The sequence below is a fragment of the Mytilus trossulus genome, chromosome 5, assembly GCF_036588685.1.
Source record: "Mytilus trossulus isolate FHL-02 chromosome 5, PNRI_Mtr1.1.1.hap1, whole genome shotgun sequence".
Lineage (NCBI taxonomy): Eukaryota > Metazoa > Mollusca > Bivalvia > Mytilida > Mytilidae > Mytilus > Mytilus trossulus.
This window is the reverse complement of record NC_086377.1, coordinates 44,505,606-44,559,624: the sequence shown is the minus strand read 5'-3', so window position 1 is coordinate 44,559,624 and position 54,019 is coordinate 44,505,606. Positions and strand designations below refer to the sequence as shown.

General features: G+C 32.3%; 1 protein-coding gene across 3 annotated transcripts; it reads right to left on the bottom strand.

The window, feature by feature from the left end:
• Window positions 1–2,775: 2,775 nt before the first annotated feature.
• Window positions 2,776–45,008, bottom strand: LOC134718874 (death domain-containing protein 1-like). Of its 3 annotated transcripts, none has more exons than XM_063581700.1 (13): window positions 44,892–45,008; window positions 26,282–27,006; window positions 18,142–18,526; window positions 16,043–16,226; window positions 14,158–14,292; window positions 13,425–13,607; window positions 11,454–11,582; window positions 8,059–8,308; window positions 7,569–7,698; window positions 6,897–7,010; window positions 5,693–6,122; window positions 4,868–5,131; window positions 2,776–4,344 (listed from the first exon to the last, which is right to left on the bottom strand). In XM_063581700.1, the coding sequence occupies exons 2-13, from the start codon at window positions 26,982–26,984 to the stop codon at window positions 4,243–4,245; spliced, it is 3,009 nt and encodes a 1,002-aa protein (XP_063437770.1). In that variant the 5' UTR covers window positions 26,985–27,006; window positions 44,892–45,008; the 3' UTR covers window positions 2,776–4,242. The 3 variants fall into 3 exon arrangements, with proteins under 3 accessions (XP_063437770.1, XP_063437771.1, XP_063437772.1); XM_063581701.1 differs by lacking the exon at window positions 44,892–45,008 and adding an exon at window positions 36,475–36,610; XM_063581702.1 differs by lacking the exon at window positions 44,892–45,008 and adding an exon at window positions 34,710–34,792.
• Window positions 45,009–54,019: the final 9,011 nt, after the last annotated feature.

Here is a 54,019-nt window from a genome sequence, read left to right as displayed (position 1 = left end):
ATATCAGCCCCTAACTTTTTTATTTGTATTTTTTTATTATAAGTTATTGCTTTTAGCTTAAAGGCCGTTTACCTGTCAAACTCATGTTAACCGATTTGACTAAAATTCTCATATTTAATTTATAACATACTAAAACGTACAATATATATCATCCAAATTACATGTACAATATAAAGTCCAGTCTAAAATAAAAAGTTAATAATGTATGCACTCGATAGAACATATAAGAATTTCGTGTGTATTAAAGCCTAGGCGCCATGTAAATAACTATCGAAGTAACCTCTGAAGACTGCCGACGGATAGAATAACCCAATAAGACATATACGTAAATGTAAATAGATATCGATCTCGTGCAATTTAACTAGATTTGTTTGATTTTATGTTAAAGCTAAACAAAATAAGAAAATACAAGTTTTTGCCTGTAAAACACTTTTTTGTGGATATAATCATTCAATCAAATGGTTCACCTTTGATACTTTTCAATGTCGACACTATTTTTCCTTTTAATGGCTGAACACCGGTTATACATGCGAAATCAATCTCTAGCAAATGTGTTGAATTATGAATACGGATTTGATTATTCACTTGAAAAAATTGTCTTCTAAAATTGAATTATTATTACGTTATTTTATTTTAAGTAATTATTGAACCGAACAAAATCATTTTCTGTTTTTTTTTAATATCTCGTAGTGAGTGCCCCTTGAATGGGTTGAACTTTCTTTTTATATACAGCTGGTTACCTGTCGTTTATCTGTTTGGCTCTTGCAACAAGGGCAACTCAGATACCCGTATGTTCCATGGGAGAGAACCTGCCTAGAGTTTTGTAATGGCGGGAAGCATTATAACTGTTATCTTTAAAAAAAAATGATTCTCACGGAGAACAAGAGGCATCCATTGTTAGAATTGAACACATTTCGTTTTAAACTGATGATTGATTGATATTTAACCCATAACATATTTCAGGGCGATCAGTCTTTATTCATTTGTTATTGGTGGAGGACAACCAGTTTGCCCACAGATAGCCACAGACCTTCGGCAGGAACACTGATAAATTAATCTTATTAAAATGCGGCTGCAAAATACGTGGTGTGAACCCACAAGCACGATGTTGACACGCTAGTGATTTACTAGTTGGGCTACTCTAACAACTTGCCCACCGATGCTCTTTTATATAGATGATGACTTTAATTATTTATTTCACTGTGTATTGCGACTATACTACTGAATGATAATTTGCCGATAAGAATACGGGATCAATAAAATGTTCAAAATAACAAAGTTAATTCTCGAAATTTTAAACTAAACAAAAAATTAGACATAATTGTTCATTTCGAATTTTTAGCGTATGTATAAGCTAGTGCGGTTAACTCGACTATAAAAGCTTGTTTTACCGCCTTTTTCATTTATCAAGTTTATAGTTAACCAGTTCGATGGTTATATTATCTACACTTGGCTAGAAGTATAGGGGAGGGTTGAGATCTCACAAACATGTTTAACCCCGCCGCATGTTTGCGCCTGTCCCAAGTCAGGAGCCTTTGGCCTTTGTTAGTCTTGTATTATTCTAATTTTAGTTTCTTGTGTACAATTTGGAAATTAGTATGGCGTTTATTATCACTGAACTAGTATATATTTGTTTAGAGGCCAGCTAAAGGTCGCCCCCGGGTGCGGAAATTTCTTGCTACATTGAAGACATGTTGGTGACCTTCTGCTGTTGTTTTTTCTACGGTCGGGTTGTCTCTTTGACACATTCCCTATTTCCATTCTCAATTTTACAATTTACATGTATAAACATGATAGCAATGTTTCTAAAATTTTGTCTGATATTTTGTAGATTGTTGTTAATGTTCATTGAGGACATCAGCCGTTGCGGACACTATTGACATACATTTCAAATATTGCATATTATAAACTGATTGTTGTGCCATCTCAATCATTTTCATTGGTTTATCTTATCTTTTATCCAGAAATGAAAAATGTGTGCACCACATCTTAAGATTATTTCGAATAAAGTGAACAATGTTTTGTCCTTTCCTTACAATTTATTTAATCCAAAATTCAATCGTCCATGTTGTTAAGGAGTAAATCAAGAAAAAAATTGATGATGTCACGATCACATGACAACATTATGTCTATCTAAAAGACAAAAACCTTCAATCAATCAGAAGACGTATAACATGTACATGTACGTCCAAAATAAAAATATATCTTATTTTTGTGAGGCTGCTGACCAAATATGAAGTCATTCTCAATCTGGTCTGTAGTATTTAGATGTTTGACGAAAATTTAGAATTCATTCAATGTATCAACATATATTTTTAAGTATTGGCAATAAGGAAGTTTGTGTCTGGAATAAACTAAAGGTGCTCACACTTTTAAATATATTACTTTCTAGCTGCTGATAAAAATATGAAGTCATTGTGTTGAAATTTACAGGTTCAAGTGACGAAAATATTTTTGGAGAAATAAACGAATGGACAGACAAAAGCACATATTGATTACAATATGAGCTCTACTTTCAGTGTTAGAAATAGACGAACGGACAGACAGAAGCACATATTGATTACAATATGAGCACCACTTTCAGTGTTAGAAATAGACAAACGGACAGTCAGAAGCACATAATGATTACAATATGAGCACCACTTTCAGTGTTAGAAATAGAATGTTATATTCATTTTGCTGAAAACATGTGTTGAGTATACACATGCCTAAGAAATTACAATCTATATGTATGTATTTGTGTTTATTTAAACATATAACAAAAGACACAATAGAAGACAACATATGGACGGTTTCTGTTTAAAATCACAAAATGTTTGGACGTCAATAAACATCAAAATATATAACATGTCAATATAAATGCGTAAAATAAACTAAACATACGTAATATATATATATTGAACATCACTAAACGATATTATGTAAAGTTAAGGAGGTTTGGTATTATGAAAAGTCAACATAATATATCGATATCATGTAAAGTTAACATCACATATCGATATCCTGTAAAATTAACATCACATATCGATATCCTGTAAAATTTACATAACATATCGATATCCTGTAAAATTTACATAACATATCGATATCATGAAAAGGGAACATCATATATCGATATCATGTAAACTAAGCATCATATATCGATATGTAAGTTAACATCACATATCAATATCATGTAAAGTTAAAATCACATATCGATATCCTGTAAAATTAACATCACATATCGATATCCTGTAAAATTTACATAACATATCGATATCCTGTAAAATTTACATAACATATCGATATCATGTAAAGGGAACATCATATATTGATATGTAAGTTAACATCACATATCGATATCCTATAAAGTTAACATCACATATCGATATCATGTAAAGTTAAAATCACAAATCGCCATTTTTTTATCAAGTAAACATTTTTAAATATCGTGCACAGTAAAATCACATAAATGTATCGTGTAAATTTAACATCACATATAAATATCACAGATCAGCTAATCAACTTTATAACTTAGGATAAGAAGTTAAAAAAAAATGAACAGGAGAGAAAAAACACTTGTAAATATTACATGTATTAATTTTTGTGTATAATGATAATTTCCACCATCATGTAGAAAATGGTGGATTAAACGTGGTTCTATGGTTGCTTCCCAACATAAAACTACTAAAGTTTCTAACCGTAACCATATATTGTAATATAATTTAAACTATAACTATAAAATAAACAGTTTACGAATTTCACAATAAACATATTTCACATTTTAAGAACAAACTGAAAGTTCATAGCAAAATCACCGTTTATATTTTGATTTTGATTTTTGTTTTGTCTTTCGAAAGACTGTTTCATAACTGTATCTTTTTCAACATTTTCCCTGCTCATAAAAATTTCTAGACCCTCAATGTACCGCATCTACCACTATAATGTTCCAATATTAAAAATCTGCGCATTATTGTAAGCAAAGTAATTATATCATAAATATTGCAAAATCACATAGCGATTTATCCTATTGTAATATGACGTGATTATTCATACTATTGCAATATCACGTGATGACTACTCCTATTTAAATATCATGTGACGAATCATTTTATTACAATATCACGTGATGACTTAACATATTGAAATATCACGTAAGGATTGATCCTATTGCAATGTCACGTGACGATTAATTTTATTGCAATATCACGTGTGGATAGATCTTAAGGAAGTTTCTCAATCTCTATGTTTTACATTGATCACTCAATGAATATGTTGCATTCGGAACTCCTTGTTACGTTTTTGTATTTCTTCCGTCAAGTCGTCTCGTCCACATCTCATTAAAGCACCATTCAACGTAGAGACCTGCAAAATAAACAATTGATTACTACAAAAACATAGAAATGGAAACCATTAGCAAAAGAGATGCCAAAGTTACTAACTATATATTCGTTTTAAAAGTTTAATGGGAGAAACATTTTGCCGTGAAAAAAATGCAGTTATCAAAATCGATAAGTATACTGTGTATAACAGGTGCAAATAATATTACGGAATAAGCAATATATGAGTCATTAATTTATTTTGCTTTGGACTAAGGCAAGTACAAGTATGTGTAAGGATTCAAAGTCATGCGTCAGATGCGTATTTAGAGGCATTTTTTTTATTACCGAAACTAATATCGTCGAGAATTTTGAAACACGGTTGGGTAAAGCTGTACGTTCTTGGCTTGTCATTTCCATTCAGGTCAGCGTTTTCACTCTTGTTATAGCGTGTTTAGAGTGAACATATCTTTCAAATTGTCGTCGTCCAATAAAAATATAACTTAATCCAATTTGCATCATAATTCTTACATTTGTAAACGACTATCAAACTAATATACTCAACATACCTTATCAACTGCCTTTGGCATTTTCTTCAACCAACTCATCAACATCTCGTACCGTGCGTCCTCTTCCGTTCCGTCGCTGATTTGAATATTTCTTAAAATTGCTTGCATCCGTGCACGGCTTACATTCAATATTTGAGCAAGTCGGCGCCATTCCTCTCCCATTTCAACAGCTAGGTATCGCATAAGATTTTCATTAATTGGATCAGAATCGTTTACTATGGTAACTGGGGCTTTCACTGGAACAGGCGATGACTCCAAATTGTACTGAGAGAAAAAAAAATAAAGATAAGAGTTTAAAAAATGTATACAAATATGATTTTTTTTCTGTATTTTTTCTCTTTCTTTTATTCTTTGCTATTATTTTCTATTCTGTATATTAATTTGTAAATGTTTCTCTAGATGGGTACACTGTTTATAATATGAGAATAGCGGTTGTCGCATGTGGAGCAGAATCTGTATATCCCTTCAGAGCACCTGAGACTGTGCACGGTTTTTTATTAGGTTCTTCTGTTTATTTTTTTTATGTTCTGTTTTGTATGTTGTATCTTTAATCGTGTGTTTGTCTTTTTGATCATTTTTCCATTGTTTGCCAAGGCGTTGCCAGTTTGTCATGAATTTGAATATCTCTTTGATATTTTCTGCGTCTCTGTTAAATCTATACAAAGTTTCATCTTACTTGACAGACCCACTACTCGGTGCAATTACGGTCTATAATAAGTTTGTATTTGCAGAAATAACCTTAAATAGAATAGGTCAACTGATTTTGTTAGTGTACATACAGATTATTACTCCAGTAAATAGTTAAAAGTTGACAACATGTCCTACCTTTGGAATATTTATTGGAATATCACATAAATGTTGTTTGATCTTTTCTGTAATGGCGGTCTGCCCAATGTCGTCTGCGACAGACATTTGTCGTTTGGCTTTCTTTTCCTTCACATCACAATAGCACCGATAAATTTGTATCTTTCCGCGATACACTCGGAAGTTCTTTTGTAAGTATTTGTCGACTTCCGAAAGGTAAACTTCCAGTTCCGAGATAATATTTGAATTGTACACAAATAAAGGTGGTCTGTTTGTAGTGTCACAAATATTCCCTCTGAATGCAATCTCGATGTGATCTCCTTCATTGAGGTTTATAACGGGACTGGGATCGGGACCTTCAATGTATCCTTTTGCCGCCATTTCTTTGGAAGTTTTAACTGCTTTGTTTGCTGGAACAACACTGATAAGTGTGTCATAAGGATCATCGCTCCTAGAAATATTACATAAAAAGTCACATTAACTTCATTCTTAAACTAATGAATAAATTTTAAACAGAAATGCAACGTTGATCTTGAATACGTTTTATTTATGATCAGATAGGCATAAACAACAAAAAAGTAACACAAGTCCAAAAGACAGATCAGAAGTTTCAAAACATACAAAATGTAAATCTTCTAAATTTCAGATCAAGAGTCAATATGATATGACATATTTCTTTTAAGTAATTAAAGTTTCTATTTTAAATAAATCTCGACAACGTTATGAAACTACCAGAGTCTATCATGTACTATATTGTATTGTTTCATTGCTTTATTTTCTGTCCTGAATATTCTTGCATTAATTTTTGTACTGTATTTCTGTCATCAAATGGTGTCATTTTAGTGTTATATCTAAGATTGTCATAACAGTGCGAGGTTTGGCTATCTAAAACAGGTTCAACCCACCATTTTTCTTCAAATGTCCTATACCAGTTAGGAAAATGGCCATTGTTATATACCGTTTGTTTCTGCGTGTTTTACTTTTTAGTGTTGTATTTCTGTTGTGTCGTTGTTCTCCTTTTATAATTGATGTGTTTCCCTCAGTTTTAGTTTGTAACCCGTATTTGTTTTTTTCAATCGATTTATGAATTTCGAACCGCGGCATGCCTTTTGTATCAAACATACTGAATTAAATTGGAATAGAAAGAATAATGGAACGTTTTTACATCATTGTTCGCGACACACATTTTTTTTGCAGATTTACTTTATTATCAATAATAACATACCTTTGTTTAACAAGAACCTGAGCAAATCTCTGTGACAAGAATTCAGATATTATATTGGCCATGAGAGCGACTGTATCGTCTGGTGTGTTCATACGGGTACGAAGCACCATGAAACTGGAAATATAAAAAACAAAAAGACGTGTTATTGTTTATCATCCTACAACTATGCACACTGAATAAATAAAGAGATGAGGCTGGTAATAACAACAGACATGGCCTTCCATAATGAGTCAATACTATAACCGTATTTATAATCTCTTTGAGTAAAAGCCAGAATTGGTTTTATTCAACGTACACAGAAACAGAATGGCATTTTAAGCGACTGTCATTAAAGTCAACGGTTTATGTAGTTATAAAACAAGTTTTAAGACACTACTTGTACATCAGATAATTCCCGAACAATGTCTTTTGTTATTAATCCGATTGATGTGTTAGAGTTTTTCATTTTGATTAAGTGTTTTGAGTTGTTTTACGGTGTTCGGTATTTATGTTGCTTTACTTTTTATAGTTGCCTTTCAGAATTTCTCGCCGTGACAAATGGTTAATTGATTCGAAAACAAAAAGCAATTGCACATTTCCTGTTATCCCATGGCGCATGTACGAAAGACAGCAAACAAACAACATTAGTAGATGACTTTCTACCAGTGTCTATATGGGGTAAACTTTACTTACCTATCTAAGGGTTTGGTCATATCGAACTGTAGTAAATCTAACTTGATCTGATGAATATGTATGTTCTCTAGAACTGACCATTTACCATTGGATGATTGCGTCAAAAGATAAAGTAGATCAGTCTCATCATCTGCAAATGGTTAAATTATGTGTAAAAACAAATGAATACACATAAGGGTCTTGATCGGGTCAACAGAAAATTTAATAATGAGAAAAAATGAAGAAAAAAATAACAAAAAAAAACAAAGAATCAAGAAAAAGGCTAATCAAAGAGATATATAAACAGCAGGGTGCTTAAACTTGATGAATAAATACAATAGCCCTATAGATTAAAGACTAGAGAAAATGGCCTAAAAATGAAGAATTTAGAAACTAAGACCAAATATCCAGACCTCACATAATGAACCTAAAACAGGAATTTCTCTTCTCATTGGCAATCATACCACATCTCGATCCTTATTTTTATAATATAGAAATTCAATAAAATTACCATCGGTATGCGCATAATCTCCCATATACCACTTTGTTTGAACAAATTTCTTTTCTTCCAATTCATTCATAGCTTCTTCTTGTTGCTGTTGGTACTTTTTCTTCTTTTCTTCCAGAAGTCGCTTCTTCTCCTGTTCTTCGTCATACGTGACGATTACGGGTCGAGCTTGTTTCATCTTATCTTCTTTCATTTTTCTCATTTGGGCAATCTTTCTTGCCTTTGCTGGATTTGGTGGGCATGGGATCGTTACCTAGAAAAAAAAGGACTTTTTTTAAAACTTACTAGTGTATGATATTAATCGGTAAAATAACTAGGACGGTGTTATTTCTATATAATAAAATATGACAAGAAGAACGGTGTTTATTTCAAAATTTAGCATACAAAAGATGAAGACTGGTGCCTATGATGAGTTTATTAAAATCATTTTTTCGATGATTTTTACGAAAGACGATTAATAACTTATTCATATACACCATTAAACTATTGCAGTAGATTCAAATTTGTCTTCATTTAAGCTTTTTTGTTACTATGTCAAATTCGCAGCTAATATTCCATTATTCAATATTGTTCAATGAATTTATAAAAATTTTCCCAAGTTTGCCTTAAAAAGCCCTGGGGAAAGAAACAAATCATACACAATTTGAAAAAAACACTTCGTACTCACAGCTATTAGTTTGACTATGTCGGCTTCTTTCCATGATATTTTGATGGACTTGACTTAATGTTATGCACTTCGTACTCACAGTTATTGGTTTGATGATATGACTTGACTTAATGTAATTCACTTCATACTCACGGTTATTGGTTTGACGATGTCGGCTCCTTCCCATGATAATTTGATGTTAGGACTTGACTTAATGTAATGCACTTCGTACTCACGGTTGTTGGTTTGACCATGTCGGCTTCTTCCTTTGATATTTTGATGATAGGATTTGACTTAATGTTATGCACTTCATACTCACGGTTATTGGTTTAACACTGCGTACTCACGGTTATTGGTTTGATTAGATCGGCTCCTTCCCATGATATTTTGATGTTAGGACTTGACTTAATGTAATGCACTTCGTACTCACGGTTATTGGTTTGACCATGTCGGCTCCTTCCCATGATATTTTGATAATAGGACTTGACTTAATGTAATGCACTTCGTACTCACGGTTATTGGTTTGACGATGGCGGCTCCTTCCCATGATATTTTGATAATAGGACTTGACTTAATGTAATGCACTTCGTACTCACTGTTATTGGTTTGACCATGTCGGCTCCTTCCCATGGTATTTGATGAAAGGACTTGACTTAATGTAATACACTTCGTTCGCACGGTTATTGGTTTGACGATGGCGGCTCCTTCCCAGGATAATTTGATGTTAGGACTTGACTTAATGTAATGCACTTGGTACTCACGGTTATTGGCTTGACGATGGCGGCTCCTTCCCATGGTATTTTGATGAAAGGACTTGACTTAATGTAATGCACTTCGTACTCACGGTTGTTGGTTTGACCATGTCGGCTTCTTCCTTTGATATTTAGATGATAGGATTTGACTTAATGTAATGCACTTCGTACTCACGGTTATTGGTTTAACACTGCGTACTCACGGTTATTGGTTTGATTAGGTCGGCTCCTTCCCTTGGTATTTTGATAATAGGACTTGACTTAATGTAATGCACTTCGTACTCACGGTTATTGGTTTGACCATGTCGGCTCCTTCCCATGGTATTTTGATGAAAGGACTTGACTTAATGTAATGCACTTCGTACTCACGGTTATTGGTTTGACCATGTCGGCTCCTTCCCATGGTATTTTGATGAAAGGACTTGACTTAATGTAATGCACTTCGTACTCACGGTTGTTGGTTTGACCATGTCGGCTTCTTCCTTTGATATTTTGATGATAGGATTTGACTTAATGTAATGCACTTCGTACTCACGGTTATTGGTTTAACACTGCGTACTCACGGTTATTGGTTTGACCATGTCGGCTCCTTCCCATGATATTTTGATGAAAGGACTTGACTTAATGTAATGCACTTCGTACTCACGGTTGTTGGTTTGACCATGTCGGCTTCTTCCTTTGATATTTTGATGATAGGATTTGACTTTATGTAATGCACTTCGTACTCACGGTTATTGGTTTAACACTGCGTACTCACGGTTATTGGTTTGACCATGTCGGCTCCTTCCCATGATATTTTGATGAAAGGACTTGACTTAATGTAATGCACTTCGTACTCACGGTTATTGGTTTAACACTGCGTACTCACGGTTATTGGTTTGACCATGTCGGCTCCTTCCCATGATATTTTGATGAAAGGACTTGACTTAATGTAATACACTTCGTACTCACAGTTATTGGTTTGATTATGTCGGCTCCTTCCCATGGTATTTTGATAATAGGACTTGACTTAATGTAATACACTTCGTACTCACAGTTATTGGTTTGATTATGTCGGCTCCTTCCCATGGTATTTTGATAATAGGACTTGACTTAATGTAATGCACTTCGTACTCACGGTTATTGGTTTAACGATGTCGGCTCCTTCCCATGATATTTTGATAATAGGACTTGACTTAATGTAATGCACTTCGTACTCACGGTTATTGGTTTAACGATGTCGGCTCCTTCCCATGATATTTTGATGATATGACTTGACTTAATGTTATTCACTTCGTACTCACGGTTATTGGTTTGACCTTGTCGGCTCCTTCCCATGGTATTTTGATGAAAGGACTTGACTTAATGTAATGCACTTTGTACTCACGGTTATTGGTTTAACGATGTCGGCTCCTTCCCATGATATTTTGATGATATGACTTGACTTAATGTTATTCACTTCGTACTCACGGTTATTGGTTTGACCTTGTCGGCTCCTTCCCATGGTATTTTGATGAAAGGACTTGACTTAATGTAATGCACTTTGTACTCACGGTTATTGGTTTAACGATGTCGGCTCCTTCCCATGATATTTTGATGATATGACTTGACTTAATGTTATTCACTTCGTACTCACGGTTATTGGTTTGACCTTGTCGGCTCCTTCCCATGGTATTTTGATGAAAGGACTTGACTTAATGTAATGCACTTTGTACTCACGGTTATTGGTTTGACCATGTCGGCTCCTTCCCATGGTATTTTGATGAAAGGACTTGACTTAATGTTATACACTTCGTACTCACAGTCATTGGTTTGATGATAGGACTTGACTTAATGTAATTCACTTTATACTCACGGTTATTGGTTTGACGATGGCGGCTCCTTCCCATGATATTTTGTTGATAGGACTTGACTTAATGTTATACACTTCGTACTCACGGTTATTGGTTTGACGATGGCGGCTCCTTCCTAGGATATTTTGTTGATAGGACTTGACTTAATGTTATACACTTCGTACTCACGGTTATTGGTTTGACGATGTCGGCTCCTTCCCAGGATATTTTGATTATAGGGCTTGACGTAAGGATGTGTTTACACTCGGGCTTCTTCTGTTGCAGTTCATGTATGGTAGTCGAATCAACAGGCTGAACCTAAAAATGTATTTCATTTTTCTTGTAATTTAATTTCAAATCCGATTGTTTTTTGAAATTTTGATTTGAGTGTCTTTGTTTTACATTTTTTGTACACATTATGGTCCGGATTGAGGTCATTTCTTACAATATTCTCCAATATTTTAGATTTTTTTTTCTGTATTCTTAATTTATGTTGCCCCTGTTTTGTATAGTCTTCATAACTGAGTACCCCATCATTCTTGTTTCTTAATATTTTTACCCTATTCACTCTCTATTAATTTATGTTTTGCCTTTTCCCTCTCCAATTATCGTCCATTATTTATTTAGTCTGTAAATCCCATCCAGACCCTCACACACGGAATAATAATTATTCTTTGTCATCTGCTAAACTCCATTTTTTTTTGGTCAAACTGGATCAGAATATCTTTAAATAATAAAATTAACGGTACCAATTTTCTTGCACCAGATGCGCATTTCGACAATACATGTCTCTTCAGTGATGCTCGTGACCAAAATATTGAAATCCAAAGCTTATGTAAAAGATGAAGAGCTATAATCCAAAATGTCCAAAAAGTAGTAGCCAAATCCGTGAAAGGAATCAGAGCTTTGCATGAGGGAGATACATTCCTCAATTTATAATAATTTCTAATATTTTGTAACAGCAAATTTTAATAACAGGGACCCTCACTTTTTTTAAAGTTAAATGGTCGTTTCCTAAACACCAACACATTATAAGGCCAAGTAGAACATTCCTTTACAGTAATATTTATCGGTCGTATATTTTTTCATGTTTACTTTGTCAAACTACAACCTTTTAAAATAAGACTTATTATGTCTCCTATATCGTATGATTACTATATTTGGAACAATGTTTTTTCTCCGTCACTCGAAGCCACAAACGAAAAGAAAGATTACATCGAATTTTCTTTATCATTGTATATGACAAACAAGATCAAATGTTAATTTAGGTCTTTTAAGATTGCCAAATATTGTTTTGTACGTTTTGACAACATGGACTACATAGATAATAAAAGCTTTAAATATAAAATACAAGTATATAAATAGCCCTATATTTAACGTGGTTTGGGGGCGGTGGTTAAAGATTTATACATGTACATAGCATCCTTAGTATTTAACTGACATATCAAAAATATTTTCTAATGATTCGTACTCCTTTGATATGAATTACTTATACGTTAGGTTTGTCCAAACAAAAGATAAATTTAAAGTGTCCATACCCATAAAGCGTTGTAAACCGAATATTTGGCAATAAGAATAATACCGCTTAATGTTATTTAAAACGACATTCTTTGCAATTGTGCATAAGATACTTTTGTAATGAAGGTTTTCCCATTTGCTTGTATTTCAATCATTTCCTAACACGCATTAGTCTTGATTGACCTTAACCTTGACTTTAGTATGATATATCTTAATATTATCCCTACATATATGCTTGTTTTTCTGAAAAACGTTTGTCTTGGTTGACCTTAACCTTGACATTAGTATGATATATCTTAATATTATCCCTACATATATGCTTGTTTTTCTGAAAAACGTTTGTCTTGGTTGACCTTAACCTTGACATTAGTATGATATATCTTAATATTATCCCTACATATATGCTTGTTTTTCTGAAAAACGTTTGTCTTGGTTGACCTTAACCTTGACATTAGTATGATATATCTTAATATTATCCCTACATATATGCTTGTTTTTCTGAAAAACGTTTGTCTTGGTTGACCTTAACCTTGACATTAGTATGATATATCTTAATATTATCCCTACATATATGCTTGTTTTTCTGAAAAACGTTTGTCTTGGTTGACCTTAACCTTGACATTAGTATATCTAAATACGTACCTGTAGAAGAACGTGTTCTCTTGATTTGAAGGTTTCTTTGGGAACAGTCAGGGTAACCCGCTGATCATATGATGAAGCAATTTTAGCTGATCTTTTTGAAAAAGTTATATAATCTCTCTTCAATCTTGTCATTACTGCAAACTTAGCAAAGGTTTTTAGCTCTGCTTGGGCAAATTTCGCTTCCTAAAAATACAAACAAAATATACGTATTATTGTTTAAATAAGATTGGAAAATGAATTAGTTTTCTTAACGGGCTAGTTCACAATGTTCGTAACAGATGGGGATAGAGGCAATTAAGCATATGCATGAATATTACTGTTTTACCACTTCATATGATGTTTAGTATGTTAATGTTTCCATTGTGTATATTGTATTGTATTGTTTGTATATGCCTTCAACCCCTAGGGGCATAAATGTGCATTTCATTAAGAAATATTATAATGTTCCGTCTCTGAGCTCTTTGTCTTTGATCTTATTTCTAAATGCTACATGCTTAACAAATAAACAACAAATAACATCACTAGTATTCTAGTGGAGCTAGCGAGACTACTTCTTTGCCTTCCTGATACTAACCTGGTTATCATAAATTCCCTTGAAAGTTCATTACATCATATATGATGAATTCCTACTGTTAAAAGGATTTATATTGCGATCAATAAATAATCAAAACAAAATAGGGTCCAATACTACAGTTCAACAAAATTTTACTCAAAATCAGAACTTTCTCTTTACCTTATGATGGTCAAAGGTAACTTCTCTGGTTTCTAGATCGCTCCATCTTCCGTTAATTTCTGCTTTAATGAATGGTTCCCTCGAGTGTGCACTTGTTCGGGATAAGGTGAAAGGTACGCATATGTATACAGGGACCTAGAATAAAAATTATATCTCTGATATGATGTGTTTGGACTTATTTCAAAAGGAGGAGAAAACAAAAACAACTTATCACGAAAGTATCAATAAATCAAACTGCATATATGCCGTAATTTATTAATTTTTGAACTTAGAAAGATAGATTTATATAAAATCACTGCTCTTGTTTCCTACACCTATTTTTTTATTACTTGTATATTTCCGCATATTTATTTACTCTTAAAACTATATACTAATGATTGAATTACTTGTAAATTTCGTATCTATTCTAGTAGCTATATATTATTATTGAATAACATACGTTGACACAAAGGAAATTACTACCAAAATTAGATAAAAACCCAGAAACGGACCCGAGCTCATCAATGGTTGTTATCTGTTAAGGATTAGGCTCTGGACTGATGATTGTGGTGTGGACAATTTACTGTTTCTTGACTAACAGATTTTAATCTAGGATTGACCTTTTCACTTTACTGTTTATATCGTTGAAAAACAAGGTATTTTTCCTAGTTAAATTTTCTGTTTTACCTCCCGAGGTAAGACTACAAGGATAGTTCTATATATTCCTTGAAAAGGGTTAACAGAAGGAGATTAAGTAATCTAACTCCCCATTACTTCTTCAATATAAATTACAGGTTTTATTCTAATTGTTTTGTTTTACTTTTAATATTAAAGTAACTCTTATGTTTAACAGATAATTAAAAAGAATGTATATGAATATGCATTTTTAAAAGAAGAAAATAATTATAATTATACTTGTCTATGACTTTGAAAAAACTATATCTTTCCTAACAAAAATCGGTATTTTTTTCAAAACTCTATTATTTATGCGAATACATGAATTTGAACTTGACTTTAAAAGAGAAATTTACAACAGTTAACTATTTAGATATAAATTACCAAGATGTTATGTCACGCCACTATTTACTTAAGCTGTTGAACATGTCCTGATTCAATAGCTTAGTAAATATCATTTGCACCTTTGTGGCATATATAAAACGCACCTGTCATGACGAAGTGCACGTAAGCTGATAATTACTATCAATCATGCAACTGTCAAAAATTGTGAAAGAGAAAATCGAATTACAATGCATGCGCCTCTCCTACTTATTTTTTTTATAATAAATATATAATTGAACAGAAATTTCATTCATACATTTGTTTATTACTTATTTTTGATACATTGCTTGTTGTTACCTCTACAAACTTTATGTAACTTATAAATATGTATCGTGTTGTATGTTGTGTTATTTTGCTGGCTTATTCTGTACCTAACATCTCGATTTACTCGCAGGTGCGAGACGAGATTTGTTCCTTCTTTAACATTGATGTATATAGTATTACTGAAATTAATATATACAAAGGAAGTAAACATACCGTCTTTTTTGTGTTGTTGTTTTGCTGGGTTTTTCCATGAAATCTCATTTTATTTTTAATAACACAGATGCGAGACATTTATGTACATGTAATTTGTTAATAAATAAGTAAGCATACTGTGTATTTTGTGTTGTGGTTTTGATGGCTTATTATATCTTAAATCTTATCTTATTTTTTTAATAACACAGCTGCGATATGATTTTATTTTACAAATTGGTGTATTCACGGGGAGCCCACACTTTCATGGTTGTAGCATTTTTTTGGAAAATATTGTATAATTTTTTAATGCATCTCGATTCCTGTCATCCAATCAAAGACGAGCATGCAATGCACATACATTTAATGTAAATATAATTATTAAACCACTTACATCCAGTTTGCCGTCTTCAACCGTCGACGAGAACCTCAGTATACTGCTGACTAGTTCTTCCTGTGGGCCGTAGGTCAGATTGCAATTTAGTTGACTAACTGGTTCTAGCTCGACATGATCTGGAGAGAAGTGGCCAGGACTGGCTCGGACAACACATCCAACATCCCCATTTTCTAGCACAATTCTGTAAAACAATAAAAATGCGAACTTAAAACATTATACACGTTACCGTGAAATGGGAAAACAAATATTTGTGTCTCTAATTTTTATCCTCTGATGTAGGGACCAAAATACATGTTAAAATATGCTGATGTTTAGACAGAATTTTTTATGTTAAAGAAACCTCAGCGTGTATACTTCTGAATTACATTGTGTAACTTCAATTTCCAAATTCATCTGCTTTAGACAGCTCTGCATACACATTTCCCAGACGACACCACTGCCTAAAGTATTCATTAAAACAAATTATTGTACAATCATAAAGAAGGTAATAGCTCGGTTGCAATAAAACAAAATTAACAATCTTTGCAATATTTTTTTTAATTATTCAGAAAGCCTCAATAGATTAGATATAGGAATACACCAATGAAAGTTTTTTATTCACAATTTTGACGATATCACACAATCGAAAACAAAGTAATCTTTGCTTTCTGCAAGAATAAATAGCTTCCCTTATTCATTTTATGCAAATACAATGAACGTAGTTGTTACTGTAACTTTGTTTAATCAAGATTGATTAATTAATTTGCAATTCGTTTTTATATAAGGTACTTTTACGTTGCCATAATGGGGTAAAGGGCGAGAAGTCCGATTACTTTTAAGTCAATCGATCCTTTGTAACGTCGATGGGTTACCTTAACATATATTAATGAAATTTTATCTTTTGGTCCATAAACTTTTTATTAACCTAATAAATGTCAAAGAATTCGGTTTCGTGACTTGACTTTTATTAGCGAATATTAAGCAATAGATTCATTCTTTCCCGATAGAAATTAAACTAGATTATTGTTATAACGCATACAATGGTTGTTTTCTCTTATACAGGTCAATTGGTCGTTATCATATTTCATGTGTTTAACAGCAAACTACAATTTCTTCTACTGAATTCTTCCTGTTACTCAATTATCTGACTGTTACTCAATTATCTGAGGAACAAAAATATAAGGTTTTGTCTTTTATACCATAGTGTGTTTAAACCTGATATAGGTCGATTGGTTGTTATAATGTTTGATGTGTTAAGCAGCAAATTTACACTTAAAAATAGAAAAAAAAATCGAAAGGGGGGGGGGGGGGGTAGAAACGACCCTCTCAATCTGACAATGATGTATATAATTTAAAAAAAATAACATTTTACAGCTATTCTAAATCAAAAATTGAAATATGAATAACAAGAGTTTTAGAGTGTTTGTCTATAATATGTCACTCATGGTGCCCCCCTCTTAAAAAATGCCTACCCACCTACCCAATACTTTATGGATTGGGTAGACAACAACACACATAGAATGTGTTAAGGGTTGCTTAGACTCTTGCCTGTACTATACCATATATTAAATATTATACAATGCAAGTCAAAGCTGGCTGTTACATACGTCTTTATCTTGTATGTATTCCTAGTATTAAATTTCCACAGTTCAATTTTGACATCGTAATGTAGTGAACTTGTAGATGGGACATCTATCGTTATAATAGAAAAGCACCATCGTATAATAGAAAAGCACCTTCGTATAATAGAAAAGCACCTTCGTATAATAGAAAAGCACCTTCGTATAATAGAAAAGCACCTTCGTATAATAGAAAATCACCTTCGTATAATAGAAAAGCACCTTCGTATAATGGAAAAGCACCATCGTATAATAGAAAAGCACCTTCGTTTAATAGAAAAGCAATAAAAAAGACACACAAGACAGCTATGGCGTTCCATAGTAGTTATCAAGTTATGGTCCTTGCTTATCTCAACAAGGGCGATCTAGTGAGCTATGCTGTAATTATCCAAGGATAACATTTCACCAGGAACTTAGTGTTAAAACTAATAAATATCATATATACTTACTCAAATGTAGGCCACTTTTCCCAAACTAATAAATATCATATATACTTACTCAAATGTAGGCCACTTTTCCCAAACTGCACTTTTCTCCACAAAGCCCGATTCTTTTCTTTTCCATTCTGCTTCTTTGTCCTGTTTAGCTTGTTCTATCATTCGCTCTTCTTCTTCCTGCTTTTGAATAGCTTCCTCCATTTTCCTTGTTTCTTCCACTTTCTTCTTAGCTTCGTGGTTTCGTTTTAATTCGATTTCTTCTTCAATTTGTTGCGCCTCGTCTTTTGCTTTTTGTGCGTAGACTTGGGCTGCTGTAGCAGTGCGTTCTGTTTCTACGGATAGTCGGATAGCTTCGGATAGTTCCGCGTTCGCTCGGGCAACTTCGGCATTCAATTTTGCGAGTTTTTCCGTAAGCTCTCTCTGTTCAATGCTTTGAATTTCTTCCTCTGGAATGAAAAAATATTTAATTGCTGGTCATACATGTACGTATTGTCATACAATTATTACAACTGTTACAGTTTTCAATCCATTCATAAGTCTTTTCTGAAAAAAAATCATTATAATCTTCCGACAGACGGATTCTATTAATAAAATTCGTAACCTAGCACTTTCGAGCTTTAAAAACTTAAATGCATTTAGTGGCTTACAACATCCACATTTTAATCACATAAATAGAAGTAAATTTTAAGTAGTTTTACTTTAAAAGTACATATCCGTCCTTTTAATGATGTTTTTTTTTATAAAGTAGGAATACAATTTTACGAGACTGAATAAAGGTAATAGACTTACGGTAATAGTGTTCTTTATAAAAACGTCGCAACACAGAATGAAATTTAGAAATTCACTAGAAACTATATAAAATATCAGTTTCAGTAGGGCGTGTAATTTATTAGCCGATTTAATTGCTATTTTGAACGTTAAATTACAGTTAAAATATACTGATGTTTAACACCGAATATATCAATAAAGATGAAAAATAGTTTTATTCTCCAAAAGTTAAACTGACATGGCGCTATTGATAAATTAACATGAAAAAACAAAGATGACGGTGGTAAATGGGGGATCAGGGAGGCTAAACGTCTCATTTATGTAACTATATATAGACACCGGATAACCACACATATATATGGGTGTACCCAATTAAAAAATAGTAACATAACTTATATATCTTTGGAATAATATTTCCTTATTCTAATTCTTAGCCATATTCATAAAAAAAATCATTGCAATGCCCCTCCTTGTACCTCCCTTGAATTTAATAACCACTTGTTTGCACTAAGTTATCTCGGAAGTGATTGAAAAATGAAAAAAAAGAAGCTTTGTATAAATTAATATTGATTCCAAAAATAACATATTCATCAATTTATTTACAGAATGTAAACAAACCGAAAACCATTAAATTGCATCAAAAACATGAAATATTAATGTATAAATTAAATGTAATGTAATTCAAACGAAACAGATATAAATGTGACGCAAAATTGGCTGATTTATGATGAAACGTTACTTCTAAATGTCAAAGATACATAACTAATTAAAAATTTAATACAAAGTGGGAAATTTAAAGTTTATCAAATTTGTACGTAATGAATCCAAGAACAACGAATGTTTGAACACCGGTTTGAAACTGAGACTACTCTAACACATGTTATAGTAAACTGAGACTACTCTAACACATGTTATAGTAAACTGAGACTACTCTAACACATGTTATAGTAGTCCGAGGCTCAGTTTGAAAGCATCTTCATGCAAATTTACTTATAAAAAAACGAAACTTTAAATGTTCGTGTCCAGTGGTACGAACTGAGAAAAAACAACTTCATAGCATTCATAGTCGACTTTTTAGAGGTTTAAACAAATTCGATGAAAGAGCCGATGAATCCGGACTGACAGGTCATATAGACTACTAATGTCTGTTTCCGATATTTGCCGAAGATATCCGGAATATCCCGAAGCAGCATATAAAGATAATGCCTGTGAATTCTTAAACTCTTTTTTTAAATTTTCAGATTTAGAACTTTTCGTATATTGTACTTAAGGAATCACGAGCCTTTCCAGTATTTTAAACATTCGAATGTTCATTGTGAATGTGGTTTCTGTGGTATATATTTATAGTGTTTATTTATTTTTATACTGTAGAAGATTTAGTGCTTGGCACAAGGTTTTAACATTTTGTCTTGTAGAGAACTGCCTTGACATTCATACGTCTTCTTGTTATTTGTGTAGTGGTGTAGCTTTATTGAAATATGTTTGTTAGGCGTTATCGATATAACGTAGTAGTTCGACATCAAAGAAATATATTTTATATCATATTCGAAAAATCATATCATGTAAATGCAGAAATGAGCTTTTTAATCAATTTTGAGCATTGATACACTTACGAATGTTGCAGTATATAAAGATCAAAAAGAGGCGTATGCAGATCTTGGTGCAATTCCCTCATAAATAATTTTGTGAATAAATTAGTATTGTCAAGCAATCATTAGGCATGACTTTGATTATAACCGCATTTGAAAAATGTAATTAAAACGAAATAAAAATGAGAAAAAAAACAAAATTATATTTTATGAACATATTACATAATTATCATGTTCTATAATTTAAGTGGAATGAAATAAAATGTTACTTGAAATAAAAAAAAAATGCGATAAACGCATGATTGAACATTAAAGGAAATACACAACACTCATTGTTCAAGCCTTTTTGTTTTGCAATTTCGGTAACGTAAGAATCGAAGATTGATTTGTTGTTGTTTTTTTAGCGTCCAGTGGCAAATATTTCAAGCATGTTCAGGACAAAAACCCTTCCGTTCGGAACAAATCTAAACTTAAGTACATTTATGCATACAGCGCCCTGGGCCTTTTACTTATCTCTTAATTCATTTGAACTGAAGTCTTATATCCAATTGTATATATATATATATAGGAAAGTGCTTGACCAAAATACTATACTATTCAAAAGAGTAAACAGAAACGTATTCTTAGATTTGCATAGTTGTGTCGTATATGTCATTGTCCTATAAGGCAACGAGTATCGTCCCTTCATTTCAATGAAAAAAATTGTTTGGTATTATTTTTTTATAGATTTAAACAATGTTAGTTCCGATAGACTATGCCCCAGAAAAAAGATCATAATTGGCGTTGGCTAACATTATCCGCATTTTTATTGTTTTGACTCGTGTTCAAAAGTTAATATTTGAAAATTACTAATATAAATTTGAGAATGCATGGAATTATAATTTTTTTTAAAGTCAGCTTACCCGAAATTTTAATCAAACTTACCTGGCAATTAACGAACCAAACTTTTATGTATCCTAGTAGCACTTTTAATGATTAATATTTCTTAAAGTGGAGCGTTAAATGACCATCTCTGATAACGTTTCACTTATTTCAAGATTTACAAATATCTCTTTAAATTGGTAATAAACTTTCTCTCTAAATAGATGCGTGCTTTTAACCCTTAAATGGTAGTGACCGATATATTAAAGAACGTTGTTTACGTTAGCGTGGTTAATAAAGTCAAATTTATAGTTCGATGGCATGTTATAAGCGGTCATGTCTTATTGTGGCGTGGCCTGATAAGAAATGATGTGATTTTATTATTAGTTTTCAACAATTTAGAAAGGTTAATTTAACCTGAGAGAGAGATTTCACTAGGTGATTGTTACAAATGATTAAATCAGTACGAACGATTTAATTAAAATTATGGATTCTCTGTGAATGGCATCTCGACATGGAAAGAGTTGCTTCCCTTTTGATACGCACTTTGATCAACATTAAAAAAATGAAAGGATGATTAACCTTATCTTTCCGTCATACATTTCGGGAGAATTTTTTTTGTGATTTTTATAACTAGTCTTGGCTTGATTATCGGAATATTTGAGATGAATGTTTTCCCCGTATCATATTGTTTGGCTTTTATCGTCACTTTTTAATGATTTTTGATATGCTTCTTATAACTATTGATCAATTATAATAAACGTTCAATGGCAAATATTCCAGGTAAATCCAGTGCTATATTTGACAAAAATGCTATAAAAGTGACTCAGTACGCATGTGCTTCCCTTGATATTCGGTATTTTTAAAATGACATAAGATTAAAATGTGTCCACTAACAATAAAAGGGGTAAATTTTCGTTTCAAATTTCATATATTATTTTATATCTTTTTTTTTCTTAAGATCAACTGAGTATTTGTCGATAAACGTTAAGTGGCAAGTATGTCAGGCAAATTTGGTGCTATACTAGAATATGAAATTGATCCCATTAAAAGACGTATTACATGTGCATTCTCATGATATTTGGGATGGATAATTGATAACAGTTAATCGGTCATGATCAACAAAGCGATTCCTGATACACGTTCAGTGGCAAGTATGTCAGGCATTTCCATACGTTTTTTCAAGGATGACACAAAATAGGCTATTAACTCATGCACTTTCCTCGGTATACGTTTAGGAGTTTTATATTCGATTGCAATGTAAAGAATTAAAAATAAGGGTTTACCATTATAAATGCAAATTTGACCTAATTGTCAGTCGCAAGAGTGACTGAAAAGGCAAATTTGACCTGAATGACAGCCGCGGGAGTGATTGAAAAGAAAACCAAATACAACCATAAATATTATGTTGAAATGCAAACTGAAAATTGAATAAAATATAAACGATTATTTCTATTCTTTATTTACAAATAAATATAATGTTATGTTTACAAACTATTAAAGAAAACGTACTGACTAACTTTCTGGTTCTCACGACTTGTTTATCTAATATAAATAGAATCACTGCGCATAGGTAGAAGTCATCGTTTGTATATGTAGAACATGCATTCCGGGGTTCGAATCGTAGTTTTAATCTCAGAACATTTCAATTATATTTCAATTTACACGCACTTTTCTTAACTTTGATTTGTTATCATGTCAAGGTTGTGACTATATAACACATATTTCACACGTTCAAAGAAAGTATATCTATCATCTTTACTTTAACATAGTTTTATGTAACCCTTAATATTTCTCTTAAGTTATGCGTTAACTGTATATGTGCTTGCATTTAGTTCAATTTTAAACTCAGGACATTTCAATTATATTTTAATTTTTAACAATTGTGTCAATAAAAATACTCGCACTTTTCCAAATGTTGATTATCTATCATGTGAATTTTGTGCTTATCAACAAAAACTTAAAACGTAGTCTATTCTTATAATTTGCAACTTATAACAGTTTAAAAAGGGGGGATATGTTAAAAATATGTTTAACTCCACAGTCATCCTTCGCAGTGATTCAATGTTATAAATGCTTATTTTAATGAAGCTTACATTTTTTTTACATCAATCTTTATTGTTTAGAAGACAAAAGGCAGCGTTCGGAAAGTCAACTATAAAGGCTGAAGTAAGGATAAAAGTTAAGTAGCTTAAAAACAGTCAACTTCAAATTTATTTATCATAGCAAACATAATTTTGATTTTTTGATTCACGAATTTTATTATTAAGTTGATAAAATAACAAACATTCAACTCCAAATTCATCATTCATGTTAAACATGATATTGAAGAACAGATTCATCCGTATTTAACGTTTAGTAGTCAAAAGGCCGTGTTCGAAAAATCATCTATAAAGGTTTATTACTAGATTTGAAATGTCGTAACCTGAAATAATGAAGGAGCAAATGAAACAAACCCTCAACTCTAAATTCATCATTCATGTTAAACACGATATTGAAATGAAAAACAAATTTATATTTGTCAAATCCATCTTGAACGTTTAGTAGACAAAAGGCAGTGTTCGAAAAGTCGTCTATAAAGGTTTAAAGCTTGACCGAAAGTGTCGTAACCTTAAATAAACGAAGAAGCTTATGGAACAAACACTCATCTCCAAAATTATAAATCATGGCAAACATTATATTGACAAACAATTTAGCAGAAATAAGGCAGTGTTCGAAAAGGCATCAACAAAATTGAATGTATAATGTTTTAATGCTTGACCTCAAATGTCGTAACCTAAAAGGAATGAAGTAGCTGAACGAACAAACACTCCACTATAAATTTATTAATCATGGCAAACATGGTATTGAAAAATAAAACGTTTTGAGTGTTGAATTTGTGATTTATATCAATATTTACATGGGAGTTCTTTAAACAAATACACGATTAAAATAGAGATCTACAGTTGATCAAAATATTGACATAGCATTTAAAGGGGTTGCGAGTTGTTTAACTATTAAACTGACGGATTTATTTAAACATAAGATTTAATAAAATATGTGACAAGGATCATCTAAAACATTCACTCATAGTGATTGCTCTGTTGAAAAGCGGTTCTCTAACTTCCTCTGTATAAAAGGAAACTTCTTTGCCCATCCAGTTTATGAAACTGGGAACGCTGTTTTGTTCTGGTTAAGAAAACACACATTTTCAACTTTGAAAAATGTGTATTACGTACATGTAGGAAAGAAATCGCAGCTGTAAGTTTTTTATCATAGAAAATACCATCTGTTTCAATCTTATACCTATAATTATCCAATCGTGTTATCTTGATCATAAATCCTCTATGCAACTTTAACGGAATTTTCGAAGGCCGGTAAATATTTATTGTTTTGAAAGATATCGCAAAATATATTGATTACTCTGACCTTTTTCTTATTGATTTGTAAACGCTCGTAAATAATAGACTGGGCGAGACGTAGAACAAGTTGTCTGGTAAAGTACAATTGGTACTGTTAAACATACACTTCCGGTTTTTTTAAAGCACATTGATGAACAGAATCACTTCCGGTTTTTGGAACGACTAAGCACGTGCGAGATATTTGAAGACCAAAGTACATGTTTTAGTTCCTTCAAACTCAAAAGCAGAAAATTAACTGACAACGTCATGGCAAAATAAAACTATAATACTGGAGTAATGAATTGAGTTATTTAATGCATTTATTTTAGGGAAGTTTTAAACAAAGAGAATATTGTAGTGTTTTACATGTGACGAGAAACGATTGGAGAATATAGCCCTGTTGTTAGTTACCCAATGTAATCTATAGAACACATGTACTAACATCATATTTATTCTTGTCAATATTTTGAACAAATCAGCACCTGACACAAGTACATTTACCTTTTGTACCTGTTTGCATTTATAATTATCAGATATACTGTCAAATTTGTTTTGGACACACACGCTCTAAAATTGAATAACTAAAGCAGTTTACTTAATATACATTCGTTTTAAATTATATGTAATTAAAACCTGATAAAATTTGGCAAGTTCCGGTAGACTTTTGGCTCCATATTTAGATTTTAATGAACAATTTTACTATGATAAATATTGTTGAAAACTTCAATGTATGGAAAAAAGAGTCGGCGTCAAAGATTGTATTAATTTAAAATGAGGAACGTCACCAATTAGCAAACCCGTTACAATAAACAGCATTAATCAGTATACTATTATTTGTATATTATATAAATTCATACACAATTAACCATGTCTTTTTCAATTTCGACTGAGCCAAAAGAAAGTTACGAATGCGATATAATCCAATATGTTTACTAGGCAGTACAGTTTGTATACATTTTAAGCGGATTCGAAATACGAAGATTTTCATCCCGATATATTTTTAGTTTTTATGCAATGAATTTTCGTTGGTTTGAACTCCTAAAGAAAAAAGGGGAAAAATTCTTATTATAATCTTTGATATGTGAGGGTCTGTACAAGAATTACAGAAAGTTAGAATAATGGGTAAACATGCATAATAAGGAGTTAAAGATAGTGAATCGTGTGCAAAAACAACCTGAAGAAAAGAAAATGAAAGAGACTCAGTACCAAGTTATAAATAATTGTTTGGGAGTAACGGGAAAACATGATGCAGTCAGACTTATAGAGAAGAGATAAAAAGGAATAATAAATCCAAAAAAAGAGAAAATTGTATAAAAATAAAAGAAATAAAGAACCCCCATCAAGACCCTCATACATGAGTGGGAGGACAGGGGGTACCCTTCTCCCTTCTCCCACCCCTCTTCTCCGTTCTCCTACCCCTCTTCTCCTTATTTTATTATTTTTAATTTACTCGAAAAAAAGAGAGATATTTTATTTTTTCATATTTCTTTTCCAACGTTTTCTCCTTTCTCCCAGCCTTTCTCTCCTTTCTCCTACCCCCTTTCTCGCTGTCTCCCTTACCCCTGTCCTCCCCCTCAAACATTGATTTCCTAAGCAGACTTACCTGGTGAAAGTTCCATCTGTCTCTTAGTAATACTAAAATGGATGTTCTGCTTCACATGCTTCATTTTAGAACACAGTTCCTCTAGCTGTTTTTGGCTGTCCTGGGACTGTTGTTTAAACTCGTCAATTGTACCGGAAATGACGTTGACAAATGAAATTAGATCCTCAACTGGGAAGTCCTCATTTACATTATCAAACTTATCCGTTTCGAATACTTCGCTGTATTCTAAAATCTTATCATTAAAAGATTTTATATTGTATTCTTCCGGAGCTTTTTCAGCCCATTTTTCGTCCGATTCTGACTTCTTGTCATCATCTTCTTTCTGTTGTACCGTTTCACTCTTGTTATTTTCCAAATCAGAAGAACTTTCCTCCTTTGCTCGATCCGTATTATCATCCATTTCGACTTCTACTTCCGGTTCAGAATTACTGTTCCCATTTTGCTCATGGACTGGTACCGATTCTTCAACCTTTTTGGTCTCTGGAGGAGGTTGGGTTTTAGCCCGCCCGTGGCCAACATGTGTCGGTTTTGTTTTGTCCATATTTTTAGGCTTCTGTGATGTGATGCTGTAATTTCTTTGAGATCTCTGTGAAGTTTCAGAAACAGTACGCTTCACAGAAGACGGAGCCGTTGATGGTCCTTTTGTTCCTGGATGCGCATGTCGCTGATTGCTGGAAACAATTCGCCTTCTTTCCCCAGGCATGATTAAATATCAGCAATCGTACCTAAAATGCACAATTAAGAATTATTATTTTGTGGTAAAAGATCACTATCTAGATTTGAAGCTGCACTGAAAAGTAAACCATTATCCAAGTAATATAGAGCCCATTTGTTTTCAAAAATACGTGGGCTTTTGTCCTTTGTTATGATTACATAAGTTTCATTGTCGCTGCAGAGTTTAGATAGCTTTATCTTTACCACAACAGCACGATTACTTTTTCAGTCCATTGAGCATATTTTTGTCTCCCACCAATACATGTTACATCTTAATATATATTAAATTTAAATATTTAATAAATAAAATAACCATTTAAAATACAAAAGGATAATAATCTTTTATTCAAAAGATGTTAAGCCTATTAGGTGCACAGTGCAGAAATGTGAGAACTTTTTATTTTGTAACTTTTTGACAATCTGATTAAAGTACAGATCACTTGTCACTAACAAGGAACTACTTTTTATTCTGATATTTATAACATCAGACTATGATACGTGAACGGTTTGGTGCATATCTTAACCATATACATATATAAAAAAGAAGATGTGGTAGCATTGTCAATGAGACAACTATCCACCAAAAAACAAAATGACACAAAAATTAACAACTAAAGGTAACCGTGCGGTCTTCAACAATGAGCAAAGCCCATACCGCATAGTCAGCTATAAACACCCCGATAAGACAATGAAAAACAATTCAAACGAGAAAACTAACGGCCTTATTTATGTAAAAAAATGAACGAAAAACAAATATGTAACACATAAACAAACGACAACCACTGAATTACAGGCTCCTGACTTGGGACAGACACATTAATAACATATATTGATTACAGAAGCATGCCAGCTATTCGAGAACCTCATGCTTCCTGTTTATGGAAGAGTCAGAGGATCCCAAAAGATGGTAAAAACAGAGAAAAAAAACATCGCTGTCAGATCATCGTACGCGAAGCGGAGACAAGCACCCTTCTAGGTTAACTATTTTCCAAAGATATTTACTTTCGTTTTTTTATCATTAATACGTTATTTACGAAAGTAAAACAAATTGGTAATTTATCGTTTGTACTTGTTAACATTTTGATTTAATATTGAAAATTTCAATGAAGATAAAAGACATCTTTTATACGTTTTACCATCGATATTTTCAGCTTGTCGTCATCTTAATATATAAATAAGCTTGTGGATATACATTATGCTTGTATTTCACTTACTAAGTGAATAAATAAATCATCTTTTTCTATGGAGATGTTTTAAGTTACGCGTAATATTTGATTTTAATGGTTAAAGGTCATAGCTGAATTATTGAGAAATGGTACTGCAACAATGAAGTCATGCTTTCATACAGAGTTAAGCTTTAATTTATCACTTTATTATAGCCTATTCAGAACGATCATAAATAAGAGCATTACGAACTATGGTAATGCGCTTTTCTACTTGATGGCATGTTTAAACTTAACTTGAAGCTGTTAGAATATGAATATAAAACAGAAGATGTGGTATGATTACCAATGAGACACTCTCCACAAGAGATCAAATGGCACAGACATTAACAACAATAGGTAACCATACGGCCTTCAACAGTGAGCAAATCTTATACCGCAAAGTCAGCTATAAAATGCCACGAAATGACATTGTAAAACAATTCAAACGAGAAAAAATACGGCCTTATCTATGTGAACAAAATGAACGAAAAACAAATATGTAACAAATAAACAACCTGAATTACAGGCTCCTGACATGAAAAGCACATACATACAGAATTGGCGGGGTTTAACATGTTAAGCTATTTGAACACAATATGCATGGCTGAATTCCTTTGTAAGCAAAGGAAATACCATGGATTCAGAAAGTGGACATAAGTAGTGACAATAACATGGATTCAGAAAGTGGACATAAGTAGTGACAATAACATGGATTCAGAAAGTGGACATAAGTAGTGACAATGACATGGATTCAGAAAGTGGACATAAGTAGTGACAATGACATGGATTCAGAAAGTGGACATAAGTAGTGACAATAACATGGATTCTGACATGGATTCAGAAAGTGGACATAAGTAGTGACAATAACATGGATTCAGAAAGTGGACATAAGTAGTGACAATGACATGGATTCAAAAAGTGGACATAAGTAGTGACAATGACATGGATTCAGAAAGTGGACATAAGTAGTGACAATAACATGGATTCAGAAAGTGGACATAAGTAGTGACAATAACATGGATTCTGACATGGATTCAGAAAGTGGACATAAGTAGTGACAATAACATGGATTCAGAAAGTGGACATAAGTAGTGACAATAACATGGATTCAGAAAGTGGACATAAGTAGTGACAATAACATGGATTCTGACATGGATTCAGAAAGTGGACATAAGTAGTGACAATAACATGGATTCAGAAAGTGGACATAAGTAGTGACAATGACATGGATTCAAAAAGTGGACATAAGTAGTGACAATGACATGGATTCAGAAAGTGGACATAAGTAGTGACAATAACATGGATTCAAAAAGTGGACATAAGTAGTGACAATACCATGGATTCAGAAAGTGGACATAAGTAGTGACAATGACATGGATTCAGAAAGTGGACATAAGTAGTGACAATGACATGGATTCAGAAAGTGGACATAAGTAGTGACAATGACATGGATTCAGAAAGTGGACATAAGTAGTGACAATGACATGGATTCAGAAAGTGGACATAAGTAGTGACAATAACATTATAAATCTTCAAAACTACCCATGATATATTAACAGACTTATAAAAACGGCAATAAGCTTATTCGTAGCTAACAGCCATTCTATACAATAGAACTTCTAAAAAATAATGAGAAAAAGTAGTAGAATGGAGGAGCAAAAACAGCAGTTCTTCAATTTTTGGCCTTTGAGGGGCTTGCATTTGTAGTATGTAGGTGTCCTTTTTAGCTAACCTGGCCCGAAGGGCCAAGTGAGCTTTTCCCATCACTTTGCGTCCGGCGTCCGGCGTCGTCCGTCGTCTGTCGTCGTCCGTCGTCGTTAACTTTTACAAAAATCTTCTCCTCTGAAACTACTGGGCCAAATTTAACCAAACTTGGCCACAATCATCATTAGGATATCTAGTTTAAAAATGTGTCCGGTTACCCGGCCAACAAACCAAAATGGCCACCATGGCTAGAAATAGAACATAGGGGTAAAAATTCTGTTTTTGGTTATTATCTTGAATATTTAATTATAGATAGAGATAAACTGTAAACTGCAATAATGTTCAGCAAAGTAAGATTTACAAATAAGTCAACATGACCGAAATGGTCAGTTGGCCCCTTAAGGAGTTATTGCCCTTTGTGGTCAATTTTTAACCATTTTTCGTAAATCTTAGAAATCTTTCACAAAAATGTTCTCCTCTGAAACTACTGGGCTAAATTAATTCAAACTGGGCCACAATCATCTTTGGGGTAGGTAGTTTGAAAAATGTGTCCGGTGACCCGGCTATCCAACCAAGATGGCCGCCACGGCTAAAATAGAACATAGGGGTAAAATGCAGTCTTTGGCTTAATAATATAACTGAAAAATCAAAGCATTTAGAGCAAATCTAACATGAAGAAAAATTATTTATCAGGTCAAAATCTATCTGCCCTGAAATTTTCAGATGAATCAGACAATCCGTCGGTGGGTTACTGCCCCTAAATTGGTAATTTTAAGGAAATTTTGCTGTTTTTGGTTATTATCTTGAATATTATTATAGATAGAGATACACTGTAAACAGCAACAATGTTCAGCAAAGTAAGATTTACAAATAAGTCAAACATGACTAAAATGGTCAATTGACCCCCTAAGGAGTTATTGTCCTTTATAATCAATTTTTAATTATTTTCATAAAATTTGTAATTTTTTACTAAGAGTTTCCACATAAACTACTGGGCCAAGTTCATTATAGATAGAGATAATTGTAAGCAGCAAGTAAATTTAGATGTACAAACACATCACCATCACCAAAACACAATTTTGTCATGAATCCATCTGCTTCCTTTTGTTTAATATTCACATAGACCAAGGTGAGCGACACAGCCTCTAGTTCAAAATTGTACCCGACAGAACTGTTTTATCGATTTGTTTCTCCGTAGCGATCATATCTCAGTTTGCCCTTTCCGTACCGTGAATTGATGTCATTTAATTTAAGTGTAACTGCAGTACATTGTATAATTGAAAAAAATAAATAATCGACGATATGAAATGTAAAAGTGGATTCTACTTCTCTTGATTAGACAGCAATTCGATACTCGCGGAAGTATATACAACTACGGATTAAATACAATCGAGCTTACATCTTCTTTTATCTTGTGGGGGAGAGGGCTCGGATTTTGTACTCGACGCAAAATTAAAATGGAAATATCTTTGTAACTCCAGTCTCAGTGTGAAACCATTTTTGTTCTATGTATTTTTTATTTTCTCAAACACCTTCTTTCCGCTAAGCCCTTGTAAATTTTTAAGATCGACGGGTATGTATACCAAAACAATAACAACAAAACCAAAAAACACATGTGATCTATTTTTTCTACGTTTAATGTCATTTCAAGTAGCCATTTGCTAAATCTATAGACAGTATTACAATTGAAAATCAAAATTTACAATACTGTTGAAATGCTTTCAAGTACTACTCGGTCGCTATACACGACATACCAACTTGTACATAATAAAATATTAAAATCTATTAAAAATGTTCATTTTATAGATCTAATAAAGAGATTTAAAATGTCAGTAGGGTTTAAAAGCATTACAAATCATATTCAAAAATAGAATTTCTATGCTTCTCTTCAGCCGACACTTAAATACATCATAGGCAATTCATAACAGAGAAAGTTTTCCAGCCCAGTTTGACACATTAATGTTATACAATGACGCACTATTTCAAAAGATAATTATGAATTTTCAGCCCCTTATCTGTATCCATTTGATATAACTTGAGTAAAGATCAAACGAGAGATTTTCATTTAATATTGAAATATATTTGATACTCTTCATTCGAACAAATTAAATTAAAAGTTATCTGTGAACTTTAACATTGATCACACAGGAAGAGTACTCTTAAAGAAAAAGAGACCTCATGTAACAAAAGTATCATCGGATGTAGTCCATCAATTTTTTAATTTAATTTTATTTATAAAACTATTGTTCAAAATTAAGTGCGAGTCTACACAGTCACACTTAATTTTGACGAGTGCACAACCTAAAGATGTCATGAAAGCAAAACCCACCATAAAAATACACATTCAAAGTACAAAGAACTACTTGAGTCATTTGAAATATAGTAGATAATTGTCTCATGATCATTGGCAATATCACACTGCATCTCTAAATTGTTATACTGATTTAAACAAAGACATAGTAGACTGGCGACACTTATAGTTTTAATAGTATACTCGCTACTACAGGAAGCTAGCTAGGGAATCATCAAGTCCATGGATATGATTGGACGAAATTAATTAGCATTGTCGATAACCTATTGTGATTGGGTACATATGAATTGCTATCTAAAGCAGGGCGTAAATGCATTTACGAATCGCCCGTTAAACTATTATTATCCAATAATGTGTTTCCCGCGTTCCTTTATTATAGATTGTCGACTGTTAATGCATTTATGATCGATAATGATAGATTGTCGACGATAATTTCGTAAATGCATTTACCACCGTAAAGTATACTTTACGCCGTACATCTATAATGGTCGACCGATAATCTATCATTATCCCCGAAAAATTGTGATTATCTCATTTATGTGGTTCCCGCGTGCCATATACATGTAAATGAAATCTCAAATCTGAAATCGTGCCATACCCATAATGCAACATAATGATTTGAAATAAAAGTACGTGTCATATTATATCGGCAACCCACGACTACATCGTTTTCATGCTAAACTGTTACATTGTTAAAGGGTTTATAATTGCCTTCGTGACAGCATCATTTTGTTATTGTATGTTAAATGAAAGATACCAGGTTAATAAAGTTAATGGTTTCACGGATCATTTTCCAAATGGGACTTTGAAGTTTGAATGTCGTTATCTGTGTTTTAATTGTCATTTGAAATATTGATTTAATGTTCCGGTTTGGCTAAAACCATTTAGCAGTTTTACAAACATCAATTTTTAAAATAATTTAGAGTGTCGATATTATGCCTTTAGAGCTTTTAACGGCTTGTGGAAGTATTGAGCAATCATTGAGGAACTTCAAAACAAAACAATTATGTACAAAACCATTAATCAATTACAGCAGTTGAAATACTTGGATGCTAATGGGATTATTTTCTGACAAAATTTGATTTCTGTTAAAGTTTATTTGCTGCTTATAAACATTGAGTGATGACTGACATTCTTTAAAGTCATGTGAAATTAGGCACCTACAGTTTCTGATGCTAAGCACCTAGACCCTCAGTAAGGTACATCTGCCGGTGTGCGCATGTATCAAAATAATTCAAAACTCGTCCTTTAGAAGGGACGAAAACATTTTTTTGGCGTAATAATAATAATGTTTGCCCCTCTTCTTTCACGAAAAGCTTTATTCATTGAGGAGCACTCACGGCTCCCCCTGTGGCTTTGAGATCAAGAACGCTTTTAAAAGACCACTCTTAATTTTGACGTTTGCACATCGCCCATTTTGCTCAACAATGTCGTGAAAGGAAACAAGCAATACAAATACATATTCAAACAACCTACTTCATTTGAAATCTGGTGGATGGTTTTCTCAACGCTGTCATGTAACTTTGATTTTTATATGCGCGTGTATTGAATTGTGTCATTTTATCTTCACTCTACTGTAGGGTAATTTCGTCATAAATTTTAATAAACAAACTCATATACTGTTAAAATCATCAATTCGAAAAGTTTATTAGTCCACCGTCACATTTCATTGCGCGATATTTATAAACTTGCGCGATATTTATAAACTATCAAATCTACCATTTATACAACAAAATCACCTGAATTATTAATGACATATCCTATTCTGTTGGAATGAACAGTTAACTTGAATCGGAAAATATTTCCTCTTTATATTACTAAATTGAAAGCTTATGGAACATCAATTTTGCTATTATGAAATAGTTATATATAATATGAAACAGGGCATGCATTCTTCATTTTTATCAGATTTTAAGCACTGAATATTTCACCATAAAAATAAATATTTTCGAAAATCAATCAAATATTAATATTAATTAATTCGATAGCATTCATTTATCCTTAAACCCACGAATAAATAACAATCTATTAAAATTAACAGGAGAAGTATGTAATAAATTGGAATTGAAATAGAAGTCACTTGTTCTTTTCCCATACCCTTAACTATTCCTTAGTTTGCTCGTCCCGCTATATTGAACACAATATTTTATTTTTTATACTGTTATCAAAAAGTATAAAATATTTGTTTCAGAATAACGATTTAGGACGTACGCTGTACTTATAACTTAGGCTCAACAAAATGAAAAATGATTGTTTTTCAATTATAATTTTACAAAGATTTTTTTAAAAAGAATCTCTTTCACATTTACAGAAACTACCAAAAACTTACCACGATTTACGATTTATTAGAAAACACTCACACACATATAAACGTGTAACATGAGGTCAAATATATAATACATTATATGCAAATAACTTACAGCAAGTTGGATCAGAGGCTGAGCGAAGAAAAAATAGCTTTGACAGAAAGTAATATTCTAGTGTAAAGTCTTACCTTAGTAATAGTCTCTTGTTAAAAATATTACTGGACAGACTCTTTTACAAGTTTATATACATTTTAAAATAAGTAAATACATAAATAACGGTCAGAAATAAATGAGAAAAATCAAATATGAGGGGTAATAACCTATTAACTCCGCGGACAACGTTTAACGTCATCGTATTATAGTATTAGACAAACTATGTGGTGTGTTTATTTGTTTTGATTTAATGGACTTATCCTTTTAAATTTCAACACCACCCATTGAAAGTGACCCATAAATTATTACGCATGACTTAGAAGTGATTTAAAAATACAAGAATAAGAAATAAGTAAATGATTTTTTATTATAATAAGTATATTTTGACTTGATCATCTTGTAATTAGCATAAAAACATGAACAAAAATACCGAACACCATTGAAATAAAATGGACCAGTAGGATACTCAGTTCCTATTTCATTGGTCACACCCTTCGTGTTGACCATGTTCTTGTTGAAAAGGTACGAATAACTCGTAACACGCATTACATTGTTTTGCATACGAAACGAAACATATACTGAGTCCAATTTTTAATCCAGAATAGCAACGCAACATTAATTCATTGGTAGTGCGTATAGGACGCGATGAAAAAAAACATTGAAATATCATTATCTTGATGGTTCTTTTTTGCATTTGTTTTTAAAATAAAATTAACGAGTTACTCTTCTCCATTATTGAACGTAGAACACTTGTTACAGATAATTTAAATTGCGTTCTTTATATCGTTAGAAGAACGAACGGGGGAAAAGGCTCAAGTTGCACTATAAAGGGTACATTCTCAATGGCGAAGTTAAACCAGTTGTAACCCTATGTTTTTCAATGATTGCATACATTTCATAATGTTGTCTTATTTATGCCCAGTGACTGTTATTTCATGCATATTCCGCTAGAACAAGGACAAATTACCTGTCATACAGCACACGGGTCCTTTAATGGGAGTCAAATGGGATGACAGTAGGAAATTTGATTTGCCACTGCATGGGAAACATTTAACAATGAAGCTTTGTACTGTTAAAATCTGACGGGCAAATGGATCCCTTAGAATACGATATGTATACCAGTCAACTCTTTTGGTGAAGAAATAAATAAAAAAAATGGCCTGTCTTACCGTTTGAGGAGAGGCCAGTTTGTTTAACTCGTTCACGTTACTTTCTTTAAAAAGGGAGGTACTAGATGTCTCCTTCTCATTGTAAAAACCGTACACCTATTTTTTTCAAAGGTGGTGGTATCGAACTTTATAGAAGTCCACTGTTGTATATATTTTGATTTAAAAAAAAAGTCGATAATGAATTACCCCCCTTTTTTTTAACCCTTATACAGCTTTAATGAAACTCATTGTTTTAACCAGTAAACGTCACGTTACCATTAAAGTTTTGTTTGTCTACTCCTGCTGTTGTTTTCACTAAGCTAATTTTATTTTACTGCCATTTTATTAAACACATGTATGGCAGACGACACTAACTGTTCGCCGACGACAAGCATAAAAAAAGGAAACAGTCCAGTATAATAGAATAAACAGGCTAAATTAAGTCCTACATTTCCGGTAACCAGAAATACCAAATAGAGGTATATAACAATGCATATATAATTAGAAAATAACATTACCCACCACTTAAATATCATTTAACATTTTTACGAAACTCGATATACAAGAACAAAAATGTACAGTCAACGCTAAAATCACATTCGATTTTAATAATATTTTAAGTTCTGTGTTTATCTTGCAATGTTGCACTTACCGTGTATAAACAGTGCGGTACCCAGAATCCTTTAGTGAGAAAAATGATAGTTAAACGATATATAATTCCTATTGTTTAAACCTTTAAATGGTTCAAAGCCGCCATCAGAATAAACACATAACAACATAACAGATTTGTTTGATTAATCTAATATTGTGTGTGGCTATGTAAATTTATTTTATCAATAAAAATGAAATCGTGAAAATTGAATCATGGCATCTTGTCTTGTCAATAGCAACCCAAAAGAGGTTCACGAGGGGAGATAAATTAGACACAATAGAAATGTCAAACAAGAGTGTCAACATTTAAATTTAAAGATACAAAAAAAACAGAAAAGAGAAGAGGTAAAGACAAAATTATCGATAGAAGAAACAAGAGGATAATTTTGGGAGAAAAAAATATGCTACATATTTATGTTAAAAGACATTTATTATTTGTAAAATGCAACCCCTGCGGAACCTTTTATAAAAACGAAGATCGTATAAGTAATAAATTGGTATTGTTCACTTTAATTGTGTATTACTGTATTTCTACTTGTTGAAATTAAAAGAACCTTACAACTTGATTGTATAATTGACAATAAAGTTTAAATTAATGCATACAATCTGTCGAATTGAGTTTGCTTGTTTATACAAATTAATATTTACTAAGTCTCGTTTTATCAATAATTAACCGACTTATATTTGAACTACATGTTCAATGTAGGCTAGTTCTCTCCCTTGCAACATACCGGTACCTGAGACATCCTTATATCGATCAGAGCCAAACAGATAAAGGACAGGTAACCAGTCCTATGTTAAATAAGACAGAATCTCTCCTTTGCAACATACGGATATTCGATATATGGTACATCTGACAAAACCCAACAAATAACCAAGGAACCAGTCTAATGTTTAACGTAGAACTTTCCACGAATAAATCTTGCAATTGTCGATCTAATTCTATATATTGATGTGTGTTTAATTGTTCTACATTGGCTCAATTTATAGGGCAGGTTTGTGATCTCACAAAAAATGTTTTACCCCGCCGCATATTTGCACCTCTCCAAATTTAGGAGCCCTTGGGGTTTGTTAGTCTAAGGCAGTTTTTTTTATTTTGTTTAACTTCATTTATATGTTTTGAAGTTTAGTGTGACGTCCATTTTCCCTTAACTAGAAAACAATTTGTTGAGGGACAGCTGAAGCCCCACTCTTTGTGCATTTTCTCGCTGTGTTGAAGACCCATTGTTGGCTTACGGCTGTTTTCTATAGATTGGTCGTGTTGTTTTCTTCTAACACATTCCTCATTTCCATTCTCAATTTCATCTTACTTAGGCTGAACAATTATTTGATAGGAAAGACAGGCAATTACAATGATTTGGTAATACTATAAATCAAGAGTTGAAATTTAACTAGAACATCGTAGAGCAGAAAGTATTTTGACATAACAATAGTACGTGATGCGATACTGAGAAAAATCCAAATATGGTACCCCCATAAAAGAGTGAAAAGAAATAAATTTCGACCCCGAGTTTATCTACTGCAACATTAAATTTCACACACAACGATGATAGCACTTTTTTTCTCTCACAATTCCTGATTTATTATTACTAATAGTATAATTATTTTTTTTTAAACACACGAAAGATTTTGCATCTTGAAAACAAAATAACATTCAATCTATGTAATACATGTGTCAGTTTAGCCATTAACCGATATTTAAATTGTGCACTGTAATAAAAGAAGTATATATCATATAACTTGAATATTTTAGATATTGATATTTTATTTATGTACTGTAAACGGTATGAATTGATTTTGAAAAGATTTAAAAGGAAAGTTTGTAACATGAGTTCAAATATCTTTGAACTTCGCAATAAATTAAATGACAACTGTATTCAAAAAAGGGTTAAAGTTTGAGTTCGCACTAAAAACTCAACCAACGTGTAAATATAGTATACGGATATGCTTATATGTAAACCGAATTTTCGTGTCCGACAAAAAACCGTGTGCTATGTGGTAAATATTTTCCATGGATGTATTATTACGCAACTAGGTCAAAATTTGATAAAGAATACTATGATTAGGCAAAGTATGTCGTTTCCGTTGCCTGTTGCAAAATTATAACAGTATTGTCAAGACCATCATTCTGCATTTTAAATTTAGAACGGTTTAGAAGCCTGTAACTCAGTCTCAGTTACTAAATGTTAAAACCAACAAAAAGGACCAATTGAAACACTAAACCATGAATAAAACAGAGCTATGAACGAAGGAGATTTCTTAATTCAAAATAGTTTCGACAATTTGTAACACCATTTTCAAATCAAACAACATCCGTACATGTATTTCTTATAAAAGATAAACATAAGGTAAAACTCCCAGTCAGCCTGTTCCCCTCATTTATAAAAAATGTCGAACAGAAGTTCCATAACCTATCAATGTTTTAAGCTTATTTTGCTACTTAACTATTGCGCTTCTGAATAAAAGCATCAATGTTTTTAGCTTATTTTGCTACTGAACTTTTGCGCTTCTCAATTAAAGCATCGATTTTGAATTTATATTTTTTATAAATTCCACTGACTACATCCTTAAGACGATTTAGAGTTTATGGTGGTTCTTAACTATTGCGCTTCTCAATTAAAGCATCAATGTTTTTAGCTTATTTTGCTACTTAACTATTGCGCTTCTCAATTAAAGCATCAATGTTTTTAGCTTATTTTGCTACTTAACTATTGCGCTTCTCAATTAAAGCATCAATGTTTTAGCTTATGTTGCTACTTAACTATTGCGCTTCTGAATTAAAGCATCAATGTTTTTAGCTTATTTTGCTACTTAACTATTGCACTTCTCAATTAAAGCATCAATGTTTTTAGCTCATTTTGCTGCTTAACCATTGCGCTTCTGAATTAAAGCATCAATGTTTTTAGCTTATTTTGCTGCTTAACTATTGCGCTTCTGAATTAAAGCATCAATGTTTTTATCTTTTTTTGCTGCTTAACTATTGCGCTTCTGAATTAAAGCATCAATGTTTTTAGCATATTTTGCTACATAACTATTGCGCTTCTGAATTGAAGCATCATTGTTTTTAGCTTATGTTGTTACTTAATAATTTGCGCTTCTGAATTAAAGCATCAATGTTTTTAGCTTATTTTGCTACTGAACTTTTGCGCTTCTCAATTAAAGCATCGATTTTGAATTTATATTTTTTATAAATTCCCCTGACTACATCCTTAAGACGATTTAGAGTTTATGGTGGTACCTAACACTACAGGGAGATAACTCTGTAAAGTCAGCTAACCGTTTTAATTACGTTGTATTGTAAAGGGAATATTAAGCTTCTCACTGATCAAAGTTGGCGTTTGTCAAACTCCTATATAACCAGTGTATTTTTTCTGACAAAACGGTTGGTTCAAAGTTTTTGATATTTTAATATTTTTGTTAAAGGTTCAAAGTTAATACATTCACAAAATTTTATGAAAATTAAACGAGCCAAATTAATTTTAGTGAAAGTGTTGGGTCTAGACAAACGCCTATCTAACATATTTAACATAGACAAATCAAGGACTGTACCGGAATGTTCGTATTGTAATACACATAAAATATCAGTATTCAAGTGAAAACATATCGGAATAAATAAATATGTCAATGTTAACCAAGCGAGAAAAAGGACATTAAGTTCCCTGCATGATCTACATAGATTATCCATATTTATAGCACATCAGTTCGCATACTTCGTGTAATACAAAATCTGCATATATCTGAAAGACAAACAGCAGATAAAACTCCCAGGTGACTTTCCAATATAGATTCTCTGCTTGTCACTTTTACGCTTGAAAAAAATTAATCTTGTTTATATTGGTCCATTTTAAATTATGCCACGATTTAGACAACTGCGACACGTTTAACTCCTCTGAGATTAATAATTGGAATCTGAAAATAACCCTATCTCATAGTAGCTTTCATATTATGTGATAACATCTGCATTTTACAATTTGATTGCAAAAAACGGCGTACAACTGTATCAACATGTCATTATGTGATAACATGATTAAGGAAGATTGGAACGTACAAATAGTACAATTTGCATTTCAGAGCCTTTTATAGCTTAACTATGTCGTATGGGTTTGACTCATTGTGGAAATTTGTATATGGTGGCGGCCTTTAGTTGTTCATTCCTATGCCAATTGGTCTCTTGTAGACAGCTGTCACAAATCATTACACATCTTCTTATTTTTATAATAGCAACATCCAGAAAATTAGATATTTATTACAAGCCGTTTAAAGATATCAATGAAATACATGGTGTAATAAATATAGGCATCTCGAGTATATGGTTTGCCATCATAACTTGCTAGGTTAAGAAAGTTGAAATCATACAATGCTCAAAGAAATAGTTTTAATCATACACGAGGATCGAGAGGATGCCTGCATTTCTTTAATTCTTCAAATCATCATTTTCTTTTTTTTTCCTGACTGTTCTTTTGTTTATTTGCCCATTGTGTTGTATCTGCTTATCCTAACCAGGCCTTCATTCACAGTTGACAAATCGTCAGAGGGGAACAGCAGGGCCAATCTCAGCTTACTACCCATATAAAGGTTGTTTGTGTGTTACTTTCACGCCATTAAAGATCAATCTAGTTCACCGTTGAATTGACATATGAGATATAAAAAGACATACATTTCAACTTGTAAATACAGGTCATAGAAGAAACAAACTGTTGGTGATATCCGATAAGAGGGGCATGATGGGGATTTCCTCATGTCTTTGTATATTTTGCCCATTATTCTATAATTTCGTTATATTTTAACACCCCAATATTCCACAGGGACTTGGTTAGCAGATATATTTGTTGTTTATTAATGTTTTTCTTACATTGCAACTACACAGTCATGCAATAATTGTTTTGAAATAACTTGTGTGCGATATTTGTGGTGTATTCGGATAACGGATAGTAAACTGCACATTGATAGTGAAAAAAATGGTAATGCTAACGTTGAAAATGTTATAATGTTAAACACATAGATAGAAAATACAAAAAAAAAATAATTGAAAAACGTTGATAAACAAAAAATATCTGCTATTCGCAGTCCCTATCCTATGCTTTATTATTCATTCTTTTTTTCTAAAGGTCGTGTTCTTTTCTCTATTTCTGCACTTTTTACCATTATTCTTTAGTCTGTAGTCCCACCAAGACCATCTAATATCTAAATACCATATTTATACAAGTTGGAAATCGGTGTTTGATTAAAGATGAAAGAAATTTTACACAGGTGAAAAGGGTAAACAAAGCTAGCAGTTATTCTACAAAACTAAAATATGCACTTGTCACGGCGAATTGACACTTTAAATTTATAGTTTATAGGTATTTAAATTTATAGTGTTAATAAAGAACAAAGGGGGTCGTTAATGTTTTTATAAGTACTTAATGCAAAAAATATAAAATTAAATACAGTGTTGTGTAAATAAATTCTACATTATTTGCATTTTATGTGTATATTTTTGGTTTATTTTTGTCAGTTTTATTATTATATATTGACTAGAATCTATCAAGGTTGTATCTGTGGGTATATTTTACGTAGGTATGTGAAGTACTTTTTCTAAGTAACCGTCTATAACTTAAAGTCCTCATTCCGAAATAAATTGAATATCAAATTGTAATAAAATCCTATAAGTGCTCTGCAACAACTTTTCTAGTCTACCAATAAAAATAAATTAAAATTTTACAAGACAAGTTTACCTTTAAAAGTATATTAAAATTTAGTTTTACAATACTTAATCAATCTCATTTAAAGTTGTCTGTGCAAAATTTGGTTCAATGCAAATGATAATTCGATATTTTCATCTAAAGATGTTCGCTGCTCCTTGTTTTTGATTTTTTGACAGATATTCAAATCCACTGCTTTTATTCATGAAGTGTCATTTTAAATTTTACCCGTTGGCTATGTGGTTGGTTTATTTTTTCGTTGCAAGGGATAAAAAGTTTTGTTTCATTACCGATCGCGAAATTGTGGTTCGTAAGCGTTACCGCCAAGGAATTCCAAATAATTGAATATTTGTTATTTTTTAGATGGGGACAGTGGGGTCTCGTGACAATAGTTTTTAGTTTAGACGATTCAAGCACGTATTGGTCTCAGTTCAAGAATGAGCAAAATTTATAATGTAGAGTACAGTCACATATAACAGACTCGACATGGTACACGCATGCCGCATAGGCATAGATCAAACATTTTATGATACATTATTAACTAATATATTTTGATTGATTTCATGAGAATGCATTTATAACCATCATTATACGTGTTGGATCACGTGGTCTGATATGTTACATTGCCATTTGAGACGGAAACAGATTATATAGTGGTTTAATGAAATATTAATGAGCCGGTGAGAGTAACGTGAAGTAATCATTTATTTCAAATCGTAATTTAAATTCAAATTATTTTTCCTGATCGTCTGCTCCGTTAATGGTGTGATGTAATCCCGTTATGTCTATGAAACTTACATTTTCTAATTACTTAATTTGCATAAAAGAGCAAGTTATTTACAACTATTATCTACACGTAACAACACCGGTATTGCATTATTGTATATTGCTGGTTCCTTAGATACAGTTGACAGATGTGCATTTGGTAGGTATAATGCATATGATACAGTCAGAGTAATTTTCCAATTGCTTAATTTGCATAAAAAAGCAATTAGTGTATAACTGTTTTCTACACGTAACAACACTGGTATTGCATTTTTGTATATCACATAAACATTATGCTTGTGTCTTAGACACCGATGTACATTTTGTAGATTTAATGTATATGATTAAGTCTCAGATTTGGAAAGAAATAAATTAAGCATAAAAAGGGTGGTATCATAAACAGTTTGAAAAAATATAATTTGGCTCGCCGGCAAATACTTTCGGAAACCAAGATTTACATGATTCATCTATTTTCTTTTTTTTATTATCCGTTAAAAAGCGAGAGAGACAGCACTGAAAGTTTCAGGAGTGGATCCAGCCATTTTTAAAGAGAGGGTTTCCAACCCAGGATTAAGAATTGGTTCCAATCATTTGTTCCCATTTAAATGCGCTGATCGTTAAAAGGGAGGTACAAACCCCTGACAACTCTCCCTGGACCAGCCACGGGTTTTCTCTCCTTTCTCTGCCGACTTCCAAACGAATCTGTTCCTTTTTCAGTTTTTTTAGCATGGAAATAATCGACCCTTCTTACTAGCTGCTTTTTTGTTTTTATTATTTTATAGTTCTATATGTTGATTTTAGTTTATAATATGATTGATTGATTGTTGTTTGCTTAACGTCCAGTGGCAAATATTTCATGCATATACAGAACGATGTTCATAATAAGTAGTTATGCACAAAAATAACATTCATTTCTGTTTTCTGTTCTGGTAATAGAAGATACAATTTGGTTAAAATTCACTAGAAATTAACGAATAAGGGGAGGTAATTTGCTATCATTCTAACCAATTTTCTAACCAAGTTATTTGATATTACCAGACACACACAAACGAAAGACTAATACTTTTTAACTCAGGATGATGGTAAGTATTAAATAGTATGATTAGCTTGGTGGGTTTTTTCTGATCATGTTTTGCTTTTTACCTAAATTGCCTGATTCTTACAAAGACTGGCACTTAATAGTTTACGGTTCTGATTCAAATGATTTAACTATAAAAAAAGAAGATGTGGTATGATTGCCAATGAGACAACTATTCACAAAAGACCAAAATGACACAAACATTAACAATTAAAGGTCACCGTACGGCCTTCAACAATGAGCAAAGCCCATACCGCATATAGTCAGCTATAAAAGGCCCCGATAAGACAATGTAAAACAATTCAAGCGAGAAAACTAACGGCCTTATTTATGTAAAAAAAAAATGAACGAAAAACAAATATTTAACACATAAACAAACGACAACCACTGGATTACAGGTATTAAAGTTAAAGTATATTTCAACTTTTTATAGTAAAAAATTAAAGTTATTTGTTATTGTTTTTCATCAACAAAACTTAAATAAAATAGAAAAGAAAAGAAATAAGATGAAAAATATCAGTTAAATAATAAAAATGTAAACAACACCCACCTCTAACCTCTCTAACTTTATATGTAAATGCGATAATGGTGTATACTTTTAACTCGAAATTGTTGTACAGTTTTAACAAAAACAAGAGAACTCGACTATGTCAATTAATTAAAAATTGACATTTTTTTGGGGATTTAAATATATCTTTTCAACTTGCTACATGAATATAAAACAATAAACCATGCTTGATTTTCTAATTGAAAAATGAAACGGAAATTAATAAATGTAAACAACATACCATTAATGAAATAAATACCAAACAGTAAAAAAAAGCATAAATTTTATAAATGTTATAGAAAAAAATTATTCATATAATAATAACAATATGAAAGTCGACATACCTTGTATCCTGTTTACATGCAGCAGTTACAATAAACTTTTAACTATTGATATATACAGTGAAGGCAATACACGAATTAAATGCCACAAACGATCACAGATTTCAATAACTGACGCATTCAGGCGTGACACGAGTGAAAAATGAAAGTATTTTCATACAACTTAGTTTACAATCAATCAAAGGTTTGATTTAAACGTTCTAGTGCGAATAGATATGTGGCAATGATAAGTTTATTTATAAATCATTCTTAAACGAATTTCGTTACCTTTTATTGAACGAAGTGTAGTAATGCATGTATTTATACGATGTTATTAAAAATAAATAAACTGCAATATACATGAGGGGGGGACAGGGGTAAGGGAGACAGAGAGAAAGAGGGTAGGAGAAAGGGGGTGGGAGAAAGGAGAAAGGAGAGGAAGGCTGGGAGAAAGGAGAAAAAGTTGGAGAAAGGAGAAAAAATAAAATATCTCTCCTTTTAAAAAATGATCTGATATTTCAAGAAAAAATATCTCAAAAGGAGATGTTTTATTCTGATGGGAGAAAGGAGAACGGGGGTAGGAGAAAAGAGAAGAGGGGTGGGAGAAGGGAGAAGGGTACCCCCTGTCCCCCCCTCATACATAAGAAATGCATTGTAGATCATTTAAAACTTCTGTATATAGTTGAGGGTGTTGGTGGGGTTTACGGAATAGAGAATAATGGGCAAAAAAATCATATTATAGAAAAATTGGGCAAAAAATAAAAAATTGAGAATAGATCATTCTCTATAATTTTTAAACTTCCGAAGGCTTCGCACCCCATATCTACTACCAGCTGGTTCATTGACCTGGACCCAATAGGGCCTTTCGGCCCCTCATCGATGTTCGGGCGTAAACGTAAAAATGACCTAGTTACGCCACTGAAATGAGTGCTAAAATATAAAGAATATATATAACCATTAAAGATAGAGCCGTGGTGTAGTGGTTAGTGCATCGGACTACTAACACAAAGGTTCCTGGTTCGATTCCCTTGACACCATTTGCGAGTATGGTCTTGAGGAAACGATGATAGTCCGTCGGAAGAGACGATAAATGGCTGGCCCTTGTTAAGAGAGAACCATATCTTTTGCACGTTAAAGACACCCTTGTAGATTTCGAAAAAGAGTAGGCAAATGCCGCTACAAGGCAGTACTCGGACCTGCAAAGTGGAAAGAAATTAATATAAGTTTCAAAACTTGTTTCCCAGTCCACTATAAATAAATATGTTTAAACTAAACATTAAAGAATGTCGGACAATTATATTGAATACAGAAAAGAACTATTTCTAGAATGTAGTTGACCAAACAATAAAGATAACAGAAATGGAGGACCCCTTGAAATAATGATTTTTTCACAAGACTCACTTCTTTATAAATATAACAATGAGTTGCTTTGAATGTTCTTTCATTTATTTATGCTAAATTCGTCCAGTGGCAAATATTTTATACTAATATGAATGATATTCTCGACGAAAACCAACGATCTCGCGTGAATTGAATTTTACAACTTCTTCATAGTAAAACAAGTAACATATTAGTGGCCATTTGATTTACACATATTTGTTCTATTCAATGAATGGTATTTAAACAAACTTCACAACGTATTTCAAGCCTCGTTAATTTCACTAAATGCACTTATCAAATATCAGTTTAATTAATTTGCTCTTTAAACAAATAAAGGAAAAGTAGTGATATGGTGTGTAACTTCATGACATTAAACCTTTATTCAAATTAGCCACAACTTAAAACAAAGGAACAACACAGATCCTTTATTGCTTTAGCCATCTTAAAGTCGCAGTAATCAAGTTGTTAAACGATACCAACTATGCATCTGAACCAGAACAAGACACCCCCTTAAAAAGCAAGATCTAAAACAAATATGATTTTTTTTTAATTTTTTTTTAAATTGTGTGAAAAGGCTGCAACATCGAACGACATGTGTATTTTCTTTGTTCTGAGATGACAGCCTATCGTATTTTAAGTAGGAAAATACGTGAACATCTTTTATCGAACATCTGAATACTTGAACAGACAACTATTCGACTCGACAGTTCATTTTACATCTGACATCTGAATATGTGAACAGTCAAAGGTTCGCCTCTCGAAATTCCATTTTATATCGGACATCGAAGTACGTGTACATGCAAAGGTTCGGCCAGACAATGCATAGCATATCGAGCAAATGAATACGTGTTTACACAACGGTACGATTCGGTGAATCGTAACGGGATATAGAGATAGTACATGTAGCAAGACAGAACTGTATCAAACCTTAATCCTAACGGAATATTCAGATAGTAGTATGTATAAGAAAAAAACAACCATAGTCGCTCCTGCTTCACTTATCAGTCATCCAATATATCTTATCAAAAGTGTTTAGAATTTCTCATTATCATATTAAATACCAAAGTCAACGCCAATCTCCATTTAGAATACATACTATCTTAATCTGTTGTGAATAACGATATTTACAAACTTTTCTTCTATAAAGCGATTAATATTTTGATCGTGTGTAATAAATAATGATCCGTAGAAGTTACTTTGATCAAAAGATATTCGGTCAAATTGAAAGATCGAATTTTACTTATCCTGGTTAAATGTATTAAATACTTATGAACTGTATTGGTATTGGGTATGATATTTACTGCGGAACCGTGTTAAATACTTATGAACTGTATTGGTATTGGGTATGATATTTACTGCGGACCCGTCTTAAATACTTATGAACTGTATTGGTATTGGGTATGATATTTACTGCGGAACCGTGTTAAATAAATATGAACTGTTTTGGTATTGGGTATGATATTTACTGCGGAACCATGTTAAATACTTATGAACTGTATTGGTATTGGGTATGATATTTACTGCAGAACCGTGTTAAATACTTATGAACTGTATTGGTATTGGGTATGATATTTACTGCGGACCCGTCTTACATACTTATGAACTGTATTGGTATTGGGTATGATATTTACTGCGGAACCGTGTTAAATACTTATGAACTGTATTTGTATTGGGTATGATATTTACTGCGGAACCGTGTTAAATACTTATGAACTGTATTTGTATTGGGTATGGTATTTACTGCGGAACCGTGTTAAATACTAATGAACTGTATTTGTATTGGGTATGATATTTACTGCGGAACCGTGTTAAATACTTATGAACTGTATTGGTATTGGGTATGATATTTACTGCGGAACCGTGTTAAATACTTATGAACTGTATTGGTATTGGGTATGATATTTACTGCGGACCCGTGTTAAATACTTATGAACTGGGTATGATATTTACTGCGGAACCGTGTTCAATACTTATGAACTGTATTGGTATTGGGTATGATATTTACTGCGGACCCGTCTTAAATACTTATGAACTGTATTGGTATTGGGTATGATATTTACTGCGGAACCGTGTTAAATACTTATGAACTGTATTTGTATTGGGTATGGTATTTACTGCGGAACCGTGTTAAATACTAATGAACTGTATTTGTATTGGGTATGATATTTACTGCGGAACCGTGTTAAATACTTATGAACTGTATTGGTATTGGGTATGATATTTACTGCGGAACCGTGTTAAATACTTATGAACTGTATTGGTATTGGGTATGATATTTACTGCGGACCCGTGTTAAATACTTATGAACTGGGTATGATATTTACTGCGGAACCGTGTTCAATACTTATGAACTGTATTGGTATTGGGTATGATATTTACTGCGGACCCGTCTTAAATACTTATGAACTGTATTGGTATTGGGTATGATATTTACTGCGGAACCGTGTTAAATACTTATGAACTGTATTTGTATTAGGTATGGTATTTACTGCGGACCCGTCTTAAATACTTATGAACTGTATTTGTATTGGGTATGGCATTAACTGGGGACCCGTCTTAAAAACTTATGAACTGTATTTGTATTGGGTATGATATTTACTGCGGAACCGTGTTCAATACTTATGAACTGTTTTTGTATTGGGTATGGTATTTACTGCGGAACCGTGTTAAATACTTATGAACTGTATTTGTATTGGGTATGGTATTTACTGCGGACCCGTCTTCAATACTTATGAACTGTATTGGTATTGGGTATGATATTTACTAAGAACCGTGTTAATTACTTATGAACTGTATTTGTATTGGGTATGGTATTACCTGCGGACCCGTCTTCAATACTTATGAACTGTATTGGTATTGGGTATGATATTTACTGCGGAACCGTGTTCAATACTTATGAACTGTATTTGTATTGGGTATGGTATTACCTGCGGACCCGTCTTCAATACTTATGAACTGTATTGGTATTGGGTATGATATTTACTGCGGAACCGTGTTAAATACTTATGAACTGTATTTGTATTGGGTATGGTATTTACTGCGGAACCGTGTTAAATACTAATGAACTGTATTTGTATTGGGTATGATATTTACTGCGGACCCGTCTTAAATACTTATGAACTGTATTGGTATTGGGTATGATATTTACTGCGGAACCGTGTTAAATACTTATGAACTGTATTTGTATTAGGTATGGTATTTACTGCGGACCCGTCTTAAATACTTATGAACTGTATTTGTATTGGGTATAGCATTAACTGGGGACCCGTCTTAAAAACTTATGAACTGTATTTGTATTGGGTATGGTATTTACTGCGGAACCGTGTTAAATACTTATGAACTGTATTTGTATTGGGTATGGTATTTACTGCGGACCCGTCTTCAATACTTATGAACTGTATTGGTATTGGGTATGATATTTACTGCGGAACCGTGTTAATTACTTATGAACTGTATTTGTATTGGGTATGGTATTACCTGCGGACCCGTCTTCAATACTTATGAACTGTATTGGTATTGGGTATGATATTTACTGCGGAACCGTGTTCAATACTTATGAACTGTATTTGTATTGGGTATGGTATTTACTGCGGAACCATTGATACTGTGATACTTTTTTGAATGACCGACTTATGACTTCGGTATTTAGTTTTTCGACAGATTACATACTGTCTGGTAAAGGATATTCTGGAACTCGGTCAAGTAAGAGCAACTCAAAGAAGTAAATTGCGCCTAACAATCTGTGCAATTTTTGTTAAAAAAGAAATGCTCTGTGATTTTGTCGTGTATAAACAAAACAGTTGTATCTTCACAATTTGAAACGATTGGAATCTTGATTTGACGTGTCGTAAAATTATTTACTGCGGAGTCAAAAGTCAGTAGTATGAAAAGGAACTATTTATCAGAGACAGCAAAAGATAGCCTATCAAATTATTCAATAGACAAAACAAAACGCATGTCAATTAGTTCAGACTACCAATGACTAGTTTCGGACAAGCACATACTAATACATTGAGGCTGTGAGTTCACACGTAGTATTTACGTTCATTGGCAATTATTATCAGTTTTTATGCTGTATAGGTCGATAGTTCTGTCTTATGTCTGTTTGTTTTGTACACACAACGTTGTCAATATAATGGAATTTGATGAGACTGTCATACAAGTGAGAGGTTTTGCTAGCTATAAAACCAGGTTGGTTCAACCATTTTCTACATACGAAGATGTTTGTACCAAGTAACGAATATCTTTGTTATCCATTTGTTTGATGTATTTGAGCTTTTTATTTTGCCATTCGATTGGGACTTTTCCTTTTGAATTTTCCGGAGAGTTCAGTATTTTTGTGATTTTACTTTTCTCTCCCGCTTTCTCTCTCCTCCACAACTACTACAATTCGTCATTGTCTCTATTTTCACACATATAGTTTAAACTCGGTAAAAAAATTCTTCTACGTTTCATTAATTCTAAACACTGAATATTTGTCAATTAAAACTACGAATCAATATTGATTTTCGGTACAATAACTGCTTCATTGTGAAATTAAACATTGTTGATAATTATGTAACGCAATTGTTAATGTGTCAAGATTTACATATCTATGGTAGATCGCACTTAATTACTTCAGTGCACCAATCTAAACATCACTTGTCATTATTATCATAAAAGGAATCAACTTCATTGCAGTAATAAAAAAAACCTAAAGATTGCTAACTTTAAGATGCCTTCGTGACTTTTCTAATTTTACTGTACGTTCGTATAAGCGTATAGTAAGTGTACATTTATAAAATAATTGAATGCGATAGAGTCAAAATTGACAACATTTCGGATTTTATGATATGTTTTTACCTACATAGCTAAATATAAAAAAGCTTATCTCTAGTAGTTATAATACTTAAGATACATAAAGCTTAATAGAAATGTGAAAATGCAAACTTAATTTTATATGTGTGTGAAAAGAAAATCAAGAAAAATGTGTCCAAAGTTCACGGATGTCCCACTCGCACTATCATTTTCTATGTTCAATGGATCATGAAACTGGGATATAAACTCTAATTTGGCATTAAAATTAGATATATCAGACCATAGGAAACATGTATACTAAGTTTAAAGTTGATAGGATTTCAACTTCATCAAAAACTAGCTTGACCAAAAACTTTAACCTGAAGCGGTACAGACGGACAGACAAACGAACGAACGCACAAACCAGAAACATAATGCCCCTTTACTATATCGTAGGTGGGGCATAATAATAATCGACCGAGATAGCCAGCAGTGCCGAAAGTAGCGTTAAACACTTAATCAATCACATTGATTCATCTCGGATTTCCCCTCAATCCATAAGGGGGGATATGGATATTTTTCTGGACAGACTTTGTTTTTTTTCTTAGGCGAAAAACAAACTTATTTGTTAGCGACAAGTCGTAAACAATTTTTTTCTTTCAATTTTAGCATTAATATAGTGGCAGTTGAGGGTACAAGAAATATTTTTTTTCTCAGGGTCAAAAACAGATTATTTTTTTCTCCAAAAACCGGAAACAAACTTTTTTTTCCAAAAAAAAATCCATAGTCCACCCCCCACCCCCCACCCCGAAAATCAAATGGGTGCTACCTAAGGTATATACCTTCTGTTTTTTTCTGTCTCTAAATATACCGATTGAAATGTTTTTTTTAATATTTCACTGACAAATATATCAGCGGCAGTGACAGAATCTTCGGGTTATACAAAAATTTAATTTAATAAATTTAAATATTTATTTCTGTCCGATGCATTGTGTTGAAATATTTGTACAACTCTCAAACAATTATTTATTTTAAAGACATCAATATTTACTGACATTTCAAAATATTTTAATTTCATATGATTAAAATTCAGTTTTTATTAAAACTAATAAGAATATACATTTAAAACGTGACAACTTGCAGGTAAATAAACCATTAAATTTTGTTCGTCATTTTATTTAATCAAAACAAATATAAACAAATTTAAACAACATTTAAATTTAATAGAAAATGTAAACAAACACAAATTATACCTAATATGAATATAACTCAAATCAAACAGAGAATTCTACACAGAGCTACACGGCTACTTTTGCCTTGATACTAATTTTGAGGTACAAAAAGTTAACATAAACTATTAAAATAGTACACTGTGTGTACCACTTCAATACTATTATTACTCAGAAATGAATTGTTACTGCAGGTTATAGGCAACATTTGTATAGGTTAAATGAGGAGTAGGTACAACGCTTGTTCTTTCAAAATAAATAATTGTACTTTTCAGTACAATTTTTATTTCTACTAATACAATAAAGGCATACAATATCATTATGAAATTTGAAGACTAAGTACAATTGGAGTAGTTAACTAGACAATGTACATTTTCAGTCTTTTGAAGTTATAATACTATAAACGAAGAAAGGCAAAAGTGCCTAATTATGTACCTAATGGGTGATCTTTAAGAAGCATCGTAACTTGTCCGACCAGCGTACACATTCCTGTTTATTTATTAACCTGTATCGTATTTGTCTGAAAACATGACGCGTTAAAAGTCGGCACAAAGCGACGAATAAATGACCCGAACGCTTTTAAAAATAGACAAACTTACAATTTTCAGTTTTAATTGAATAAAGCAATAAAAAATGATTATAAATGGATTCAACTTATTTGTCATGTGAAATCAGCAAAACAGCAATGTGTCATTTTGTTTTACGCAAAGAGTCTATTACAGCATATCATGTCTTTTGTTGGTTAACTTATTGGTCACCATGCAGTTTTGATGAATATATATATAGTATAATACGCATTTTCGGAACTATAATAAACTACGGAGGTACAATTGTAAGTATTATAAGATTTATTCCGCAAACATTATTAAAAAGTATGTCTGTATGAAACTCAACAATGATGCAATGGAAATTAAAAAAAAAATATAGTATAACATACCACATCTTACCGTATAAGTAACTGCTAACAAGGTACACAACAATTGAGAACTGAGAGTAAAATTCCGATGATAAAAAATATTTTAAAATTACAAGTGCTTGATATATAAGTTTCGTAATTTTTTGGCTATACTCGTGCAGTTCTGAATGAACAACCTTCAAGTTGTACAAGCTCTAAGAAAACCTAGGATTATTTCTTTACGTTTCCAAATGTATTTAGTAAGACGCATATATTCCATTGATAAAAGGGAAATAAGTGAGAAAAAATTTAAAAGAAATAAATGTCATTGATTTGCAAACTATTTTTTCAATTTACACGTAAACAGAGAATAAGTACTAATCTATATTGTCCTTGTGTGTGTGATGATACTTTTTAATTGGTATTTTTCTACAGCGCTATAATAGTACCGTTTTCGTAGCATGTCATTAATGCCATCTGCAGTCGATTGGTTCAGTGAACAATGTTGATATCGAAAAAAAAACACATCGCACAATAAAGAAAATGTGAGTAAAACGTAAATGTATGGCCGCCATGGCTAAAAATAGAACAAAGGGGTGAAATGCAGTTTTTGGGCTATATCTCTGACACTAAAGCATTTAGAGCAAAATTGAAATAGTAAGAATGTTTATCAGGATAAGATGTATCTATCCTGAAATTTTAAGACAAATCTGACAACCCGTTTTGGGTTGCTATCCCTCAATTGGTGATTTTCGGGAAAATTTGCAGTTTTTCGTTATTATCTATAATATAATAATAGATAGAGATAAATTGTTAACAGCAATGATGTTCAGCAGAACCAAATATACAAATAAGTTAGAATGATCAAAATT

What these genes read in the sequence shown, in the direction of transcription:
- LOC134718874 (XM_063581700.1), bottom strand. Translation starts at nt 26,984, where the DNA reads ATGCCTGGGGAAAGAAGGCGAATTGTTTCCAGCAATCAGCGACATGCG. An exon ending in ACATCGTCAAACCAATAACC is followed by an intron (nt 8,309 to 11,453) that starts GTGAGTACGAAG and finishes TTTTTTTTCTAG; the next exon opens with GTAACGATCCCATGCCCACC. An exon ending in AGATTATGCGCATACCGATG is followed by an intron (nt 7,699 to 8,058) that starts GTAATTTTATTG and finishes AACCATTTGCAG; the next exon opens with ATGATGAGACTGATCTACTT.